Below are 72,089 nucleotides of genomic sequence, written 5' to 3' on the forward strand. Positions count from 1 at the left end.
TAATTGGGTATGCTGACTAAAATATCTATGCTAGGCTTGCAAATCCAGTGACAACAGCAATTGTTAGAAGCTGTCTGGGCATTTGAGAGGCTATAATCTTTGATACTCTGGGGTTTACTCTTATTTTAGAATGACATGGGATCTTAACTGTGACTCGCAGCTTTAAAACCATGGTTTTTGCATAAGCTGACATTGTGCAGCCCATGGATAAAATCATCCCACCAGTAACACCTAAAGAAGGCAGAGCTGAAATGGACCTTGTGTGTTACAGGGACTGGGTAAAAGCTTCCAGAAGGAGTTGAGAGAAAAGTCACAATTTCTGCAATCTTAAGGCAACAATTTTACCCCTAAAAATCTTCATACCTGAAAGCACATACACAAAAACTGAGGTCTGCCACTGAAGTAATGCCACATCACCTTCCATCCTTTAAACAGGCCACCAAAACATAGTGCAACCACAGTCTAAAAATATCAGATATGTACTGTAAAAATTGAAAATGGCCATCGGGTGGCAGCAAAGATGTCTCAAAACCAGAACATTACTCACAATGTGGTTGGCAACAGTTAAGAAGTTTACTGTTTTGTAATGGTGTTCCTGCTTTGCTTTTTAATATTTCTTATTATAATTTTTGCCCTTATAATAATTTGCAAATCTGGGGTTATATCAAGCCTTTTTTCTTTTGTGTGCTGGTTCTATCTAGGGTTGATACACACACACACACATATATAAGGTAAAGGTAAAGGTTCCCCCGCACATGCGTGCTATATAGGGTTGCGATGGGTCAGACACGACTTTGCAACTAACAACAAAATGTGTGTGTGTGTGAACATATATATATCAATTTTCATTGAAGAGATTTCTTTTAGTAGCGAAGGTCCAGTGTGAATTCTCCAATCAAACTAGTTCTTAATATTAGAATTTAAATACTTTGTCTGATGCCATGCTAAGCAGTCTTTAATCCTACTTGTAATGACAAGAAGATTAACATACAGTAATTTAGACTGTTTCAACTGCCCAATATTAATAGTTGGTTGCTTATAGAGACAAATATTAATTTTAAAATGTAATTTAAAATGTGATGTAACCTAAAATGTTAATGAAAATCAATGTATTGGGAAATACTTCATTATTATATTAAATAAAAAGTAATATAATACATTAACAATAAATGTTGATGATAATAATAATAGCTTTCCAGGGTTTTAAAATTCTTTCATATAATTTGCTATTTGAATCTTCAACTCACCTTTAGAATTTCCCAGCAATATTAATGAACAGAATTTTCAAGAAAGAAATCAAGGTATAAATTTGTATCAACTCCGAAAATATTTTAGTACTCCTGTACCAACAAAGACATTCATAACTTCTGGAATTATTATAATAAATTGTTTTACAAAAATAGTGAATTAAGATACAATCAGGCAAATTTGATTTTCATGTTTATATTCCATTATGGTTCACAACATATTGAATCTAATGGGGGGGGGGAAATGATGTATTTCTATGTTGTTTTATTTATAATATATGTGTAAAGGCTGCCCTCTTCTGACAATAAATTTTAATTCATAAAAAACATTTATATGTTTAATATTCTGAATAGGTTTTATATGAAGGAAAATATTTAAAAATATATTCAAACAGCATTCCTGGGAATCAGGGTAAAAGAGCCAGTTTGGTGTAGTGATGAAGGTGCTGTCTAGAAACTAGGAAACCATGAATTCTAGGCCTGTTTTTGGCATGAAAGCCAGTTGTGTGACTTTAGGATAGTCATTCTCTTTCAGCCCAACCATAACAAGGTTGTTATGGAGAAAATAAGAATTTATCCCACCACCTTTACATGGATGGTCTGAAGCTGTATGGAAAAACACCATCTGAAATAGAATCATTGCTGAACACTGTCCATATACACAGCCAAGATATTGCAATGGAGTTTGGTCTAGAGAAATATTATTATTATTATTATTAATTTTATTTATATACCGCCCTTCTCCCGAAGGACTCAGGGCGGTGAACAGGGCAGATGTATAAAATACAAAAAATACAAAAGTTAAAAGGAATTAAACATAATGCCCAAGTAAAAACGATAAATACAAATGTTAAGAGCAATAAAAAACCCAACCCACCCCCTATCAGGCCAAGCCGGCTTGTTCAAACAAATGCGTTTTCAGGTCGCGTCGGAAGGAGAGGTCGGGCGCCATCCGGAGCTCAACCGGCAACCGATTCCATAGCTCCGGGGCGCCCACAGAGAAGGACCTCCCCCTGGGGGCCACCAATCGACATTCTCTGATCAGTGGCACCCTGAGGAGGCCCTCTCTGTGGGAACGCACAGGGCGGAGGGAAGTTGATGCCGGCAGCAGATGCTCCCTAAGGTACTCTGGACCCATGCCATGTAGGGCCTTGAACACCATTACCAGTACCTTGAATCTCACTCGGAAGACAACTGGTAGCCAATGCAGCTCACGGAGTAGAGGTGTAACATGGGAGTATCGGGAAACTCCCAACACGACTCTCGCGGCTGCATTCTGTACCAGCTGGAGCCTCCGAGTGGTCCTCAAGGGCAGCCCCATGTAGAGAGCGTTGCAGTAGTCCAAACGAGAGGTCACGAACGCATGAGCGACCGTACACAGGGCATCCTGGTCTAGATAGGGCCGCAACTGGTGCCCCAGCGAACCTGGGCGAAGGCCCCCCTAGTCACGGCCACCATCTGATCTTCCAAAGTAAGCTGTGAATCTAGGAGGACCCCCAAGTTGTGAGCCCTATCTACGGGGGGTAATAACTCACCCCCCTTAGAAAGAGATGGAATATTCTGAATATCCCGGGATGCCGGTATGCACAGCCACTCAGTCTTGTCGGGGTTGAGTTGAAGTCTGTTCCTCCCCATCCAGACCCGAACCGCTTCCAGGCAACGGGACATCACGTCGAGGGCATCACTGGGGTGGTTTGGGGTCGAAATAAAAAGCTGGGTATCATCAGCATACTGATGATACCCAACTCCAAAACCACAAATGATCTCACCCAGCGGTTTCATATAGATGTTGAACAGGAGAGGCGAGAGGACCGACCCCTGAGGAACTCCACAAACGAGAGGCCTCGGGGTCGACCTCTGCCCCCCAGCCAACACCAACTGTGAACGTCCCAGGAGATAGGAGAACCACTGAAAAACTGTGCCTCCCAATCCCCTGAGACGCCGCAGCAGGATACCATGGTCGATGGTATCGAACGCCGCTGAGAGGTCTAATAGGACTAGGACAGAGGAATATCCCCTGTCCCAGGCCCTCCAGAGATCATTCACCAGAGCGACCAATGCCGTCTGCGTGCTGTACCCGGGCCTGAAACCCAATTGGTACAGGTCTAGATAATCCGCTTCATCCAGGACCTGAGGGAGCTGATGCGCCACCACGCTCTCAACAACCTTCGCAAGGAAGCGAAGGTTGGAGACTGGATGAAAGTTATTTAACACAGCTGGGTCCAAGGCAGGCTTCTTGAGGAGAGGTCTCACCACCGCCTTCTTCAAGACGGCGGGGAAACTGCCCTCACTCAAAGAAGCAGATATGACCGCCTGGAACCAGCCTCGTGTCCCTTCCTGAGCCGCATAAACCAGCCAGGAGGGGCACGGGTCCAATAAACATGTGGTGGAGCTCAGCCTCCCCATAATCCTGTTCACTTCCTCCGGAGTCACAGAATCAAACTCCTCCCAGGTAATATTGACAAGACCGCCCGTGTCCTGATTGTCAGACTCTGCCCAGTCAGAGTCCAGACCGGTTCGAATCCGAGCGATTTTGTCCGACAGATGTTGACTAAACTCCTCGGCACGACCCTGCAAAGGTTCCTCCCTCACCTCCTGGTATGATAACCATAAAGGGAAAATATTAAAATCTGAAGGAATAAAGATGCCCTACGGAAATAACATCAAGAGCCTGGATGAAGATGATCAATTTATTCATGGGCATTGTTGTTTAATCGCTTTGAATTTTTGTATCTTGTCTTTTAATATGTATTGCCCTGTTCACCGCCCTGAGTCCTTCGGGAGAAGGGCGGTATACAAATTAAATAAATAAATAAATAAATAAATTCCTGGGCATTCGTCAAACTGACATCAAGCACACTGAAGTTAAGAAAAAAGTTAGAAGTGAATACATCACGATAGTGAAGTCCAAATTCAGTGCAGGAAATACCACCAAGGCAATGGGAATTTCCAGTAATTAAATACACCACTGGAATTAGGGATTGGACTCAAGTAGAACTAAAAGCCCTGGACAAAAAAACCAGAACAATAATGACAGTGAATCATGCCTTCATCCACACAACCATGTTGGCAGACTGTACCTACCAAGGAGAGTAGGTGGGTGAGGAATGTTGCAAGTACACCAGACAGTTGAAGAAGAAAAAAGAGTATTGGAAGAATATTTGAAGGACAATGAAGATGATGCACTGAAATCAGTATACCATGAAGGCTTACTGAATACTGGAGAAACCAAACTGACCTATAAGAAAGATCAAATGCAGAATAGAAAAGAGACATGGCAAGGCAAAGTATTGTATAGCTAGTACATAAAAAATAACAAGACTTGATAATGGCTAAAAGCAGGAAAATTGAAGAAAGAAACAGAGGAGCTAATTTTGGCAGCACAAGACCAAGTCTTAAGAGCTCACACAGATAAAGAGGTGACAAATAGATTTAAGGAATTAGATCTGATAGACAGAGTGCCTGAAGAATTATGGACGGAGGTTTGCAACATTGTACAACAGGTAGCAACTAAAACCATCCCAAAGAAAAAGAAATGCAAGAAAGCAAAATGGCTGTATGAGGAAGCTTTGCAAATAGCTGAGGAAAGAAGGGAAGTGAAAGGCAAGGGAGAAAGAGAAAGATACACCCAATTGAATGCAGAATTCCAGAGAATGGCTAGAAGAGATAAGAATGCCTTCTTAAATGAACAGTGCAAAGAAATAGAAGAAAACAATAGAACAGGGAGGACCAGAGATCTCTTCAAGAAAATTGGAGAGATGAAGGCAATGTTTCATGCAAAAATGGGCATGATAAAGGACCAAAATGGCAGGGACCTAACAGAGGCAGAAGAGATTAAGGAGAGGTGGCAAAATTACACAAAAGAATTATACAAGAACAAGCTTAACATCCCTGATAACCACGATGAGGTGGTCACTGACCTCAAGTCAAACATCCTAGAATGGGCCTTAGGAAATCTGATCAACAACAAAGCTAGTGGAGGTGACAGTATTCCAGCTGAGCTATTCAAAATCTTAAAAGACGATGCAGTAAAAGTGCTACACTCAATTTGCCAGAAAATTTGGAAAAATCAACAGTGGCCACAGGATTGGAAAAGGTCAGTTTACATTCCAATTCCAAAGAAAAGCAATGCCAAAAAATGTTCAAACTATCACACTATTGCTCTCATTTCACATGCTAGTAAAGTTATGCTTAAAAGCCTACAAGCTAGACTCCAGTTCGAGAACTACCAGAAGTACAGGCAGGATTTCGAAGAGGCAGAGGAACTAGAGAAAAAATTGCCAACATACACTGGATCATGGAGAAAGCTAGGGAGTTCCAGAAAAACATCTACTTCTGCTTCATTGACTATGCTAAAGCCTTTGATTGTGTGGATCACAACAAACTGTGGCAAGTTCTTAAAGAGATGGGAGTACCAGACCATCTTATTTTTCTCTTGAGAAACCTATATGTGGGTCAAGAAGCAACAGTGAGAACTGGACACGGAACCACTGATTGGTTCAAAATTGGGAAAGGAGTCTGGCAAGGCTGTATACTGTCGCCCTGCCCTTTTAACTTATATGCAGAGCACATCATGAGAAAGGCAAGGCTAGATGAATCAAAAGTTGGAATTAAGATTGCCAGGAGAAATATCAACAACCTAAGATATGCAGACGATACCACTCTAATGGCAGAAAGTGAAGAGGAACTAAAGAGCCTTTTGATGTGGGTGAAGGAGAGTGAAAAAGTGGGCTTGAAACTTAACATTAAGAAAACCAAGATCATGGCATCCGGCCCTCTCAATTCCTGGCAAATAGATGGGGAAGAAATGGAGGTAGTGACAGATTTTATTTTCCTGGGCTCCAAGATCACCGCAGATGGGGACTGCAGCCAAGAAATTAAAAGACTAAATCAATTGCTAAGCATATTGATTTGTGCTTCTTAGATTGTAAGCTGCCCTGAGTCTTCGGAGAAGGGCGGGATATAAATGGGATAAAAAAAAAGACGCTTGCTCCTGGGGAAGGAAAGCCATGGCAAATCTAGACAGCACACTAAAAAGCAGAGACATCACCCTGCCAACAAAAGTGCATATAGTCAAGGCCATGGTTTTCCCAGTTGCAATGTATGACTGTGAAAGCTGGACCATAAGAAAGGCTGAATGCCAAAGAATTGAGGCCTTTGAACTATGGTGCTGAAGAAGACTCCTGCGAGTCCCTTGGACTGCAAGGCGTTCAAACCGGTCAGCCCTAGAAGAGTTCAACCCTGACTGCTCTTTAGAAGGCCAGATCCTGAAGTTGAAACTCAAATACTTTGGCCACCTAATGAGAAGGAAGGACTCACTGGAGAAGAGCCTAATGCTGGGAAAGATTGAGGGTAAGGGAAGAAGGGGACGACAGAGAATGAGGTGGCTGGATGGATTCACTGAAGCAGTAGATGATGGTAGAGGACAGGAGGACTGGAGAAACGTTGTCCATGGGGTCACGGTGGGTCAGGCACGATTTCGCAACTAACAACAACAAAGAGGTTGAAGAAACAGTGCACTACCTAGTTAGGTGCTGCAATAAGATGGCACAGACTGACTACAGACACTGGTACAACAAAGTCACAACAATGGTACATTAGAAGATCTGCAAAAAATTCATTTTCCAGCAATCAAGAACTGGTGGGACCAGAAGATAAATGAAATCATAGAAATGAAGAAGGCAAAATGCTCTGGGATTCAAATAGACAAAAACTTGCCACATAACAACTTGCCAACTTAACAACTGTTGATAAGAAAGCCAAAAAAAAACACAACACAACCCAAACCAAACCCAGACTAGCAGACACGGCAGTACCTGGACACAGCAGAACGAAAGAGAAAGAACTGGAGAAAATTATAAAATATGAAGACCTGAAAATCAAAGGACTGTGGCAAAAGAAAGCAAAGACAGAATAAATAGCAATAGTTTCCTTGGGTGCAATCCCAAAATATTTGAAGCACCACTTGGAACACTTTCGGCACTGACAAAATCATCATAAGTCAACTGCAAAAGAGCTTTATTTTGAGCAGTTTACATCCTGCAATGATACCTTCAATACCATCAAACATTTGCCTATCCCAGTTTCTTGGGAAGGACTCAAAAGGTGAAGAAAAGTGCCAAATCCAGTCTAAACATCTGGCTGACAATGATAATAATAATAATAATAATAATAATAATAATAATAATAATAATAATAATAATAATAATAATAATAACAACAACAACAACAACAACAATAATAGCAAGCCCTGCTAAATTTATCTTATTTCTTTCAACATTTTGTATTTTATCTATTAAAGTCTATGCTTCATTATGTGTAAGAATGTTGAATTAGATTATTCTAAAAAGAAGTGAAGAAAATTATACCTATAGTATTGGTGTCATGTGATAGTTACTGAGGTGCTTGTCAAATAGTGAAGACCAACCTGTAAATGATTGGCAGGTTTTGAGACAGAGAACCTCTGTATATCATGTTGAAGATTATCTAACCAAATTTTCTGCTTTATTATAGCCACAAAATACTAATGAAATGTCCAAAATTATGATTTGAGAATAGTATTTTTTTTTACTTGTACTGCTACTAAAACTATACCATGAATAAAAACTACTTCTATTTTTCCCTCTCGGTTTAATTCCTTTTCATATGATCCAAAATATTGGAAAAATGTTTCATTAGTTCCAGTAGGATCTTATTATTTACCTCTATATGATATTTTAATCTGCACTGAATGTGTTCTTTCTCAAATAGTTATAAGGAGAGATGAATCATGTTTGCCATCTTAAGCTTTCTGGAAGAAAAGTGGGGTATAAAAATAGCAAAAAAAATCAAAAAAAGGAAAAAAAATAGAATAAATTCTTTATTTGTTTCTATCCAGCCAAAGACTTTTTTATTGTTACAATTCATAAATGCTTATTGAACAATGTGTTGTCTGGGTCTTAGCTTAATAGCCTATAATAAAATCCTAATCGCTACCCCATTTTCCCAGCCATTGGTAAAATACATCCCATATTTGAAAATATTCTGCATCTTCTTTGTCTTTAATCTTCAATGTAAGTCTATCCACTTCTGCACATTCCAGTATTTTCTTAATTATGTCATCTTCAGATGGCGTTTCTTCATTATTCCAATGCTGCGCAAAAACAATTCTTGCTGCTGTTAATACATGTACCATTAAATATATATTTTCTTTGTCATATTTTCCTGAGATTATACCTAATAGAAATAGTTCTGACTTAAAAATCTATGTGCTTTTTTAACATTATTCTAACCAAGTATGATTTTTTTGTCCAAAACTGTTCTGCTTTAGGGCACATCCACCAAAGATGATAGCATGTGCCTGGTATTTTGCCTACATTTCCAACAATTGCTAGACATATTTTTAAACATTTTTGCTAGTCTGGTCAGTGGTAGGTGCCCAAAATTTTTAGCCCATGTTATCATAGTTTCCAAAGACTTGATTTCCATATTATATTGAACTGGTTTGAATAATAAACCACAGTGACCAGGTATATACATAATGCTAAACCAGGAAATAAATAAGCTTGGTCCTCAGCATTGGCAGTGGATATTAGATATCAGCAGTTGTAATTAAACCACATCTAGATAAATAACAATTTATCTAAATCATAATTGGCTGGTTAAGTACAAAATTAACAAAGTACAAAAGCAATGCGAACCTAACAAGCGATTGAAAGCACATTGTTAGGAATACCCAGAATTTATGGAATCCATGTGATTTGCCTTCTAGCAACATCGTGACTAGAATTCTGTAGGAAAAGGTAGTATGTTTTGTTAGCTAAATGAAAACAACCCACCATACGTTACTTCAGATTTACTCAAAACTAAATGTTTACCTTGGTTTAGATCCAAACTTCATCATATTTACATTAAAGCAAGAAATCAATAGGATTGAATTAAGCTGCAGTAAATAAGAACATTCAGTTTCAGCTGGTCTAAGCAAATACCCAGGTCATATTTTCTAATATAGAAAGTCAGCTTAACTTAGAATTTCAACAATATGAAAATCATATTATTTGAAACATGAAAATACAGGCTTTGGATTAATACTGTATTGTGCAAATCGATTAAAATAGTGCTAACAGTAGTACCTATTAATTCTGGGAGTTGACATTGATGCATCACAAAATTGCCAAACTTGAGAAATATTGCTTTAGTCTATACAAATGTCCTTCACATGAAGAACATGACATAATTATAGTTTCCTTCTAAACTAGCTAATATAATACAATGTTTCTTCCTACCTCTCTTATGAAACATTTTGTGTCCAAGTAGATTTAAAACTATATTTGAATTCACTAAGGATATTGACATAAATTTATTTGCCATAATGCTGTCAATCTCTATTTCACTCTGCAAATTTCATAAATGACAAAAATAAACATTTCCAAATCTTTCTAAACCTTGTATCATAAAACTGCAAAACAGCTTACACTTCTCGTTACATGTATGTGCTAATGAGGTCTCTTTGTGATAGATAGCTGCATATTTTTAATTTACTCCTGGGACAATTTTTTGTTGGATGAACAGGCACCTTCTAATGCTGTTAAAATCAGACTAATATAAACAAACAAAAAATTAATTAAATCTAAGGATTGCTGCCAAATTCTAATTTGTGGATGAAATTCATTGGGCTGTAGATGAGATTGCTTTCCAGATTTTGTCATGCTTCAATTTGGTTTTCCTCATGAGTTCTGCACTAATAATCCCATCTAATGTTCCAGCCTCTAAAGAGCTACTAAAGCCAAACATTCACAAAAGTAAAATGCACATCTTGAAAATTGGTAGTTGAAAGATACATGCAAGTTTCATCCAAGAAATTATTGCTGAAAAGCCAGAGCAACATTCTTTTCATTATCATTATTTAAATTTTTAAATCCCAAATTTTATATAGTGCTGTCAGATTTTAACATGCCCATAATTTTTAATACAAGTTGTTGGCAGTATGCTTATTTTATATCTATGGTCTTGTATAGATTTGCTTTGTCATAGATATGATCTTTTCAGAGACTTTCTTAGGGAAAGGTTCAGACTTTTTCACATCCATCCACTGATATATTATCTAATTATTTCCACTGTTTAGCAATAATTAACTTGCCTGTCAGAAGTGGAAACTTTTTTTTACTTGTGGTTTTTTTAAAATTCTATCAAAAATGCATAAAAACTATGAAGAGAATGGAAACCTAACTTTGAAGAGAATGGAAGCAGATCCTATGGAGGTGACTGAGACTCAGTTTACTTTGGTTATCTAGGGGGTGTTTGAATCTATTAGTCCTGATGAAATAGGCAAGGTCCTCAGTCACAATATATTAGATTGATGTTCCTGCCTTGGTCATTTCTCAAATTTATTATTGTCATGCACTTTATATGGAGCTGATGATTGTTAAACATCAAATGCAATAGTGGTGGCACATGTTACGTATCTGTTCCATCAACTGCACTGCTTGCTAGTGTTAGTATGAATAATAATAATAATAATAATAATAATAATAATAATAATAATAATAATAAGAAGAAGAAGAAGAAGAAGAAGAAGAAGAAGAAGAAGAAGAAGAAGAAGAAGAAGAAGAAGAAGAAGAAGAAGAAGAAGAAGTTGGAAGGGACCTTGGAGGTCATCTAGTCCAACCCCCTGCTAAGGCAGGAAACCCTATACCATTTCAGACAAATGGTTGTCCAGTCTCTTCTTAAAAACTTCCAGTGTTGGAGCATTCACCACTTCTGGAGGCAGGTTGTTCCACTGGTTAATCAGGAAGTTTCTCCTTAGTTCTAGGTTGCTTCTCTACTTGACTAGTTTCCATCTGTTGCTTCTTGTCCTGCTTTCAGGTGCTTTGGAGAATAGCTTGGCTCCCTCTTCTTTGTGGCGGCCCCTGAGATATTGGAACACTGCTATCATGTCACCCCTCACCCTTCTCTTCATTAAACTACACATACCCAATTCCAGCAACCGTTCCCTATATGTTTTAGCCTCCAGTCCCCCAATCATCTTAGTTGCTCTTCTGTGTACTCTTTCTAGAGTCTCAACATCTTTTTTACATCGTGGTGACCAAAACTGGATGCAGTATTCCAGGTGTGGCCTTACCAAGGCATTGTAAAGTGGTATTAGTACTTCACGTGATCTTGATTCTATTCCTCTGTTAATGCAGCCTAGCACTGTGTTGGCTTTTTTGGCAGCTGCAGCACACTGCTGGCTCATATTTAAGTGATTGTCCATTAGGACTCCGAGATCCCTCTCACAGTTACTACTATTGAGCAAGGTACCACCTATATTATACCTGTGTATTTGATTTTTCCTGCCTAAATGTAGAACCTTACTTTTTTCAGAACTGAATTTCATTTTGTTAGATAGTGCCTAGTGTTCGAGTCTGTCCAGATCCTCCTGTATCTTAAGCCTATCTTCTGGAGTATTGGCTATTCCTGCCAGCTTGGTGTCATCTGTAAATTTGGTGAGTTCCCCATCTATCCCCTCATCCAAATCGTTGATGAAGATGTTGAAGAGCACTGGGCCCAGAACAGAGCCCTGGGGCACCACACTACACACTTCCTTCCATGTAGATGCAGTTCCATTGAGGACCACACGCTGAGTACGGCCTGTCAGCCAGCTACGAATCCATTTGGTGGTGATGCTATCTAACCCATATTTTTCTATCTTATCAAGTAGTAGGTTGTGATCTACTTATCAAATGCCTTAATGAAATCCAAGTAAATTAGATCTACAGCATTCCTCTGGTCCACTAGTTTTGTCACTTGGTCAAAGAATGCAATAAGGTTTGTCTGGCACGAACTGTTTTTGACAAACCCATGTTGGCTTTTAGTGATAACTTTGTTCGCATCAAGGTGTTCGCTGATTTGTTGTTTGATTATCTTTTCCAGAATCTTCCCAGGTATTGAGGTCAGGCTGATAGGTGTGTAGTTTCCTGGATCTGTTTTTTTCCCTTTTTTGAAGATGGAAACTACATCAGCTCTCTTCCAGTCCTCTGGTAGTTCCCCAGTGCTTCAGGATCTTCGAAAAATATAGTTCAGTGGTTCTGAGATCACGTCTGCCAGTTCCTTGAGAACCTTGGGGTGTAATCCATCTGGTCCTGGTGATTTGAACTCGTCTAGGCTGGACAGGTGCTCACTTACCATTTTCTTGCCTATCTTAACTTGCGTTTCTATTCTGTTTTTTATGGCACTGGTTTTGGTAGGTTGGACTGTTTTAGCCCTTCATGGGATGGACTGGGTTATTTGTGGAACCATTTCTCTGATTATGGCTATCAATTCTGTCACATCCAACATAAAGGGCATGCTATGAGTCCTATCTATTAAAGAGCAGGACCTGAACAGCAAACCCTTTATGTTGTGGCACTTCTTCTTTGGAACAACATCCTCGAGATTGTCTAGACCTTTTGGTCTAATGCTGACTCAGGAATTCTGGGAGTTGAAGTCCATGAGTCATAAAGGAGCCGAGGTTGCCCCTGGTCTAATGTAAAGCCTTGAAAATTTCTCACCAGGCATGGAGCTTGAAACGTACTAGAAGTACTGTGAAATATTTATGCTGATGGCTGCTTGTGGTTTATTTCATCTGCTATTTATATATTGTTATATTGCTGTTACTTTTACTGTTGTTTGCCACCCAGAGTCAAATGAGCAACCATGTAAGTTGAAAAGTAAGCAACTAAATAAAATTCAACCTTCCCTTTAGTTATACGTGACATTTCATTAAACATTTTCTTCCCAAAATCTAAAATATTACATTCCTGTCAGAGGTAAAAGAATATTCCCTTCAGTTTTTCAGCATCATAAAAAATCACTGAATATTTAGAGGATATGTGTGAGATTCTTATTGAAGTTTGATGCCACCAATTTAAAAACATATTTCTTGTGTAAATGCTGGTAAGAAATCCTCTTGCTGCCATAAATACTGCCAAATATTTATTTTTTTCTAAATTAAGTGCCAAGCTGCTTTTAGCCTTGTGGTTGATACACCATAACGTATTTCACATAAAATATAGTGCACTTTTGGAATTCTATCTACATAGAGATTTTTGTTTGCAATCTTTATCACTTTTTAAATTTTGCAATATTTAATTAACCCGGTACAACAAAAATGACAGCAATTTTTGTTCTAACTGTTATTCAACATGCTCTAAATTTTAAGTTACTATCTATATATTATTAAACCTCTTCTGTTTGTTTCTAACCTTCGTCTGCGCAAAACAGTGCATTTTTTTGGAACCAACGTGCTTCAAATTGGCTAGCTTACAGAATGCCAGGACCCATGATTCCTATGGGAATGAAATTTGGTGAAGTTGTGACCACTTCAGTGCTGCTGGTTCAGCATTGCTACAGTCACACAATTTTAATTTTCAGTGCTCTAGGCTGGCTTCCCAAAAGTCAATGAGATGCTGGAGGAAATAGAAACTCAGTTGTGATCGTTGATGCTCCCTGACAGCTTCTCACAAGCAAAATCTTGCTTGTGGAAAGCAAGCAGGAAGCATCAGCAGTGGAAAAGCTGGCAGGAAAGATTACAAGTTGCTTGGGTAAGTCTCCCCCTACCACCACACAACACAGCTGCACCCTTTCTGATCCATGTTGCAGCCCCATGTAACCTCCCAGTCAGTGCAGCACCACTTGCACATGTCCATGGGTCCCTCCTGCCTCATGCTGCACCCCCATGTGCCCTCCCCAATCCAAGTCACACCTTTCACAAGACATCCCCACCTTGGGCTACATCACTGTGTCCTTCATAATTTACCCTGACTTGGAGAATAGATTTAAACAAAAGTGATAAGTAGTCATTTATCCAATTTTCCCTTAATAATTATGAGCATTCCACTGTTATTCATCAATCACCCATGTTCTTTAAAGCCAGACTAGTCTGACTAAATAGCAATCTTTCCTGACTTATTTTGCCTACAGCAAAATAAGTATCATTTCTACTATTTAAAATATTTTGCATTCTTTGAATTTTATCCTCTCTTAAATTCTTCTTCCCTGTTCCTACTCATAAATCACCCCTCCTCATATGATCCTTAAGGAATATTTATTAAGATTTTCAAATAATAAGATTAAAAACTAATATAAACTACAAAATTATGGAAATACACCCATAATTGCTGTTAAATACAAAAAATACCCAATATTTATCTAGAACTTTTAAAATAATGTTTAAAAAATGCATTCACTAAACATAAAACAAATTACAATGGTAAGATTTGCACAGCACAGCAAATACACCATCAAATATGTTTTAAAAATAGTGCAATACACAGGTCCTTATAATACATATAATAATGGAGTTAGGAGAGGAAACAAAAATAAAAAATGGTTCAGTTTTTTGCTTTGCATCAGTGAGTGATGGTCCCATCACAATGGATTTGTCTCTTAAAATTGCTATGGAGATCTTTGAAAGAAACATCCATTAAAAGTATATAACATTCTTATTAGTTACAAAGGTATTTGTAATTATTTGCTCTATGTTAATAAATATTTTATTTAAATTAATAATATTCACATGCTCAAATAATATTGATAATTGTACAGTCCAGTTATTCACCTGTTAAGAGATACTTTCTTATGCACATGAATAATATGCAGATAGTTAGCAACTACACATATTGAACATGCAAAGGTGGTTTTCAGAAGATATTAAATAATTCTGTTGCGGAGAAGCTTGAGTGATGCTACCAGGAGACTGGCTGTACTAAATGGTTTATGTGTGATTTTAGGATCAATAAGATGAGCTAAAAACTGTAGCTTCTGTATTCTGAATATTTACAAATTGTATCTGCATTATACTGCATATTTATTTATTTATTTATTTATTTATTTATTTATTTATTTATTTATTTATTTATTTAGTATACCGCCCTTCTCCCGAAGGACTCAGGGTGGTGAACAGGGCAATACATATTAAAAGACAAGATACAAAAATTAAAAGCGATTAAACAACAATGCCCATGAATAAATAAATTAGTACACATTAAAAAGTTAAAACCGATTTATAAAACCCAACCCCATCCCATCAGGCCAGGCCAGCTTGTTCAAAAAGATAGGTTTTGAGATCGCGCCGGAAGGAGCACCATCCGGAGCTCGGCCGGAAGATGGTTCCATAACTCCGGCGCGCCCACAGAGAACGCCCTCCCCCTGGGGGCCACCAGTCGGCATTTTTTGACCGGTGGGACCCTGAGGAGGCCCTCTCTGTGGGAGTGTACTGGGCGGAGGGAAGTTGACGCCGGCCGCAGGTGCTCCCCAAGGTATTCCGGACCCATGCCATGTAGGGCTTTGAAGGTCATTACTAACACCTTGAATCTCACCCGGAAGACAACTGGAAGCCAATGCAGCTCGCGGAGCAGAGGTGTGACATGGGAAAGTCGGGAAACTCCCAACACAACTCTCGCGGCTGCATTCTGTACCAGTTGGAGCCTCCGAGTGGTCTTCAAGAGTATCATAATGCACATTATTATATTGATTCAATTTCAGTTTCTATTTAGCAAGTTATTACCAGCCTGTCGGTGTCATTATGAACAGAGATGCTCCATTAATGAGAATATTTGTTCATGTGCCCAAATGCTGATCTGAACCTTTTTCTCTAAACTGTAGCATTTCATGTTCATACAATAAGATATTAGATCTGTCAAATATAAAAGTATCAACAAACGTATTTAGTGTACTATGATCCTACATTTAGTGATGAAGTTATTACTGTTAATTTCAATGGTATGTCAGCCTCACTGTGCATAAGACTGAAATTGAAATCTTCTCAAAAAATAATTCACAGCTTTGAATACTCGTTAACTAGAAATTGATTGCTAATATATGCAACTAGGCACATGAAAAAAAATCTGAACTTCTTTTAAAAGTTCATTCTGTGATCTTCAGAGGTAGTCATAAAATTGGCAAATTAACTTTCTTGAAGGAAGCCAATTAAACTTGTTACCAGTTCATGTTGCTCTCTAATTTCTTGCACACAATATCCTGAAATAATCAATTGTCTTGCATATTTATCTCATAGCATGGGATAGGTGTAAAAGTTGTTTCAACATTTTCCACAAGTATGAAATCATATCTACATAGCTGGATCCTGTACAGAGAGAAGAAAATATGCAATCAAGAAAAAGTGTACTTTATTTTTATTGTACATAAGTAATATTCATCCTATATTTAATCAGTGTTTTTAAGAGGAATCAGGACTACTGATTGAACCGTATTACTAATATAATACAGCATAATATATGATAACAGAGTCACCTGCCTGCTCCCGTTCTCTGTCACCCACACGCCTATCTTTTTTACTAGTCATATTAATGTATTTTCTTTGTTTTCTTTTTCCTTGTTTGTTGTAAAGGTAAAGGTAAAGGTTCCCCCGCACATGCGTGCTAGTCATTTCCGACTCTAGGGGCCGGTGCTAATCTCCATTTCAAAGCCGAAGACCCAGCGCTTGTCCAAGGACGTCTCCATGGTCATGTGGCTGGCATAACTAGACGCCAAAGGCGCATGGAACGCTGTTACCTTCCCACCGTAGTGGTCCCTATTTTTCTACTTGCCTTTTTACGTGCTTTCGAACTGCTAGGTTGGCAGAAGCTGGGATGAGTAACAGGCACTCACTTTGCTACGCAGCACTCGGGATTTAACCCGCCAAACTGCCGACCTTCTGATCGACAAGCTCAGCGTCCTAACCCACTGAGCCATGTATGGTTCTATTATTTCACACTTTGTTTAAACTTCCTTTTTATTTCTTTGTTTTTTATGGTTTTTAGCCCCCTAGCATCAAATAAATTTAATAATAATGATAAAATACTAACTAAACCATGTCCAAAACAGATGGGAATACATATTAATCTTATTTACTCCTCTACCTTTAGGTTTTTTTACCCTTTGAATTGATCATCCAAAGTTATTTTTTTAAAAAAATCCATATTGTACTGTTTCCAAATCATATATAAAGACATATGGGCAAACTCTCAGAAATGCATTTTTTTCAAACTTTTTAGAGTAAAAGCCACTGGTCTTTGCAGAACTCTTTAGGTATCACCCAATAGTCAAACCTATTAGATAGGTAAAGTCCAGAATGCGCATCTACAGCTAAGTGTTATAGTTTAAATATGTGTACCTTAATCACAAGCTATCTGGCTGACATTTCAGAACTTAAATAAATTAATGTCCTTGGAACAATTACTTTATTGCATAGTCAATTATTTTATTGCATGTGCTAAGTAATACTAAGGGAAAACAATTCTGGGGGAAAGTATTTCTGTTTCAAACAAAAGACATTTTCAACAAGCTACTAATTTCTATATAAGATGCACCACTCTTTATTTGAGAAGTGATTTTCATGACTGTTCCTGAGATGGAGCAACCAATACATTTTTTTTTATTAAAGAGTTTTACAAAAACAAAATTTTACAATACATCCCAAAATCCCACCCACCCCAAACCACCCCCCTTCCCCCCCACTTCCCAGAGCTAAATACAGGGTATAATTATAATAATCATATTCTAGCTAAAGACTATCCATAATAAAAAATTAACCAAATTCATAATGTGCTTTAACTCCCCTTTAACATAAATACATACAAAGTACTAACACTGAAATTAATAACAATATCCCTCTAAAATCTACTCATAAGCTAAATGGAACTTTTTAGTCCCATATTTATTCTGAATATAATCTATCCATCTCCTCCAAACTGAAATATATCTTTCTTCTGAATGATCCTTGAAGTAAGCAGAAATCTTAGACATTTCTGCAAGATTCGAAACTTTAAACACCCATTCTTCTATTGTAGGCAAACTATCCTTCTTCCAATATTGTCCCACCAGTAACCGTGCTGCTGTTATCAAATTCAACATCAAATTGGTTTCTTTAACATCACAATCTAGAACAATACCCAATAGAAACAATTGCGGAGAAAACTTTATCTTTCTCTTAAAAATCTTTTGAATGTTCCACCAAATTTTAACCCAAAAAGCTTTTATATTTCTGCAAGTCCACCACATATGAAAATAGGTGGCTTCTAAACTACCACATCTCCAACATTTAGACTGTAAGTTAGGATACATGTTAGACAACTTTTTGGGATCCAGATGCCATCTATAAAACATTTTATAAAAATTTTCTCTTAAATTTTGAGCCTGAGTAAATTTAACATTTCTAACCCAAATTACCTCCCGAGCAACCAATACAATTATACATTCTCTATCAATCTTTGTAATCAAAAATTCTTGCAGAAGTAGTTCTCCTTTTTCTGCCCCATAGTATACAGGAAAAAAAATCCTAGGACATTTTATCATATAAATAAATGAGAGTAAGGTTTTCTCAACTTCTAAACTAAACTGTTGGCATGTGTTAAATTAATATAATTCTTAGAATATTACCTCACATCTATATATTCTCTATCTGTGTCCTAATTTGATACAGAATTTAAAACTTGTTTTTAACCTATGTTTATATAATTATAGCAATTATGAATAATTACAGATAACAATTTTTTCTTATCAACTCCACATACTTTATCAAACTGCAAGATCATAATTATGCATAAATCCTATGATAATTATAAATTTCTATACTATACACTAACTTTTATTCTAGTTTAATGCACAAAATGATAAATTAACAAAAATGTGCAAATGCTAGCAGTAATTGTTACAACTAGGTAGCAATTGCAAGAAACATACAAAAACTTGAAACTTCATTGACAGTGGCCAAAATCCAATAAATAGTTATGAAATATTCAGAATAAGCATGTCTATCTCTCTGCAAAGTGACTGGGAAGCATATTCCTGAACTATTTACAGTCAAATGAAACACTTCAAGCAATGCAACATAGACAAGAACAAATTAGTATTTTTAGATCACCTACACTCACATGGCAGACACACTCTATTGAAAATATTCCCCTCAGATGCAGTTTTAGCAAAAATTGTTCTTATTTTCTGCCTCCGTTTTAAGAAACAGCGCCTTCAATCGAAACTTTTCTGTCATCTGTAAGTGCTATCACTGAGCAAGAGGATTAGTGGTTCAACTATCTTTTCCTAAATTCTTCTTCTAGATGATGAAACTATTATAAAATGACAATCTATGTTACCTTTCTGGATGCGAGAGGGATTTTAATCTCATTTCGAGAACCCTAAGCTTGTACTTGGGGCCCACTGTACTCTTTGTAGAAAATGTCAAAGTAATTGTTGAAATGTTTCCAAAATCCAGATAAAATCCAGCAAGTATCTTTGCTTGCCTATATTGTTGAAATACAGCTGCATCGCTAAAAAAGAAAAAACAGATTTATTCAATGTATGCCCCTTTATAAAATAAGACTCAGGGTGTCATGCAATGGGTTCCAATCTTCTTAAAAAAAACAAAAACAAACCAGAATAGAATATAGAAACAACTACAAACCTTGGTCCAGGAAAAAGCAGCAGAAAAATATATTTTGACAGCTGGATTCTCAAATACATCCAGTACAGATTGTAACAGCCCTGCGGACTGATCTACGAAAGGTCTTATTATGCCTTAAGCCTGCTCAGCTGAAGGCTGAACAAGCAAAATTAGCCACTTATTTGTCCACAAGAGATCAGAAGACAAGAAAGACAAGACATGCACTACAATCTTTGCTGCAGCAGGTTTGTGCCTATCAAAAATTTCTCCTCCTTCTGAATTACCTGATACCGTATTTTCCGGCGTATAAGATGACTGGGCGTATAAGACGACCCCCTACATTTCCTGTTAAATTATAGGGTTTGGGCTATACTCACCGTATAAGACTACCCCTCTTCCAACGCACACCAAATAAAAATTAAAAAACATCAGATTTGATTTTAATATGGTAATTTTAATTCAAATGCTTATGACATGCAGGTCCTTAGTAGGAAAACTGTCACTTATAAACATAAGGCTGTTTGTCATCAAACATGTAAACATAAAACAGTGCAAGTGGATTAAACTATAATAATAATAATAATAATAATAATAATAATAATAATAAGAAGAAGAAGAAGAAGAAGAAGAAGAAGAAGAAGAAGAAGTAGTAGTAGTTGGAGGGGAACTTGGAGGTCATCTAGTCCAACCCCCTGCTAAGGCAGGAAACCCTATACCATTTCAGACAAATGGCTGTCCAGTCTCTTCTTAAAAACTTCCAGTGTTGGAGCATTCACCACTTCTGGAGGCAGGTTGTTCCACTGGTTAATTGTTCTAACTGTCAGGAAGTTTCTCCTTAGTTCTAGGTTGCTTCTCTCCTTGACTAGTTTCCATCCATTGCTTCTTGTCCTGCTTTCAGGTGCTTTGGAGAATAGCTTGGCTCCCTCTGCTTTGTGGCAGCCCCTGAGATATTGGATCACTGCTATCATGTCACCCCTCACCGTTCTCTTCATTAAACTACACATACCCAATTCCAGCAACCGTTCCCTATTTTCCTAATTCACTCTAAAGCTTTCCCTGTGCAGAGCCTTAAGTAACACCAGCTGCCTGCAATTAGTGCAGGTTCGCATCCCACCAGGCTCAAGGTTGACTCAGCTTTCCATCCTTCCAAGGTAGGTAAAATGAGGACCCAGATTGTTGGGGGCAATAAGCTGACTTTGTAATAATGCTGCTTCGGGGGGGGGGTGAAAGCCCTAATAAACAGGCATATACACAGAATGAAGGCTATTGCTAAGCACATTGATTTGTGCTTTAAATTGTAAGCCACCCTGAGTCTTCGGAGAAGGGCAGGATATAAATGGGATTTTTTTAAAAAAAGACCAAATGGGAGATCCGCTCCAGGTTTTCCAGCCAGCCTGCCCAGTTCCTGAGTCAAATGTGTCCTTAGAGCTAAGCCGCTGCTCTGGCTGCTGCCTTCCCCACCTGCCTTTCAAGTTGGGATATGCTACAGCTGCTCTTCAACTTTAGAAGGAAAGACGCCCAGACCCCAGCCTGTAAAAAATCAGACTGCAGCTTCTTCTCCATTTGGTCCCGCTTTCCCTGCGCAGACTAAATGGGAGATCCGCTCCAGGTTTTCCAGCCAGCCCTGTCCCTAAATTTTCAGCACCCGGTGTATAAGACGACCCCTGACTTTTGAGAAGATTTTCATGGGTTAAAAAGTAGTCTTATACCTGTTCACCGCCCTGAGTCCTTCGGGAGAAGGGCGGTATATAAATATTATTAAATAAATAAATAAATAAATAAATAAATACGCAGGAAAATACGGTACATATAAGGCAGGCAGACAGCTATGGCTATCAGCGCTGGTTCTCGGTATCAGTGCACCTGAGAGTGTCTGTTGAAAAATAGCCATGAAGGGAAGTAAGTTCCTTACAGTCACCACTTCCAACCTCTGACCTACACCACCCACTTTCTTATTCTTCCTTTGGCATTGATATTTCCATTGAGCACTGAAATAAGTGGGTTGTGTTTTTTTAATTTAATTCAGCCTTTGGCTGCACCCTCTTCTATGAAGAATTTTACAATTACTATAAATATCTTGTATTTACACAATAGCATCTTCTGAATTTGCATATACTAATATAAACTAACTTATGTAAATTGAATGTAACCTCTCTCTTTTTCTCCCTCCCTCCCTTTTGTCTTCCCTCCCTTTCTCGTCCTTCCTCTCCTGGTATGTATTAGGCAGGTAGCAAAAACAAATAGCATAATTAGAAAGCAGAAAGAAAATCTGACTGAAATAGTATTTGCTTAACTTAGTATTCTGCATCTTGCTTTCCAAGATCAGGGGGCTCTACTCGCAGTCACTCATGCCCTCATGGTTGGGCTATTGCAATGTGCTCTACATGAGGCTGTCCTTGAAGAACATCTGGAAGTGTCAGCTACTGCAGAATGCAGACTGCAACAGAGCAGGCAGTCATGTGTTTCTATATAAACACATTTTTATACCTTTGTTTGGCAAGGTGCATTGTTAACCAGTCTGTTTCTAAGTCAAATTCAAGGTGCGCGTTTTGATGTTTAAAGCTCTACGTGGCATGAGACTGGATCATTTGAGGGACTGTCTTTCTCAGATTACATCTATCCATCCCAAATTTGTTGTGTAATTTTGAATCCCATCCTGAGCCACTTGACTGTGAGACTGGCAGATATATAAATAAGACTTATAAATAAGATTCATACAATTTTAATACAGATAGTCCTTGCTTACTGATTCCCTCCTTTAGCAATCATTTTTGAAGTTACAACTGTGCTCAAAAAATAGTTTTGTGATTAATAACCACATTTCAAAGGGTGGGGAATTCCAAAAGGTGGGAGAGTGGGGACAAAGAAAATTTTGCAACTGCTTCACTTAATGATAGAGTTGCCCATTCCAACTATGGTTGGTAACCAAGGTTTACTTCTTTTATCTTTTTTTTCTTTGCATATTAACTTTAAAATTTTCATTCTAATTCAAGTCATTTATCAATTACTCATTTTATTAATCTTTGTTCAAATTAGTTCTAATTATAGTTGATACTATTTTGCATAATGAAAGTACCAAAATGAATAAATATATCTCACCTATTAATTCTGGATTCTATTGTATTTCCTGAATTATCCGTTATTTTGATATTTATGAAACCTCTCCTAGTGCTTTTATTCCAGGTAATAATATCCAAAGAATAATGATACACTGTGGGAGAGAGAGAAAAATGTAATTTTATTTTGATTTATTTTCTTCTTTTTTAGAATGGAAAAGAAGAATCCTGGAAAACTGGGAGTTTAGTTTATTGAGCAAAGTCAGAAAGTTATATATCAAGAAAATGAAAACTACTAAAATGTTCTCAGGCTACAATGTCAGAATAATATATCTATTTCAGACCTAACTGCATCATAGTAGGTAATCGCTTCATGATAAGCCATTTTATTGTAACTCTTTTAGCAGCAACCTTTTCTTATTATACTGAGATTGATTAAAATACCCCATTAATGATAAGATAAACTTGGGAACAGCATCTTGTGAAAATGATTTCCTCATGGAGCAGGGCAAAATAGTTGGTAAAATTATTATGCTCTAATTAATTAATCATGACATAAATCTTACATTTGATGCCGTTATAAATTTGGCAGGTGATATGGATGTCTTTTGCAAGTGCTATATATATTCTGGTTTTTTCTTGTTTTTGTTCTATTTTCCATATTTTTTAAAAAAATTACTCATTCTGTATTACATTTATGATAGTAAATAGTAGAACATAGTCATATTTCCCTAAGAATGAGACATCCAGTCATTTAATTTTGAATTCAGCTAAATTTAGTATTAAAATTCTAAGTTGGCTACCTTTTCAAATTCAAATTATCACTTGCTGCTAAATATCTCTTGTCCTTTATCTTTAAAAATCATGCAGGGTTTTTTTTCTGCAATCACAATTATCAGTAAAATACTATATGCAAAACAAAAAATATAGCATTACTTTTACCATATCCAAAATAGCCAATAGTCAATGTAACGTTTTCCTAACCATATAATTTATGAACCGTATATTGCCTCCTTCCTAGGAATGAGAGGGAGTGACTGGCCCAAAGTCAACCAGCTCGCTTTGCAAGACTAGAACTCACGGTCTCCCAGTTATCTAGTCTAATGCCTTAACCATTATACAAAACCGACTATATTGTGATATCCCACAATATAATATATGGAAGTGTGAAATGTTTCTATTAATATAATGCTATTGTATTTAACTTAAGGGGTTACATAAAGTATTCTAAAGCAAATCCATCTTTTAATTATGTGAATCAGCCAGAATTAATGATTTTCCTAATACTGAACTATTATCTGTGCTTCAAGTTCTGTCTAGCTTGCAAAGACCTTGAATGCAATTATTTGATTATCAGTTGAAAACATCAACACAGACATACACAGAAACACACACAAGCCCTATTTGTAAGAGATACTAGATCTCATGTGGACCTTTTATAATGCATGGTAGTAAATAGTTGCATCTCTGTTTCATTATACTTCCTTTTCTTGAAATTCATTTTGCTATTGTCTAATATAAATCCACCTCTTTCTCATTTTTATCACCTCATTTGTCATCCTTTACTAGGTTGCCTACATAATTTCCTGTTTTTAATATTCTTTTCTCCCAGCACATAGATCTTTTGAGCATTATACTATTTCATAAATAAAACAGTAATAAAAAACTAAGTTTAATCAAGGAAATGTCAAGTTATCTGGATAGTAAAATGCACTTGTTTTTTTCCCCTACCTATTTTTCTCCATAACAGGAAAAAAAAGTTGAAGTACATGCATGGAACATAGTTAATGACTTACTGCAAAATGGGTCTTCGTCTGAAGTATCGAAGTAAGCTGTTGTCAGGGGAGGATTCTTTTCAAGTATATAACTCTTCCATTTATCAGCATAATATCCTGAAATTGAAATATGTTCAATACAAAAGAAACACATAGATGCAAAAAAATAATAATACTAAAGATATATTATTTTATGATGCTGTGTGAAATCAACTTTCCCAGAATATAACAAAGGTATTTAAGTTCTACATTTCTATCCTCATAAAGTAAAATATCTTATTTTTATTTATCCAATTTATATGGCCACCCATTTCACAAAACAAGCGATTCAAGGTGGCATGCAACAATTTCTTCTACTGAGGATGAAATGCATATTCTTTTCTTTTTTTAACGCAATGGCACAGTGAAAATATTAAACACTATCTATCATCCACACATGTGATCCTGCAGATATTCGAACTGTACTTATAGTTGATAAACTGAGGACAGGAAAAATCTGGAATACATCATATAAGGTTTCTTCAGTAAAAGTATCTCACAAGAGGTAGAGAAAATTGGAATGGGCTAAATAACTGCCAAAGTTGGCACAGACATGGGAAGAAAAAATATCTAGTAAGGAAAATAGCACTGTGCAATTTCCATCGGCTAAAGAAATGGAAATTCCTATATGGTTCAGATTCACTGAAGACAAATCACAACTGAGATCACTATGCAATGACAGAACAGTAAGATGTAAAATTGCTATGCTGAGCACAGATACTGAGAGAAGGAAGAGGGCCCAAAGACCCCTGAAGTCAAAAGTTTGGTTATTTGTGAGAAGTTATCAGTTAGATTTTAAATGAAACTCTTAACTCTTTTGCAAATTTAGTAATGATCCTATAGTAAGCAATAGCTTCAGACAGCACAGTGACATAGCAGCAGATGCATGGCTATTGCAGGCATGGCTATATATATACACACACACATACACACACACACATACATATACACACAGAGAGAGAGAGAGAGAAAGAGAAAGAGAAAGAGAAAGAGAAAGAGAAAGAGAAAGAGAGAGAGGATTGGGTACTCTGTTTTGTCTCCTTGATCCTTGATCCTAACAAACCTTTCCATTTTAGAAATGTTACAAATAAAGAATATATATATATATATATATATATATATATATATATATATATATATATATATATATATATATATATATATATATATATATATATATATATATATATATATATATATGTTTAAGTATTTGTCAAGGTTTTTTTTTTTTGAGTGGACCTTGCTAATTAACTCTTTCATTCCTGTTTTGGCCCGGCTCAGGGCTTATCCGCAGGAACTAGTCAACTTATGACAGCTCATTATTTGTGCAAATTATTCAAATTGCTAATAAAGAATTTGGGAGGCTAAGATGATCATTTCGAACTATTTATGTTCTCATCAGTTAGTCATACCCTTTATCTGAGATTCTTTATTAGCAATTTGAATAATTTGCACAAATAATGAGCTGTCATAAGTTGACTAGTTCCTGCGGATAAGCCCTGAGCTGGGCCAAAACAGGAATGAAAGAGTTAATTAGCAAGGTCCACTCAAAAAAAAAACCTTGACAAATACTTAAACATACATTTGCCTTGCCTTCCAGCTAATATAAGAGAGAAGGAACCCGTGGCTCAGGAGGTTAAAACACTGCCTGATATATATAATCAGCCCGGGTTCGAATCTCAGATAAAGGGTATGACTAACTGATGAGAATATATATATATATATATATATATATATATATATATATATATATATATATATATATATATATATATGTATGTATGTATGTATGTATGTATGTATGTATGTATATATATATACACACACATACACACACACATACATATACAGAGAGAGAGAGAGAGAGAGAGAGAGAGAAAGAGAGGATTGGGTACTCTGTTTTGTCTCTTTGATCCTAAGAAACCTGCTCACAAACTCACTTATCTTGTTTTAGAAAGATCCTACGTAATACCATGATTTAGTCAAAAGCTATGAAGAAATGAAGTTTGAATTAGGAAAAGAAAGTAATATAGCAATTCATCTGGAAATGTGCTTTTTTAATGACTCATTCAGCAAGCAAACCGACCGATCAGGTTTATATTACAACATCATGGAAGGTAGTAATGAAACTACAAATAAATCAAGCATACTGTCAAGTGCACATAATTTGCATGTTTATGATTTGTGTCTTCATTTGAGCAGCTAAACAAATGTACAGAAATAACAGCATTCAAACAAGCTAAGGTCCTAGGCCAGTTTAAAGTATTAGTATTCCTAATCTATTTTTCTTTTCTTTTTTTCTGAGAAAAGCAGAGGTAATCTGTGTTAGTAAACTGTTCATTCAGCTGTGATTTAATATATCAGGATTTCTGATTTAATATCAAGTAAAACATAACCAAGGTGCAACAAGTTCCCTTAAGTTTCTACAACCAACAGAGAGCCAAAACAATCTTTGATCAGTATGACAGAATATTTAATAATGTAAATTTTTTCAGCTACTTAGCTAAGCACATTTGATTTGTGCTTAGATTGTAAGCCGCCCTGAGTCTTCGGAGAAGGGCGGGATATAAATGGGATTAAAATAAAAATAAAAATAAAATGTAAAATATATCTAGAATATGTAAATAGTATAAATGCCTTTAATGGATCCTAGCTCTATTCACATGATGCAGAAGGTCTTCAGGAGGGAAACCTGCCTGCTATAGCTGTAGACAATGCTGGATGCAGCTTGGTTATGTAGGACTTCAAGTACTCATACACACTGCAAGTAAAATATGGCCAACATACAAAACCACCATGTTTATTTGTATTTGCATGGTGATTTAAAAACAGTGCACCTGTTTCATTTTTATTTCTTTTGGGATATATTTCACGCATCTACATATTTTTTTTATTCATTCCCAACAGGAAACATTAGAGATATACAGCTCTATTAAGCTATCCTTCACTCTTTATAATGGTGTAATGTGGAGGTTTTTATAGTTATAGTTTATAGTTTATTTGATTTATATACCGCCCTTCTCCTTGGTGGGACTCAGGGCGGTTCACAGGGCATACATAAGAAACACTATACAAAAATTAAAAAGAATTAAATCCATGCCCAATTAAAAACAGAAGTACAGATTAAAAACAATTAAAAGCCCATAATCCCCCATCAGGCCAGACCAGCTAATTCGAACAGATGGGTCTTCAGGCCCCGACGGAAAGTTCGAAGGTCTGGTGCCATCCGGAGCTCCACCGGCAATTGATTCCATAAAGCCGGAGCCCCCACAGAGAAGGCCCTCCCCCTGGGGGCCACCAGTCGACATTCCCTGACTGGCGGCACCCTGAGGAGGCCCTCTCTGTGGGAACGCACAGGGCGGAGGGGAGTCGATGCCGGCAGCAGGTGGTCCCTGAGGTAACCCGGACCCATGCCATGTAGGGCCTTAAAGATCGTAACCAACACCTTGAACCTCACCCGAAAGACAACTGGTAACCAATGCAGCTCGCGGAGCAAAGGTGTAACATGGGAGTACCAGGAAACTCCCAAGACAACTCTCGCGGCCGCATTCTGTACCAGTTGGAGCCTCCGAGTGGTCTTCAAGGGAAGCCCCATGTAGAGAGCATTACAGTAGTCAAGGCGAGAGGTCACGAGCGCATGAGTGACTGTACACAGGGCATCCCGGTTCAGATAGGGCCGCAACTGGCGCACCAGGCGAACCTGGGCGAAAGCCCCCCTAGTCACGGCCACTATATGCTCTTCCAAAGTAAGCCGTGAATCTAGAAGGACTCCCAAGTTGCGAGCCCTATCCACGGGGGGTAAGAGCTCACCCCCCATAGAAAGAGATGGAACATTTGGAATGTCCCGGGATGCCGGAATGCACAGCCACTCAGTCTTGTCAGGGTTGAGCAGAAGTCTGTTCCTCCCCATCCAGACCCGAACCGCCTCCAGGCAACGGGACATCACGGCGAGGGCATCACTGGGGTGGTTTGGGGTCGAAAAGAAAAGTTGGGTATCATCGGCATACTGATGATACCCAACTCCAAAACCACGAATGATCTCACCCAGCGGTTTCATATAGATGTTGAACAGGAGAGGCGAGAGAACCGACCCCTGAGGAACTCCACAAACGAGAGACCTAGGGGCCGATCTCTGCCCCCCTGCCAACACCGACTCCGAGCGTCCCAGGAGATAGGAGGAGAACCACTGAAGAACTGTGCCTCCCACTCCCAATCCCCTGAGACGCCGCAGCAAGATACCATGGTCGATGGTATCGAAAGCCGCTGAGAGGTCTAATAGGACTAGGACAGAGGAATGTCCCCTATCCCACGCCCTCCAGAGATCATTCACCAGAGCGACCAATGCCGTCTCCGTGCTGTACCCGGGCCTGAAACCCGATTGGTAGGGGTCCAGATAATCCGCTTCATCCAGGACCAGAGGGAGCTGATGCGCCACCACACTCTCAACAACCTTCGCAAGAAAGCGAAGGTTGGAGACTGGACGAAAGTTGTTCAAAACGGCTGGGTCCAGGGCAGGCTTCTTGAGGAGAGGTCTCACCACCGCCTCCTTCAAGACGGTGGGGAAATAACCCTCACTCAAAGAAGCAGATATAACCGCCTGGAGCCAGCCTCGTGTCCTCTCCCTAGCTGCATAAACCAGCCAGGAAGGGCACGGGTCCAACAAACATGTGGAGGAGCTCAGCCTCCCCATAATCCTGTCCACTTCATCAGGGGTCACAGAATCAAACTCTTCCCAGATAACATTGACAAGACCGCCCGTGTCCTGATCGCCTGACTCTGCCCAGCTGGAGTCCAAACCGGTCCGAATCCGAGCGATTTTATCCGACAGATGATGACTAAATTCCTCGGCACGACCTTGCAAGGGATCCTCCCTCACCTCCTGATTGAGAAGTGAGCGAGTCACCCTAAACAAGGCGGCCGGGCGATTATCTGCGGACGCGATGAGGGTGGAGAAGTAATTACACCTCGCCACCCTCATCGCTGCGAGATAAGACCTAATATAGGTTCTTAACCGCAACCGGTCGGGTTCGGATCGGCTAGACCTCCAGCAGCTCTCTAGGCCCCGTTTCCGGCGCTTCATCTCCCGGAGCTCCGCGGAAAACCATGGAGCTCGCTGGGATCTGCGCCGGGTCAGGGGCCGCAAGGGTACAACCCGGTCAAGTGCCTCAGTGGCTGCCCTTCCCCAGGCTTCCACTAAGGCATCAGCCGAGCTGTGAGCAGTGGAGGCAGGTGGGGACCCCAGCGCCGCTTGGAATCTATCAGGATCCATTAAGCGTCTGGGGCGGTACCATCTAATTGGCTCCGTACCCCCACGGCAGGGGGTGGCAAAGCGGAAGACCAGCCGCAGGAGATGATGATCGGTCCATGACAGGGGCATAATAAATGGAGAGCCCCCACCTAGATCATCCAACCACCGTCTAGATAAAAAAATCAGGTCAAGGGTGTGGCCTCCCTCATGAGTTGGCTCTGAAATTACTTGCGTCAGGTCCATGGCCGCCATGGAAGCCATGAACTCCCGAGCTAGCTCAGATGAACCTCCCAGGGATGGTAGATTGAAGTCTCCCAAAACTATAAGTTTGGGAAACTCAACCACCAAACCCGAGAGGATATCGAGCAGCTCGGGCAGGGCTGCCGCTGTGAGACTAGGTGAAATGTACACCAGCAGCAAGCCCAACTGCGCCCCAGGACCAAATCTCATGAAGAGAGACTCACACCCGACTATCTGAGAAACGGTGGCCTCCCGCGGACATAAGGTCTCCCTAATGGTAACCGCCACTCCCCCACCCCTACCTTGAGCTCGTGGCCGGTGTAGCACCCGGAAACCTGGTGGGCAGAGGTCAACCAAAGGGACCCCACCCTCTGGGCCCAACCAAGTCTCCGTGATGCAAGCCAGGTCCGCATGCTCACCCTCAACTAAATCCCTAACGAGGGGAGCTTTATTAACCACGGACCTGGCATTCAGGTACACCAGCCGGAGCTCAGGAGGCTGCACATCCCCGCTCCCGGGACCTCGGGGAAGAACCAGAGGGTCGGAGCGCCTCACCGCTTGAAGACAGCGGAGACGGCCCTCCCGGTAACGATATGGCCCCCTGTCTATCCGCCTGCTGCCTTTCCCCGTCGTGGGAATTGGTAGTCCCACGACCCGCTCAAGAGCCCCAGATGTAACCACAACCCGCTCCCCCCGAACGCCGTCAGACCCAGGCCTGGCCTGCAACAAAGTTGTTTGGCTACCCCCCACCGCCAGACAACCACTACCCCCCACCCCCCTCCCCAACCCCCTAAAAAATTTAGCTAAAAAATTAACCAGGGGCCTCTTATTAGGTTTATATCGAGAGCCCCTGGCCTTTCCCGGCCATCTCTCAGGGTCCCAACAATTGGGCCCCTCATCGAGATTAGGGAAAGAAAAGAAGGCGGGACGCACCCAGGAGAGGGGGGCACCCCTGAGGGCGAGCAAGTCCGTGTCGGAATATTGATGCATCCAGTCAGCAAGTCCAGAGAGGGCAGTCCAATGATTGAAACCAACAGGAGGATCAAAGGAAAGGAGTGGGACATTTGGGCCATCCACCAACCACTGCCACTTGATTGGATGCTCCCAGAGGCATACCACAACCCGTCCTCTCACAACGGGACGCGAGTCTGCCTCCGGGGATGGTCCAAAATGCCCACCCTGGGTGGGGCAGCACCCACAGAGCTCCCACCTCTATGGGGCTGCCGATGTAAAACAGGCCACTCTCCCACTGTGGCCTGTACCCAGGTCCGTCCCAGTCCAAAGGGGAAAGAAGGAGGCAAATGGAAAGTTAATAAATAAGATAATAAATAAGTGAATAAATAAGTTGGCAGTCCGTTGTATCGCCATCGTTGTCACAAAAGTCGTTGCTGCTGCCATCATCTCAAGCAGCCAAAAACCAACGAATCGCTGTCGCCATGGTCGTCCTCTCCACCGCCCAAAGCAGCCCGAGGACGCCGCCGCCATCGCCACTTCCATCGTCAGCAATAACTCAGAACCCGCACAAAGGGCAGCCCTATCAGTAAAATAACAAGCAGCTGTCTTCTCCGCCGCCAAACGGCCCGAAGACGCCGCAGCCGCCAACAAACGGCACAAGCAGGTCCAACAATAAAATGTCTCCACCGCCGCCGCCGCCATTGCCACTGCTGCTGCTGCCGCCGCCGCCAGAATAATCTGCGAGCTTCTCATACAGGCTCTCCTCCCCTCTCACGGAAGCGCCGATCAGCTGGGGCTCTGAAGACGCCGCGAGCTCCAGGGACGCCGAGAACGCCGCCGAAAACGGCCGAAAGTCGTCCGAAGCAGCAGCGCCGACCCGACAGCCCAGGCAGCCCAGGACAGATGTAAACGCCCCCACTGCTGACCGCAGCCTCCTAGGAGAGGTCCGGAGACACCAGGGCAGCAGGGACCGGCTAGCCGAAAAAGCCGAACCCAGCAACGCCGCGGGAGACAAACAGGCGAGGGAAAAGCGACGCGCAGATGGAACAGGCCAACAGCCGAACTGCCTCCTCATTTGCCTCGTAATTCATTTCGTGGATCAAAATCCACATCCCCTACTCAGCGGGCCCAAAAAGACCCCCTGAGGGACTCCAAAAGGACGCCCCCATAGCCGGAGCTCACGGAGCTCAGCCTGACACGTCCGCCATCTTCAAAAGCCGGAAGTAAAAAAACTAGATTTAGATTTGGAAATAAATTTTAAGATTTCATCCAGTCTCCCAGCTTAAAAAATAAAATGTTTGACCCTTCTTTGGAGTGTTATTGTTAATAAAATTAGCCATGAAGAATTCAGTTTCCACAATAGCCAAATTGACATTCACCCTTTGATTCAGATGCAGTATCAGAAACATGTGAGTAAAACCTTATTGTACTTTGCTTCAAATGGAAGAAATACAGAACATCTACATTTTCTTCTATGAAGAAAATAATCCGCAGGTTCTTGTTTTCCAGTGAGCAGTCTGAAGATTCAGAATGCCGAACCCTTCGGCTGAAATTTCTTTTTGTTGGGGACCCTAAGGGGCCAGAACCCACTCTGAAGGGGTGGAATGAAGGAAGAAAATCCCAGGGACTTAGGAGAGACGGCGGTCTCCCCAAACGGTCCAGGAGAAGCCTCCCAGAAACCAACAGAAGAAAAGGCTGGCTAACTTCATGTCCAGCCATAGCTGGTGACAACAGAAACCATAAGCTTTTAAACTAAGCAGATTTAAAACAGTATGCTTAAGAATATTGATTTTCTCTATCCTACCTATTTTCCTGAAGAACAAAGTCCCAAAAAATAAGAGATCTCTGGGGAAAAAAGGAGGGGGGTTTTACTCCTTCCTTTTGGTTACCGGAAGCGGCAAAACTTACCCTTTAGAGAGAGAAAAAAGACTAGAAAGACCTGAAAAATGAGCAAACACTGACACCTACTGGTGGGTGAGGATTCTTTTTTTTCTTTGACCCTCAAAGTTCTTAGAAAATGCAGCTGTGTAAACAAAGTGAGAGTAACAAATCTGAAGCAATGAATACTTTACAAAAGGAAAGATATGATAAGCGGCAACAATTTCAAAGGACAATGATTTTAAACTACAAAGAAATACAGAACAACCTTGAGAGTACGAATCATCTCCAACTTAATTTCACTCCAAGAAATTTCCCAGGAAAATACAGTAGAGATGACTGAACATAATTCTGAGGATAGAGACTTAAAGATGGAACCGTATAAAATAAAATATCATGATTTAATTCAAATGGGAAATATTTCAACATGTCCAAGCAACTTTGAAGATAAGGAAAAGAATGAGAAAAAATACTTTACAGGGGAACAAATGATGCAGCAAAACATACTGATTAAGAAAGGCAATGGCCATAGAAAAAAGATAAAAATGGAAATCAAGAAAATAGATGATGGGACTTATCAGAGAGAATACTTAAAAAAGAAACATTTGTTTGAATATGGCTAAAAATGGAAAGAACTTTGGAATATATTACTCTTAGAGAGTTGAATTTTTTCTTCTTCCTTTTGTTAACAAATACAATAAGAAACACTTGTTTGAATATGGCTAAAGAAATGGAAAAACTTTGAAATATATTATTCTTAGAGGGATGATTTTTTTAATTAATACAATTTTTTTCTTTTTCTTTCTGTAAAAAAAGTTGAAATGATTTAAACAAAGCAAACGTTTTAGTTATTTAAATGTGACGATAAGAAAAGCATAAAAATGTGTTTTCAATGAGAGTTAAAGGATTAGATGATTAGATCTACTGAATGGAATGCTTAAAGTTTAAATAAATTAAATACATTCTCAGCTATGGTCAAAAAGAATAAGAAATTGAGGGAATAAATATATATTAAATTAGGAGGGATACATATTTTAAGTTATATGTTATTTTTTGTATCTCAGTGCTTTTGTCTTTTTTTCTTTTTTCCTTTTTTCTCTTTTTTGTTTCTCTCCTCTTTTCTCTTTCTACTTTTTTACTTATTGATTAATAAATATAAAAGTATGTGAGGGTTTATACGGAAAAATAGAATTAAATCCACCAATGTAAAGGTAGTTAATTGTTGAAAAAATTGTCACTAGTTAGAATATTTAGAATTTTGGGGGAGAAATAAGCTGAAATAAGCACGGTAACAAGATCCACGATAAGGCAACTAAAATGACAAATAGGATTATTGGAAAAACTATATACATAATTGTTGTTAATCAAAATAATGAGAATTGTCTTAATCTAATGTTTTACAAAGAAAGATACTTTGGGGAAAGGGGAAATCAAATGAAATTAACATATGGAATATAGATTATAGAAATCAATTGTTAAAGATTGTCTTATAAATATTACCCAGACAACATACTGTTTACAAATTACTGAATGATTTATGTTATGTTAAAAAATACCAATAAAACATATACAAAAAGAAAAGAAAAGAAAATAATCCACAACTTTTTCCTCAGGTAATTCCTACATCATAACTGAAAATGTTGCTGGCAGGAACAATAGAATATGATGGCATCTAACAGACACCAAAATAACTCAATACTTTTTTTAAAAAAACAACAACCTTTGAAATGGCCAAAATTGTGAGATACTACAACATTCTGTTTTGGAATCTTCATTATTAGCATTATTGTTATTGCCTCATCATGTGCTCCAGGGATCATCTACATTCATGGACTATCAGTGGTCCTTTAATCACAAGCTGTAAAATACTAACCTAAAAATAAATGTGTGGAACCTGAAAATAATTATGGTTAATGGAAAACCCTTCTTGGTAATTGCTCCTAAATGACTTGTTTTTAAAAGGAGGTTAATAGCTAAGACATAGTTGGGAATGTTTTATAAATGATTAATAAAGTTGAGTTTGAAAAGTAAGACATCCCCTTATCTTTTACTTCCATCTAAGAAGGGCTAATACTGTTTAAGACACATACAGTCTAATGATTTGTTGGAAGATATTTCATTTCTTTATTTGTAGCCTGTCTTTATTATTTTTACAAATAACTCAAGACAGCGAACATATCCAACACACCTTCCTCCTATTTTCCCCACAAAAATAACAACTGTGAGATGAGTTGGGCTGAGAGAGAATGATTCGCCCAAGGTCACCCAACTGACTTTCACGGATAAGGCAGCACTTGAACTCACAATCTTCTGCTTTCTAGCCTGCGGCTCTTTCAGCCGTCTCCTGCGGCTCCCAGTCCTCTGCTATGTGTACTCCAAAAAAAAAGTGAGACTAAAAAAGTTCAACCAATCAATTCAAATATGCAGGGTAGGTGCATATCTCGCCTTGGCTCCACTCTTCAGTCAAACTCTGTTCTGAGCATGCGCTCATGTACGCACATGCGCACACATTTTTTGCAGCTCCCAGTTTTTCCTTTTGTGAGGGAACCGGTTCCGAGTGGCTCTTTCACTGTTTCAGGTTGCTGACCCCTGCACTAGACCAAACTGGCTCCACTACAAACTGGAGATGAGAGTTATCTTGTGCAGTGCAGTGACTTGGTATGATATTCATCTTTAATATAATATTTATAATTATTTGTTCTATAGTTTACAACCGACAAAAACATTCATCTGGCTCCAGTTTTCTTTCTACCAAAGAGACGGGATAGCTTTACTCCTACAATTTTTCACTGTACCAGATTTAAAAAGCATTACATAACAGAATGTTCTATATACTGCAGAATGACATCTAAGACGTTCTCCATAAAATATTATCTGAAACACATTACTCTTACCTATTACTGGGCATGGAAGTGATTTAAAATTACAGCTCACACATTTTCCATTCCTGTAATCCATATACGATTCACAAGGATATGCAGTTATATCACAATTATGTTGTAAGGATGACATATACAAAAAAACAGATCTCTGATGATCACATTTGAAATACGCTGATCCTAGAAGAATCAACAAGTAAATGCAAGACTATGAAATTATGTTGTTTTTCACAAAATAGAACAGTAGCAGCATTGCAGAATTAGCAGTAGTTGCTGGTTAATACTTGAATGTGAGACTCCCCAGAAACTTCTAACTATAGCTTACACTGGAATTACATTAAATTAAATTAAATTACATTCTGAAAAAAAAACATTTCCATATAGCTACCAAAAATCCACCACAGATCTTCTATTAAAACACAAGAGTGACTCTTTGCCTTTTACTTCAAAACAGGAAATTTGTCTTCTGCAGTTCAGTTCCCCCATTCCTCCTTTTCCTTCCCAAGTTGATTATTTGCTCTCCCAGCATTTTCCAAGCAAGGTCCAACCAAGAATACCTAGAAATTTTGTGCAGATTGATTTCTCAGTGATGGTAGGCTGTCACCATGTGTTCTAACTACAATAAGGGTTTCTGTCCTTCCTGGGCAAAAAAGGAAATTTACTCACATTTTAAAATTTCAGTCCTATTATAAACCTGAACAATCTAGATTTAGACTCGCTAATATACAGCACTCAAGAGCAGGATTCAATGAACAGTTAAAGCATACTAAAAATTACTTAATGGGTAAATTTGATTCTGTACACAATTGTAGTAATTCTCTAAAAGTACACTAAAATAGTTGCCTTCATAAATGAACAAATGACTTCAGTACAACTAAGCCCCTCACTTCCTATAATAATAATCAATTTATCTATATTTACCACTAAGTATTGTTTTTGGACATCCAGGCTGATCTGTTCCTCCATTTGGATAGAAATCAATGTTTCCCAAAGGATCTTGGAGTCCAAAACCTAACAATGAAATACATAGTGAAGAAAAAATAAATATACCATTTAACCAATACTCCTGTCCACAAAAATCTCTCACATATTTGTGAAAGCATTAAAACTAGAAAAAAGAAAAATAATAGCATTAAGATATCAAAGAGCTAAGGATGCATATTACCAAAACACTGAAATTTGTGATTATAACTAATCTACATCACAGGAACTCTAAACTTTTCATTGAAATTAGTCATAAAATAAGGGAGTGGTTTCTTCAAGAAGCTTGATTAGGAGATGAAATGGAATCTACAAGCCTCAATCTTCACGTCCTAATATTTGCTCAAATATTTGCTCAAATTATGAATTTGCATTCAAATTCATAATTTTATATCTTAGCTATAATCATATATAAAAGGGAATTTCCTTTTGTAGCGATGAGCAAAATGCCAATGTTAAACTGATTTTTCCTTTGTTAATATATTTAAAAGAAGTTTAATATCTTATTGTAGACACCATCATGAGTTTAAATATTGCTAAGCTTGTAAGCCGCCCTGAGTCTTCGGAGAAGGGCGGGATATAAATGGAATTATATATATGCAAATTATTCAAATTGCTAATAAAGAATTTGGGAGGCTAAGATGATCATTTCGAACTCATTATGTTCTCATCAGTTAGTCATACCCTTTATCTGAGATTCGAACCCGGGCTGATTATATATCAGGCAGTGTTTTAACCTCCTGAGCCACGGGGTTCTTTCTCTCTTATATTAGCTGGAAGGCAAGGCAAATGTATGTTTAAGTATTTGTCAAGGCTTTTTGAATGGACCTTGCTAATTAACTCTTTCATTCCTGTTTTGGCCCGGCTCAGGGCTTATCCACAGGATATAGTCAACTATGACAGCTCATTATTTGTGCAAATTATTCAAATTGCTAATAAAGAATTTGGGAGGCTAAGATGATCATTTCGAACTCATTATGTTCTCATCAGTTAGTCATACCCTTTATCTGAGATTCGAGATATATATATCTGAGATATATATATATATACCGGTATATATGAATCTAAAAATATGTTTTTTAAACAAATATCAAAATATTGAGGTTTATCCTCTGTTCATAATTAGGATTATTACTAAACCCACTGGTTTTAGCTCGATTAACATTTCTAATGAACTTAAACAATTTATATCTGCTGTAGGAAACATATTTTGAATTGATGTTCTTAAAAAATAGCTGCTCCAATGTGGTACTGTAGTTTAGAAAACTTTTTCTATATCAGGAAAATCTGTAATTCAGAGACAAATGAAAAAGTTTTGGCTATGTTTTTGCCAAGTCAGCAAACACAAGTCAGCATATCCTAAGTACCTAGTTGGACTCTATTTATAATAATTCCACACATCCTGGGATGGAACTTATTCTCTCATACATATGTATTGTACAGATTCTAGTGGAATCATACCAGGAAGTGCAAGTGGGGTGAGGGGGAATCATTCAACCACAGAATGCTCAAAATCCAAATATGTAATAATTACCATCAGTATCAGTATGAATGACATCCACAAACTGGGCATCAGTATAATCCAGTCTCTCATTAGCCAGCTTTCTGGTAAATAAGGGACCAGCTGGGTCAAGACCTAAAAAGTAGATTCAAAGCAGAGCTCATAGGAAAAATATGCAAGCATTCTTTAATTACTATAAGTAACACAAAAGTTAACAACAAAACAGAGTCATTATTTGGAGAACAAGTAAACTTCTCATTAGCACTCCCCTTCCTATCAGTCTAAATCTCAAATGTAGTGACAACAATGTAATTAATGTATATGTACAGAGATAGTACCAAGGAGACACTAAGGAAAGAGACAAGTTGCCATTTTATATGGAAAGTTTCTACAATGTGCACCCTGATAGAAAAATCACGTTAGAAAACATGACATCATTTTATGAAGAGTTTAAAGGTTTGTTCAGTGTTCAAGAACTTACGTCCAAGTTACCTCCATTGGTTTCACATTACATTATTTTTATGTGAGATACAGACTAATTTGAAGGATATTTTCATTTAAACCAATGCACTGATGTCTCAATCAAACTATAGTAATGTATTAGATAGGAAATATCTGGAGGATTCCCTTGGCCATTTCTCTGAGCCATTAGTCAAATCCACCTTGTGAACCTGTGGCATATATCACCATTGTGAAAAGCCCTAAAATTGTCTAGCAGGCATAGCAATGACTAGAGCAGATCATACATCTCTCAAAGAATATTCCTGTCCCTTTCTTGTTTATAGAAATGTATGGTGACACAGCTGCAGAATCTTTATTTTTTTCATCTGTAAAAAAGTGTGAAAATAATTCGAGTTACAATACTTTATATGACAAAATTGTGCTACATAAAACATGATCCAAACCTACTAAAACTAGCCAGCTTCTAAAATTCTACCTGGAAGGACTGTTTGAAGCTTATTCAGTTTGTAAGTCTCACCTGTAATTCTTCCAATTTTGCCATTGTATGCCTTCCCAACAAATCCAGCTATATGAGCCCCAAGGCTTACACCAATCATATAAATAGAATCAACAGCAACACCATTCTCCTATGGGGAGGAAAAGGCATTGAAAGAGGGTTATAGAAATATAAACCATAGAGTATTTGACATAATTAGGAAATTCAAACAGAATTTATTCTAGTTCCTCACATTGATATCTGCCAATATGCTAAACTGTATATAGAGTTTCAAGAATAATTAGTGAAACAACTTCAGAATAAAAATATGGAAATGCAGTAACATTAAGGCCAAGGCTATTGCATATTCCATCCCATACATACACTATGTTAGTTTATAAATAAAACTATAACAAATCAGTATGACCTATTTTTCTTTTTCCCCTTATACAGTACAACAGATTGAGATTTGTACTGTAAGTGGCATAAGGATGCTCCACATTTCACTGTGAAGTTAAACACAAATTAATTTTTTGTGGAAAAAGAAAATGAAATGCTACTGTTGTAATCTAATCCCCTGATTAATGATTGCGTATGTACAATACATTTGTATCGTAAAGTGGAGAAAAGGTTTTCAGAAAAGTACAGCTTGATTTCTAATATAGTGAAATGAAACAGTATACGCAAGGAAATTTGAACCTATGTATTTCAGCAAAGTAACTCAGATACAATGTGGAGTTAGCCTTGTATGGTATTGCCAGCAAGGCTGCCATCTGAAATTAAACTATTTCTAGAAACAACTACGATATATAGTAAGTGCTGTATATACAGACATATCATTTATGAATCTTGTTACATTTTAACATTACTCATGGTTGAAGCTTTCCAATTTCCCAGCCATAAATGGAGATAAAGCTAGGAGTTTTTAATACTCTACAATACCACTTAGCTATGCTCTGTCCATTCACATTATTTTCCTATCACAGTAAAATTCCATGACAGAACTTCACAAACATAAAGCAGCCACAATTGATGCTTGCTGTTTGGGTGAACCACTTACTGAGACTAATTTTTATTTTATGTGTTTTATTTTAAAACATATTTTATTTACAAATAAGTGAAAATAATGAATGTCCATATGTTACTCTTGCAATGATCACACATCTACAGTTTGGACATCCATTTAGAAATGGCATGTAACAGGACAGATTTATTTACTTGTATCCCACTTTTAGTATTTTTACAAATAAATCAAGATAGTACACACATCCAAAACACTTTCCTCCTCCTATTGTCTCCAGAACAATGTCCTTGTGAGGTGAGTTGGACCTGAGATCACTCAGCTGACTTTCATGGCTAATGAGGGACAAAAACTCAATCTTGTGGTTTCTAGTCTAGTATCTTAACCACTAGAACAAATATACATTATATTATAGTTGTATAAACATTGGTTATATAAACTGAATAAATGCTCATGCATTTTCCACAAGAATACCAATGCATTTTATATAACATAGATAATGATCCCCCATTATAGTCCATAGCTCTCTATTTTTACAAGAAACAACAATGAATATACAGTTTATTCATAGATTTAACTGGGCAAGTAAAATGTTTCTCTGATATCAGTATTATGTATCTTTCTTACCAACATTTGATCAATAAGATGTGTTAAGCGGGGTACCACTTTCTTCGCACTAGCAACAGCACTAAAATAATTCACCGTTGTTGCACCCCGATTCCAATCTACTATAATGATGTTGAAGTCCTGTTTTTCAAGCAGAAGATTTTTAATTGTATCAATCCATATTGGTGGAGAACCTGTAAATCTATACCCATGGATGATAACAACAATATTCTTGGTTACATTAAAATGTGTAGAAGTTGCTATATTATGTTCATCAAGAAGCTCAGCACACTCTTTATTTCTTCTTGTGTACAAAAGCAGTTGCACCTTCAGATCTGTGCCAATCACAGCATTGCCAAAATTAAGATCTGTGAATTTAGGACATTCTTGACCTAAATTTGTAAAACATAAATAAAAGAAACATTTGATCAATGTTATTTTTAATTGCATTTCATTTTTCTACAAGACATCTATGGAACCTCAAACAGGAATATTTTATTTAACTTCACAAACACTTAATAACTGCAGATCAGAATTCCTGGTTTATATAAGACCAAATCAAAGAAGTACAAATTTTATGTTGAAAAGAGATAAATCTGACATAATTGGGCTGAGTTCATCCAATTATTCTTTGTTTATCCTTTTTTTTAAAAAATATAAATTTTAAAAGCATAAAATACTACAGAATAACATTATTAACAAAATAATTGCTACAAATTAGGGCTCTTAAAAATTGTTTAACGTGCTTTGAGTAGAAGATCCTGGATTTTGAAAACATATAATTTATTCTGCTTGTCCTGGGTGAAAGCAACTCTGACTTGTTCTTGACTCCAGAACATGATTTGAAAGTTCAGCCCTCTCATTACCTAGCATGGGAAACACATGCAAGAATAAACAGGTATAACTCTTAAAAAAATAAAATATTCAACAGAAACGTTCAAATCTTTGGCATAATAACTGAATAAACTGCCAAGAAGCGCCTGACATTTATCAATTGTCAATTAACCTAATCTTCTATAGCATTTAACTATAGAATATTTATTTTGTATGTTTGGTTTTTTATTTTTCTAAAGAAGGAAACCTTGTGAAATTGCTACTGGTGACATGCAGAGTCTTGCAACTCCACTGTTAATAGTAAAGATTGTTTTGGAATGTTCTGTCTTTGGTAGTACAATAATAGCTCTTGTAGTCTGCAGTCCCCCTAGCTTTCTACACCTATCCCATGAGAAAAAGAGGGCTTTTTCAAATCAAAAAGCATGGACGGTTGCAGAATGACACAAAGTGTGTAAATACAACAACTGTTTCCCCCAGTGTTAAAACAATACAATAACTTTAAAAGCATCATTGAAAAAGTTCCAAGGCAACCAAGACTATCACAAGCGAGCACTTCTTTGTTGTTATCTAAAACAGGGGTACTCAACCCCCGGTCCGTGGACCAGTACTGGGCCGCAGCATGCCAGAAACCGGTCCACACAAACAAGCCAAGCTCCATTGGCAGGATGCAGGCAGTACATGAAAACCATGCCCCTCCAGTCCGCAGAAAAACCTCTCTCTGCAGAACCAGTCCCTGGTGCTCAAAAGTTTGGGGACCTCTGGTCTAAAACATCTTTTCTCAGGTGGAAACCATGGCTGCTTTAATTAGCAATGCAATAGAAAGGTGATGTGCCCTTTTGAGATCTGAAGCACATCTGAATCTTAGGCAGAACTCTACCAAACACTGAATTGCTCATATTTTACAAAATATTTTAAAGGCTTTTTATTTCTTTTTTTCTGTTCTATAGCTATAATTAGGTTCACGCTTACTGTCTGTTATTGGGGACATGCCAATATGAGTTAAGACATGGGAACAGACTAAAAATCAGTTTCCAGATTTTTTTTCTTATTTTATTCAGAAACAACAACAACAAAATAAGCAGTTTGGATATAAACCAAACCTTGTCAGAGAAGATATGTTTCACCAGCTACAACTTTGTCAATTGTTTGTCATTCTTTAGCAGTTTCCCATTTCTCAACTAATAATCCAACAATCTAATGCAAAAGTACTAAGCAAGGTTTTTGTAAAATGTGATAAGAATGTATGCCTAACGTGTGTATGGCCTGCAAGGCCTAATTACTAGCACTATTCTTATCTTATTTACAGTGGCGTAGCGTGGGGGGTGCAGGGGGGGCCGGCCGCACCGGGCGCAACATCTGGGGGGGCGCGCTCGCACTCGCAGCTCTCTGCCCCTGTCTAGCTCACTCACTCTCTCTCACTGCAGTGCTGGCTGTGCGAATCCGATCCGGGTCGCCCCCCACTGTGGAGGGGGGGTGCCAGGCGTGCGGTTAGGGGGCGCAAATTACTTGCCTTGCCCTGGGTGCTGACAACCCACGCTACGCCACTGCTTATTTAACGCTGTAAGTTTAAGAAAACAAGAGCTTTTGCCATTGACTGATTCTAACTCTCAGGATGAAAAATTCATTGAGAACCTGCTGGCCCTTTAACAGGCAAACACTGATTTCATCTTCCACCATTTTCAACTCTAGTCCCAGATCATCTAGTCAAGCATCCTATAATGCAGCTTTTCTTTAGCACTCTTCTACTCAGGGTGCCTTTGAACACTTCAGTAAGCTTTGGCCCATTATCACCAGTATTCTATAAATCTTAGCAGTAATAGCTCAGTTGATTTAACCAACCAACCTTATCTATATACTTCTACAACTTTTGTTCCTGTAAATCTTCAATTGGGCAAAACCGGGCATCATAGGGCAATCATTATGAACCAAGTTACCTCGAATGTGTACCTTAAATTTTATAAAACACTTGATGTAAAAATCATTGTAAAACAATAATGCAACATAATACAAAATGTCATAAAACATTTCCTGTGCTAATGTTTGACTGAGCTATGCAGTTCAACATAGGTTAATTTCAAGGCACATTTATAAATGTATCCCAACTCTTCCAGTGAAGGCAGAACATGAGAAGTTCTGTCATTGTTGAAGGCACTGAGGACTCTAGTAAGGAAATATCCCTGAAAGGGTGACCCAATGAATCCTAGATTGTCTAGTTCTGGATAAAAAATCAAAAGCCCACTAGGTATTAAGCTATCTAATTCATTTTAGCATGTATAACATGATCCATAAGGGACGCGATGGCTCAGTGGGTTAGGACGCTGAGCTTGTCGATCAGAAGGTCGGCAGTTTGACGGGTCGAATCCCGAGTGCCACATAGCAGAGTGAGCGCCTGTTACTCGTCCCAGCTTCTGCCAACCTAGCAGTTTGAAAGCATGTAAAAATGCAAGTAGAAAAATACGGATTGCTACGGTGGGAAGGTAACAGCGTTCTGTGCGCCTTTGGCGTCTAGTCATAATAATAATAATAATAATAATTTAATTTTTATACCGCCCTTCTCCCGAAAGACTCAGGATGGTGTACAGGGCAATACAATAAAATACAATATATAAAAATTAAAAGAAATATTAAATACAGTAGCCCAATTAAATAGATTAATACAAAATGTTAAAATACCCCTAAAACCTATCAGACCAGGCCGGCTTGTTCAAATAAATATGTTTTTAGGTCACGTCGGAAGGAGCGAAGGTCGGGAGCCGTCTGGAGCTCCACCGGTAAACAGTTCCAAAGGTCTGGCGCGCCCACAGAGAACGCCCTCCCCCTGGGGGCCACCAGTCGACACTCTTTGACCGACGGCACCCTAAGGAGGCCCTCTCTGTGGGAGCGCACTGGACGAAGGGAAGTTGATGCCGACAGCAGATGCTCCCATAAGTAACCCGGACCCATGCCATTTAGGGCTTTATAGGTCGTAACCAGCACCTTGAATCTTACCCGGAGGACAACCGGAAGCCAATACAGCTCACGGAGTAGAGGTGTTACATGGGAGTATCGGGAAGCCCCCACCACCACTCGCGCGGCTGCATTCTGCACCAGCTGGAGCCTCTGAGTAGTCCTCAAGGGCAGCCCCAATGTAGAGAGCATTGCAGTAGTCCAAACGGGAGGTCACGAGTGCATGAGTGACTGTGCACAAGGCATCCCGGTCTAGATAGTCATGCCGGCCACATGACCACGGAGACGTCCTCGGACAAGCGCTGGCTCTTCGGCTTTGAAACGGAGATGAGCACCGGCCCCTAGAGTCGGAAACAACCAGCACGCATGTGCGGGGGAACCTTTACCCTTTACCTTTTAACATGATCCATAAATATTTCGATTGTGCAGCTTCCCCCCAGAATCCTCTCTAATCCTTAATGTGTCATCATAAGTTTCCAATATCTCCTCTTTTTGCTAACTATCATTCCTTTGGCTATGAAAACTAAACTAGATCCATATAGCTTAACAGCAAAGAAACCACAAAGGAAAACAAAGAATTTGTTTGAGTTACTTTGCCCAACACCCACTCCAAAATTCACATAGCTTCAGGGATCCATGCATAATCAGCATCAAACCATGGCTGACTGTTGGTTTGTTACACTGCCATTTTGACAAATTAACTCTGTAATACAGTACTGCTGTAGAAACCTAACTTTTATATACTTAAACTGTGTTAGTATTTATAGCAAAGGGGTCAGGTGTTTAAAGCCAAAGGTCATTTTTACTTTTACTTCAGCCTTTCCCCTTGCCATTCTGTTCAGATAAGATAATACCTTGAGGCTAAATATGCATGCAAGAATTCCTGGTAATTAAAGGCTGCATTTGGACAAAGTACGCACTTGTTTAAATATAATCAACATCAATACAAAATTTCACAATGCTTTTCAGTTAATTCTGTGAATCAAGCCAGACTCTACCCTGAATAGGGACAACAGGATCGTAAATAGAGAATTTATTTTATTTGTAATAATTTATTGTAATAATGTGTACAATACCCTAAAAGTTTCAGTATATTCGGTGTAATCTAGTTTTGACTAAATTCTTAATTATAAGTCTTTCAAATCATGTAAACAAATGAATTTGCATATCTTCTCTAACAGTGATTTGATTTACATGTAACATAGTTTAATGAGTAAGCCATAATTGACTAGACTAAGAAAAATAAGCAGTAAATTATGATTTACAAATCAAAAAGAGTTACGCTCACATAACTGTCCTTATCTTGGGGTAGGATGTCTGTTCAAATTAATGAAGAGTGGCAGCACTACTCACAAGTATATAACACAATGCTCAACATGTTAACTCCAAACCAATGACCTGGTTTAGTACATTATGTGATTCTAGTGAACAACTTTCCAAGCTTATAGTATGTCCTTTTAATTCAAGATATCAGAAAATGTAACACCTTCTCCATGCTTTTGATCTAATGCTGAAAACCTATTGTATTATACTGAAATGATGAAATGAAATGAGACCACATAGAATTAATCTAGCAATAAATCTTTATATAGAAATTCAAATATCTTGAATTGTTCTACATTAAACATCTTTTAACTCTATTCAGGAGTGTTTCCTTTATTCAACTTTCACACCTGTATTTAAGATAATGATTCATTACTTCTTAAAATTTGGGTATCTTACGATAAAATATTCAGAGGTAACATTCCAATGGCTTTCTTACCTGCTCTTGCACAGTATGCTACAAAACAAATGAAGAAACACAACCCCAACATTGGCAGTGTTCGGAAAGCAGCAAGTAACAGAAGGACAGTATTGCTATTTCCTTGTAACATGTTGGTTTTTGCTTAAATTAAACGTCACTGATAAAATAGGTGTGGTACACTGAGGTACTTGGAAGATTAAAGTCCAGACTTAGTGTTTCTGCAATCTACAACTCCTCCTCCCAATTTAAATAGGTGAGGCAGTTTCCTTTCCTGAGGAGTTGTATATCTTTTAAATCACAAAAAGTTCTTTCCTCCAGATTCTCAAAACCAGATTTTATAAAGACGTTTTTACAGTACTTGATCTGCTATGAACAGGTAATATTTTATGGCATATAAAGAGTGCAGGAAGATATAATAATTTCCATTTACCAAAATATTTGATTTGATTTATTTGAATGTTTGTTGAACATCTATACATTTTAAAACTAAATAATATAAAAGATGATGCATAGATATTTCTAGCATCAGCAATCTGGCAAGATAGCCTATTTTCCTTGAAAAAATACAATGGTTCTGTATTTTCCAAGAAAGCTTGCAGTTTTCGCCTTTAATACTATTTATATCTTACAATCAGTAATATAAACTTACTATAAGCTTTTAGGTATTCCAATTAACACGACATAAATACTAAAGCTAAGAATGCTAAAACAAATCATTATGGCTTATAGTTGCTTTCCCCCTTACTATTCACAGCAATACAATAAGTCTTTGTGCTTTATTTTTTCATCTTCCTGTTTTGAATATCATTGTTTTATTTTGTATTTTCTTTATGTTATTTCACTGAAATCTAATGACTCAATTAAATGTATTTATTTTTATATTATCTCACTGAATCTTTTTATATGATTCTAACATGATTTCTACATCATATATTCTGGTAGAATGCTTTCCAAAAATCGTTAGAATTTGTCAAAAGAAAGCAGCAATGCACCTTTCCAGAAAAATAGAGAAAAATCAAAAGGTATGTTTCTAAATTTGAATCTGTAATTCTCAGAATAATTATACTTGGAAGGACAGCTACAGTATGCTTAAACAGCCTATAGACTGAAATAGAGAACTAATCAAAAGAACATTACTAAATACACAAAGAATTCAGAAGGTGCATCAGCAAAGCATACGGTATCATCTATGTATACCATCAAAGAGGAAATACTATCCTGTCAGAAGAGAAGCATTTATCAGCAAAACCAGGCAGGGGAGTGCTAGTTTTTCTGGAGAATAAGGAATGGGGAAAGGCAGATGTTGATACCAATCCTCTTCTTGGAAGAAAAGAGTAATATTGACACTAACTTCACAGGAAACAATTTGGTAGTTTCAGTTAGAGCAATTGCTAATACTGTACCTGTAATGCAGGGGTGTCAAACTCAATTTCATTGAGGGCCGCATCAGCATTGCGGCTGCCCTCAGGGAGCCGGGTGGGTATGACCAGGGTGGGCATGGCCTACTGGGTGGGCGTGGCTAGAGTGCGTATGGCCTACTGGGTGGGCATGGCCAGCTCTACATCATTCGCATCAAGGGTGCCTATGGGGGCCCGGGCAGGAGTGAGACAGATCTGAGGGTCTCTGGCAGAAGGAGGGTCTCTGGGCCAGGGCCAAGGCAGTGGGGGCCGTTCCCTCACTGTTTCCAGGATGGCTTTGCGGGCCACATGAAACCACTTCGCGGGCCGGATCCGGCCCCCGGGCCTTGTGTTTGACATGTCTGCTGTAATGCTTTTGTTGATATGACAGGAGGAGGAGTGCAGTTTTGCTCATTCTGTGAAAGTTGCATGGCTAGACCTAGTGTACCGGCTGAGATCAGTATCAGAAGTCACCCTTTCTGCTGTAAAACGATGAGTCATCTGTTATGAGATCATTCTGAGTAGTATTAAACTCTGATACATTTGGTAATTGGTTATTTAAACAAGGAAAAACTGTTATACAATAGATGAATGTCAATGTTAATCAAACAAACACATTCTATATATGTTGAACATGTGCTATTCTATATCATTTATCCCGACATTAGGCTGATATGGCAAGAAACAGAGGTTTCCTTGCAAGAGATAACTATTGTATCAATGTGGATCAGATGTCTTCCAAGGCCATCAAAACAACTGACAAGTATCTATTGATTTTACAAATAACTTTAGTAAAAGGCAAAATAGTTCTAGATTATGTTCATTTGTTTGCTTTTTTAATGTGTAATACAGCACTAATTGTAGCTCTCCTTTGTAACATGTGTATGTGTTTGTGTCTGTCTGTGTATATGTGTGTGTGTGTGTATGTGTGTGTGTGTGTGTGTGTGTGTGAGAGAGAGAGAGAGAGAGAGAGAGAGAGAGAGAGAGAGAGAGAGAGAATTGTTTCGGGTGCAGACTTTTAGGGTGCTCTTTTATTAGCTTCAAATGAACAGTATATTTTGGCAAAAGTGTTTAACATTATCACGCCTTGTCCTATATTAGCAAATGGAAAAGAAAAACGAAAGCCAAACTCCAGGCAGATTAATCCTTAGAAATTTTTAAATCAACTGAACTATTTGCTTTCAACTAACACATTCCATCAAATAATTTATGTTAAGTAATAATATAAGAAAACAAATTTTGTCTCAACCGAGACTGAGGAATGGTTAGGGAAGGAAGAGATAATTTATCTGTATCTGAATATCTTTGGGATGATTTTCTGTCAAGCTAGTAACATTCCATTGCAAACACAGTATTTTTAATCTTTTTTTAAAAAAAACATTGAGCACTTAGGAAAGTCTTGATAAGCTTCATCAGGTTTCATATTGTTCCTTTGTTAAAATGGCAGGTTGACTGGGACATCAGCCAACAAGGGTTCTAAATCTAATGAAGCTGCAGAAACTGTAACCCAACCACCAATTAATATAGAGCAGGGGTCTTCAAACTTGGCCCTTTTATGACTTGTGGACTTCAACTCCCAGAATTCCTCAGCCAGCATGCCTGGCTGAGGAATTCTGGGAGTTGAAGTCCACAAGTCATAAAAGGGCCAAGTTTGAAGACCCCTGATATAGAGTGTTCTTTCAAAGGCCCAGTTGCTGGACTCTCCTTTCAGCCATGGTTTGCACACATCTCAAATAATGCTTACTCTGAGAAATAACATAAATTAATACAGATGGCCTTCTTACAAAACAAATAATCTTCTATTAAACTAGCTACTTCATATTCAAATAGTTCAGATTTGAAAATGAATTTTTGACAGCAGTAGAACTTTAATTTAAAATTTTCATCCTTTCTGTTATTCAAAATTAATAAATTTCAGAACTTTTAAAATTTTAGTCCAAGTGTTTGTTTTGGGATCTAGTCATTAGAATACTGCCACCTAACAGAAAGGACAATAGTAAAATCAGGTTAATTAACCATGAAGTAAGTAAAACTGTTGTTACAAAGCTTTACATAAGATCACCTTGGCAAGAACAAGCTTCTAAGTCTCTAATATTTTTAATGCTTGAACCACAGTGCAAGTTTTAATAAAAATAAAATCCTACAGCCAGTACCTAAGGATCAAACTAATTTTATTCTCAGCTTAATCTTAATCCTTTACAATCGTACCAATGTCCAGATCCAAAATAGGAAGTATTGACATACAATTGAGCCCAAAATTTCTGTTGCTAAGTGAAACATTTCTTAAATGAGTTTGCCGCATTTTACGACCTTTCTTGTCACAACTGTTAAGTGAATCACTCTAGTTGTTAAATTAACCGAACTGTTGTTAAGTGAATCTGGTTTCCCCATTGACTTTGGTTGTCAGAAGGTTGCAAAAGGGGATCACATGATTCCGGAACACTGCAACTGTCATAAATGTGAATCAAATGCCAAGCATCTCAATTTTGATCACATGACCATGGGGATACTGCAACAGCCATAAGTGTTAAAAATGGTCATAAGAGTGACCATCTGATTCATATTTATGACAGTTGCAGTGCCCGGAATCATGTAATCCCCTCAACTTTGAGCGGTCACTAAATGAACTATTGTAAGTCGAGAACTACCTGTACTTGTTTTTTTTCTTGAATTCAATTGTGTCTGATTCCCAGGGAGGGCCCGAACAAATCTCTGCAGTTGTATTTGTTTGTTTGTTTCTTCGCAAGGTTTTCAGAAATCATTTGCTATTGTCTTCTTTCTAGGGCTGAGATAAAGTGACTAGCCCAAGGTTACCTAGTTGGCTTTGTGCCTAAGGTGGGACTAAAACTCATTGTCTCTGGGTTTCTAACCAAATGCCTTAAAGACTATACCAAACTGGCTTTCATTTGGTATGTTTAAGTATATATTATTGTGATGGTAATTACATAAGTAAAATAGAGTCCAATACAAGTAGTCCACGACTTTCAACAATTGGGACTGTGGAACCTGTTTAACTTGTTTCATATAAGACAAGTTGGATCCAATTTTACAGTAATTTTTATAGTAGTCACCCAGTTGTTAAGCAAACCATATGGTTGTTAAGTGAATTCAGGGAGAAAGCAGAGCAAACCATATGGTTGTTAAGTGAATTCAGGGAGAAAGCAGAGCTGCTTAACTCAATTCTTTGCATCAGTCTTCACAGAAAAAGAAACTATAGCCCAACACATACCAAAAAAAACACTGCAAAAGACATACTAGAACCAAAAATAAAAATAAGTGAGAAAATGGTAAGGGGACACCTATCCAACCTTGATGAATATAAATCACCGGGACCCAACAGACTACATCCAGAGTTCTGAAAGAGCTGGCAGATGTTATCTCAGAACTGTTGCACCACATTTTTCATAAATCCTGGAGCACTGAGGAAGTACCAGAGGATTGGAAGGGCTGATGTGCTCCCCATCTTCAAGAAAGGGGAAAAAATGGACCCAGGAAACTACAGAGCAATCAGTTTAACATCAATAACTGGGAAGATCCTAGAAAAGATAATCAAAAAATATATCTGCGACAACTAGAAGCAAAGTCATAACTAGTAGCTAGCATGAGTTTGTCAAATACAGATCATGCCAAACCAATCGTATCTCATTCTTTGATAAAATGACTAAATTAGTAGACCAGTGAAATGCTGTGGACATAGTATACTTAGACTTCAGTAAAGCATTTGACAAAGTAGACCACAACCTGCTGCTTGATAAGCTAGAAAAAGGTGGGATACACAACAACACCATCAGATGGATCTATAGTTGGCTGACAAACGTACTCAGTGAGTAGTCCTCAACGGCACTACATCCACATGGAGAAAAGTAAGCAGTGGGGTACCACAAGGTTCTGTCTTAGACCCAGTACTCATCAATGACTTAGATGAGGGAATTGAAGAGGAACTCATCAAATTTGCAGATGATACCAGACTGGCAGGAGTAGCCAACACCCCAGAAGACAAACTCAGGATCCAAAAAGATCTTGACAAACTTGAATAATGGGCCCTATCCAACAAAATGAGTTTCAATGTGGAGAAAAGCAAAGTCTTACATTTAGGCAGGAAAAACCAAATACAGATTGGGTGAGACCTGGCTTAAAAACGGTAACTGTGAGAGGGACCTTGGAGTCCTAGTGGATAATCACTTGCCTATGAGCCAGCAGTGTGCAGCAGCAACCAAAAAAGCTAATTCAACCCTGGGCTGTATAAACAGAGAAACAGAATCAGGATCACACAAAGTATTAGTACCGCTTTATAAAATCCTAGTAAGACCACACCTGGAATACTGCAGCCAATTTTGGTAACCATATCATAAAAAAGTTGTTGAATTTGGGAAAAAATCAGAGAACTAAGATGAACAAAGACCTGGAGTCTAAAACATACGACGAACAGCTATGGGGCTTGGGTTTGGCTAGTCTAAAGAAGAAATAGGGGAGACATAATAGCAGTGTTCCAGTATCTGAGGGGCTGTCACAAGGCAGAGAGGGCCAGGTTGTTCACAAAAGCACCAGAGGGAAGGACAAGAAACAATGGTTGGAAACTGATTAAACAGAGAAGCAATCTGGAAGTAAGGAGAAACTTCCTGACAGTGAAGACAATCAACCAGTGAAACAACTTACCCCTAGAAATCATGGGCGTTCCATCACTGGAGATTTTCAAGAAGAGACTACACATTCACCTGTCTGAGACAGTATAGGTTCTCCTGCTTGAGCAGGGGGCTGGACTAGAAGATCTCCAAGGTCCCTTTCAGCTCTATTCTATTCTTCTATGTATGTCCACATACTGCTAGTAGATCTGCTTATGTTTCAGAAAACGTTAAGGCCAGTCACTCCCTCTCTACCCAAATCATCTTGCAGTTCTTGTGTGGAAAATAGGAAGCATATATTTGGATATATTTGCCACCTTGAATTATATAAAAAAGGCAGAATAAATATTTAATAGCAATGTAGCGTCATATTACTCCAAGTAACAATTATGAAACTGACCTGAACTAACAAGAGTAAATTTCTCTTAAAATTACTTGTCCAAATATTAAAAAAATACCTTGCTACTATATAACAAACCAGAATGTTCTAGGTAGCGGAGTTAATTTATCGGGAAAAGATGTGGGAACATTATGCCCACTGCCTTGTTCAAAATAACGCTGCATACAAATCTAATAATAAATAAAATGTTTAAAAAAATAAAAAAAATAAAACGTGGACAGCAGATTTGCCTTATCGAGATTTGCCACATGATGGCAGCCCATGTTTGGGAATGCACCATTTCCCATCTACACAGACACACAAACACACGAGAGAGAAAATCGATGCCATTCCGAGTTAAGAGGGTTGCTAGGATACCGAATAGCAACATCGACTCTGCTGCTGCAGTCTACGCTTCAAGTGTGTGTGTGTGTGTGTGTGTGTGTGTGAATTTGCCTTTTCCATGTGAAAAAGATGCACACACAGACACACTTGCTTCTTATCGTCTGAGAAAGCGATTGTATTCACTAGTCTTCCGCCCTCCCGCGCCGGCAACTGCCGCAAAGCGCAGTAAGCAGTCTGAAGGCTTTTTACCGTAGAGTCGCGCGACCCTCGCGCTTTACGGCCTCGTGCGCTCTCGCCGGAGCCCCTCCCCTTTCGCCGGCTTCCCTTTCCCAAACCAGAACTCTCGGCAGCCGAGGCTGATCTTCACGAGCATGACAACCCCAAATAGGGCGGACGAGCCCGACCGGACCCTTTTCGTGGGCAATCTGGAGAGTCGCGTAAAGGAGGAGATTCTCTATGAGCTTTTCTTGCAGGTGCAAGAGCGGGTGAGGCGGGTCCTGTGGGAGGTGGGTGTGTCGGGTTGCAGGTGGTGGGCGTGGCCAGCGATGCCGCTGAGGCCGGGAAGCACGTGCTCGTGTTGCTTTGGTGTCAAGGGAGGGAATTTCAGGGTCTGCCCATGCGACGGGGTGTTGGGGCGGGAAGATGCCTTCTCACGATACCCCCCCTTTTAATTTATCAGCAAAATGCTTTAAAAAAAACGTGCGGCATAAATAATTTCACAAAACCTTATGTCGCTGTGCAGTTAGCAAGCTTGAAAATGTCACAGGGCTCTGTTTTTACTGCAGCTGAATGTTGTCAGAAGATAACTGTGAGGCGCATATATATATATATATATATATATATATATATATATATATATATATATATATATATATATATATATATATATATGTATATGTATATGTATGTATATATATATATGTGTATATGTATATACTGTATGTATATATATATGTATATATATATATGTGTGTGTGTGTGTATATGTATATATATGTATGTATATATGTATATGTATATATGTGTATGTATATATATATATATATATATATATATGTATGTATATATATATATGTGTGTGTGTGTGTGTGTGTGTGTGTGTGTATATCTATGTATATATGTATGTGTGTATATATATACATACATATATATATATTTGTTTTCTGAGGTTTTCGCGGGTGCCTGTATGTGGATCCTTGGTTTTTCGGGTTTTTCCCCGCGTAGAACTAAAGGTGTAGGCGCAACGTTTCGACGAAATCCCATCCGTCATCATCAGGCTAGTGGTTTCTGCTTCCTTCTTCTGGGAGTTTAAAAAAGAAAAACAAACAGCCACATACTTCTCCCAGAAGAAGGAAGCAGAAACCACTAGCCTGATGATGGATGGGATTTCGTCGAAACATTGCGCCTACACCTTTAGTTCTACGCGGGGAAAAACCCGAAAAACCAAGGATCCATATATATATATATATATATATATATATATATATATATATATATATATATATATATGAGAGAGAGAGACTGGGTCGCCGCACAAGTGAAATCTATAATTGTTTATGCTCTATTTGTGAAATACAGTACTGAAAAATACTTTTCAATTTTTTTTCTTGCATATGCTTCAAATCCATTTTATTTTTATTTTATTTATGTTTATTTTATCTACCTATTTTATGCTAAATATGATGACTTCCAATCAAGACAAGTTATGTAGGGTAGGGCACTAAATTAAGAAACAAACAGAAAGCCATAATAAGTACTAATAGATTTACAGGACTTTGGCTTATTAAATAATAGCATATTAGACAAATGAAACATTTTTGGAAGGAACTTGGCTGGTTCCTTTTGGAAGGAAAATGTTGCGTCTAGCCAGCAATTTCAGTATTTTTAAATAGAAAAAAGACAATTTGCAATAATATTTAATTTACTCATTATTTGTTTCCTGTAAATTATCCCATCATTAACAATATATTCAGAGTTAAATGGAGAGCGGGGAGGATATTCCCTTGGATTGCTGTAATGGTTTGTTTAGCTTTAGGCATTTTATTTGAGTTCCTTTAATTGGCTTATGTGTCAGTCTTTGCTGTTACCAGAAATATATCTTTCTTGTCTTGAACATTTAATGTCCTCTGTGGTCCTTTCTTATTTAATTTGGCTACTTAACTTGAAATTGTTTTCTTATAAATATAGAAATATTAAGAACTTCAGTAGTAAAGTGCAAATAAGAAATATTGAGCAGTGAAGAAGTTGTGAGTTCAATTCCACTGTAAGTGATTGAAATTGAAATTGGGTATATTAATCAGACTGGAATATCATTTAAATTGTATTCTTTTTTCTACAATTTAATTTGATAAAATGTTTCTTAAATAGATACAATATAAAAGTGTTCATTTTCCCACATATAGTAGTTTTTCTGACAACTTATTTTTTCTTGACTGAAGATACACTTTTATATTTTATTGTTGGGTGAAGAAAAACAATTTTAAATTGGGTTATTTGTACTTTAAAGCCCGACCTGTGTATGTAGCTTGTTCTAGTCTAGCAGATTTTTTATTTATTTTTATAAACGGAGAATCTACATGTTTAAAAGAAAAAGCCTCAGAATGTTTGATTGTCTACTTCAGACATGTCAAACACAAGACCCGGGGGCCAGATCCGGCCCACGTAGTGGTTTCATGCGGCCCGCGAAGCCATCCTGGAAACAGTGAGGGAACGGCCCCCACTGCCTTGGCCCTGGTCCAGAGACCCTCCTTCTGCCAGAGACCCTCAGATCTGTCCCACTCCTGCCCAGGCCCCCATAGGCACCCTTGATGTGAACGATGTAGAGCTGGCCACGCCTACCCAGTAGGCCATACGCACTCTAGCCACGCCCACCCTGGCCATACCCACCCGGCCCCCTGAGGGCAACCGCAATGCTGATGCGACCCTCAATGAAATTGAGTTTGACACCCCTGATCTACTTCCTACCTTTGAACAAGTTCATCATCTTCAGTAGGCAATCCAAGAGTGGAAATGTGTTTTTTTTTCTTTAAAATTTTCTCTCCCCCAAGAGTGGGGATTAAACAAGCTAAATCTTGCTTGGAAATGTTGGCTGTGTTCAAAATTTTATTTTTTTAAAAAAATCTTAAATTTAAGAAATTATTCTCACCTTTATTGATTTAGCATGTGCTATTTATTTCACATATGACTAGCATGCATGTGCGGGGGAACCTTTACCTTTTATTAGCTAAACAAGTGAGATTTATATTTGTTGATCTTTATTTCCCACATGTTGTAGCACACTCAGTTCTACTTATTAATCAACACTCAGTTCTGGTGAATACATTTGAATGATTTATAATAACATTAATTGATAAATAGTGGGTGTTCTATTGTCTGGTCTAAATCTTAATTATGTCTTTAGCAGTTACTAAGTTTTTTGAAATAACTTTGTTGACTTTAAAAAGTACAAAGTTGAAAGATAAATAAATTTAACTGAAGGTAAACAAATTTCCTAGAGTCGGAAACGACTAGCACACATGTGTGGGGGAACCTTTACCTTTACTTTAAACAAATTGTTGACCATGCCCTAAAGGCAATCATTTAACTTTGGGTGAAACTAACTGAATATTTATCTCTACGATTGAATGACATGCAGTATTTGGATAGATAGCCCTCATTTAAATTGAAATAATATTTTAATTGTATCCCTTTATTTACAGTTGAACATTAGAGTTGAACATTCTTGTAATGTTTTACTTTTTTTCTTTCTGCATATAAAATATGAAAAAATATAGCTGTAACACTGAGCATAAACGTTGAGAATTTTGTCAGCACCAACTACTATAAAATATTATTTTTTTCTCTTTTTCCAGTCACAAGCTATTTTACTTTCATTGTAGTATCAGTGAGAATCAGATTTGGAATTAATTCTACAAAGCAGGCACTTCATATGCCTTTAGCTTTTGACTGCTTAGAAGTTACTATCTGAATAAGTTTTAGTTTTAGTTAATTTATGTCCATAAGATTTCATCATCATCATTTTAGCCATTGTCTATCCACTACAGGATGAAGGCCTCTTCCCCATGTTTCCAATCAATATTTATTTGGTCCTGAGCTTTCTTTTGCCAGTTGGGCTCACAATACTTACCTAAATTTAAGTTTCAAAAAAAATGGAAAATTTAGTTCAACAACAACAATAAATAATGTATTCTATATGTGTACAGTTGATTCTAGATAAATGTTCTTGTTTTCTTCCTTCTTCTTCATACCAGTTTGCATGTTTTCAATTGTTTCTGCAACTTCCTAAGAATTTCCTAAAAACAGACTGGTAAATACCATGAACGACATGCCTGGACACAGCAGTAAATGGTCTCATAAGCATTTACTTATAAGAATATATCATTGGAAATATTTTTAGCAATACAAAATAACAATCAAATTTTGTTCAACTCTAAATTCATCAACACTAATTGCCAATCTAAGTTGTTCTCTGCAATGCTTGTTGCCATCATTTCTCATTCTACTGGAGAATGAGAAATGGATTTTCATTCTATGTATTAGATACAGCATTTGTATCTGATAGAAATATGTTAATTAGATTATTAAAATAATTTTTATTGGACAATAAATTTATTTGTCTATGGAATTTAAACTTACAAGTTTGTCAGAATGTTGAAACTTTCTATTGATTGCCAATCCAACATGGAAAATATATATTAATAAATCTAGAATTACTTTGGGTTTATTTTGGTTATGTCTTATATTTGATGAGAGTATGTCTTTGCTTTTGTTTGAATAGCAGAGCGTTTCCTATTGTGCATTTTTAAAAATTCTTTAACTGCTTTGATACTTCATCAGGTCCATGTAAATTATGCCCATAACAGAATAAAACAAGAGATATGTAAGTAAGCTGTGAACATACAAGGACAATTACAGTGCACTGCCCCTCTGCTCAAAGGAAAAATGGAAACATTGGTAGAATAGGGTCCATCAAGATTTTGAATGAGTAAGTAACAATTTTGTTTTGTATAAGGGAATTATAAGAAAATAAATTTTAAGTTTTTTGCAGGCTGGACCGGTATCCAAAGTCACCATATGCAAGGACAAAGATGGAAACCCCAAGAGTTTTGGATTTGTCTGCTTTAAACACACAGAGTCAGTGCCTTATGCTATGGCTTTGCTGAATGGGATTCGCTTATATGGAAGACCAATTAAAGTTCAATATCGGTTTGGTAGGTTTAGTTACCTACCAATAATATTTCAGAATTCTCTGGAATGTAAATGTCATTAAAATACTGACCCATGAAATAAAGTGTCAAACAAAATTCTGCTATGACAAAGTATATTTTTCTGTCCTTTGGGTCCATTAACTGAATGAACATTTTTAAAATTGTATTTATTTTAAAAAAATAAAAACTGAGATACTATATTTCTAGTCTTTTTAGTAGTCATTCCCTTTCAAGAAAGTAGCAGAATAAAAAGAGTGATTTGATATTAGATGCATTTTTATTTCTGTAATAATAAATTATTGAGCCTTATTTCTAAATCAGTGCTTTGGTACATTCTTCAATAGGTGGGTTTGTCAGATTGCTTTTCTCCTAATCTTAAAGAAGAATTGTTACCCCATACAGTTTTTGTACAAAGCTGCCCCAATTGCTTTTCTTCTTTAGAAGATCAGACAATAGCAACGTTCAGAAATCATCCTAAAATTACACTTCAGTAATCCCTTAAAAATAAACCCAAATATTCACTTTTCCCTATTTATAACTCGCATTAAATTGTTTTTCCACAAAGAAGCATTATGCTCCCACATGCACATTGTGCTTAATTTTTTTATATTACTATTTTTTTCTAACGAAGAGTCAATATCATTTATACATGCAAGCTGAAATGCATCAATAATGAGCCAGTTTGGTTTAGTGGTTAAGGCACCAAGCTAGAAATTAGGAATTTGTGAGTTTAAGTCCCACCTTACCCATGAAAGCCACTGCGTGACACTCTTTTGTTCAAGCCACCTCACAGGGTTATTGTTGTGGAGAAAATCAGGAGAGGAAGGTGTGTTGGATATGTTTGGCAGCTTCAATTATTTGTAAAGTTATAAAAGCAGGATACAAGTAAGATTTACCTTGGCTAGAATATAGAGAAGTCTTTTGATTCATATAAGGATCTTCTATTTTCTTCCAGGATATATGACAACTGAAGGACAAACTGCATTGAACTTATATTATAAATTTCCAACAGTGTCTTAGATGTGAAATGTTGATTTGAAAAATTATGATTTTTAAAAAATGTTCAGAGGCATAGTTTTCCCAGTAACCATTGAATATCTCTACCCTACCCATCAATAAACATTTTTAATTAAAAGGTTGCAATTTAAATGTAATTACAGCAGTTGTGAAAATTTATATATTTTGGATTGTTTATATTTTTAGTGAGCATGAAAGGAAACTAATAATTAATTTTGATATAATTGTGGGATTTGGTTCTATGCATTTTAGACATATGTATACAATTGCAGTGATATTTTTAATCCTAAAGTATTTGGTGTTTCATTTATAGGAAGTACTCACTGTCTAGAATTAAGCAGCCCTTCCCAGAATATGGATGGTGAGGTACAGGCATCAGCCTACAGGTAATGTACATTCAGTTGTCTCCATAGTGGGATATAGGTGGGGACAGAAACTGAGGGAAGAAAAAAAAATCACCCTCATCATAGCACAAGCCCAGGTGCTTTCATGACACTGCACATCAGAAACCTTGTAGTGCAACAGTGTAATACTACTTTGATCATCTTGATTAAAGCATCAAGGTCTTGTAGACCACTATATGGCTCAGAAGCTGCACTTATCACTATACACCACTTTCAAAGTATTTGTAAAAGCATAAACTGTATCCAGTGCTATGGAGATGTAGTTTTTATGAGTATACAGTATATGTATTGGACTATAGGCTTAAGATTTATTTTTTATTTATTTATTCAATTTCTATAACCACCCATCTCAGTCAATGACTCTGTGTGGCTTACAGTTAATTTAACTGTATAACTTACAGCAAAATTAGAATTCCAATATGTGCACATTTAGCTGTTTGCTACTGTTTCATACTTATTTATCTAGGGTTAAATCACACAACGCTGAGTCAGAGTTTCTGCTGAGTATATAGGTGTCTATTGGTAAAGAATTGAAATAGATTCTCTGTATGTTGTTAATAGATAAATGACTTTGAGACTATCCTTGTTTTTAACAGGTATGCAGAATCTTATTGTGATACTCCATTACCTGTTAGTCCTTGTCAAGTGAATAATAATCCACATCAGATTTATTCTGCCATTCAGAGCATGGTAAGTTTAGCATAATGATAGTAAAACTATGCCAGTAATATGCCATGTGTATGCCAATTCCTTCATTATATAGGCAAGAAGCAGTTATTAAGAAAGCCAAGTTATAGTGGCTTTTCAGCTTCTGGCTGCACTTTTTTATTATCTAGTTTAATTACCAACTTTCAGATGAAATGTACTTTAAAATTAGCAGTTGGCCTCATTACCCATTTTATCTATATATATACTACGCGGTAGCTCAGTGGGTTAGGATGCTGAGCTTATTGATCAGAAGGTCAGCAGTTTGGCGGGTCGAATCCGGAGTGCCACGTAACAGAGTGAGCGCCTGTTACTCGTCCCAGCTTCTGTCAACCTAGTAGTTCGAAAGCACGTAAAAAGGCAAGTAGAAAAATAGGGGCCACTACGGTGAGAAGGTAACAACGTTCCGTGCGCCTTTGGCACCTAGTCATGCCAGCCACATGACCACGGAGACGTCCTCGGACAAGCGCTGGCTCTTCAGCTTTGGAACGGAGATGAGCACTGGCTCCTTGAGTTGGAAATGACTAGCACACATGTGCGGGGGAATGTTTACCTTTACCTTTTACTACAGATATAAAAGGTGAAATTGACTGGATCCTTCAGCAGTGCTTGTGTGTAGTTTTATTATTATTAACATGCTTTGCCTTGTTTTAGAGAGATGACTTCTGACAATTACATGAAATAATATGGAATGTGGTAGAGTATTTGGAAGCTATAGCTGATTTAGAAGGCAGTGGGGCAAGGCAGTTTTTGTCATCTCTCAATATGTTTATATAATATCAGTGTTCTGAACTGTGCTGATTTCCAGTAGGCTTTCAAATCAAATTCAAGGTCCTGATTACCACCTATAAAGTACTACATGGCATAGGACCAGGCTACTTTCAGGACCACCTGTTCCCCATTATGTCTGCTTATCCCACCTGGTCTAGCAAAGAGGGCACACTCTGGGTTTCTTACCCTGAATTATGTTTTCTCTGTGTCTGCACCTGCCCTGTGGTCTTGACCCCATTAGTGTTTCTGAAGACTAGGTGGCTACTCCAGACTTTTGAGCCAGGCAGTTAGCCGAGGTCTATGGAGATGCACTGTTATGATGGCCACTGTTGTGAAATGGATAGCTCTGTAAATCATATAAATAACTAATAACATGTCAGACCCCCATCAAACTTTCAATTTTGCATCAGTGATGTAAACAAAAATGAAGAGATGCACAAATAGCTTATTCTATTTACGGTTTCCAAGTATGTCTCATCATGCTTAATTTTTGAAGATATTGCATGTTACCATTTTAAAAATCATTTGTATGTCATCATGTCATTATCAAGTTTATAATTTGAACTTATTTTTAAGCAACCCATGGTCTTTTTTCATACCACAATGAAGGTAGAGATGACTTGTTTTCAAATGTTTTAAAATTTTCTTTTTTTTTTCTAGATGACATGTTTGACACAACAGTATGTTCCCTACATACCAGTGGAACAGCCATTTCTTTACCCACCGATGACATCATCACAATTTCCAAATATTCCAGTGTCATCCTACATGAATACTGGTCAAGATTCTTTTGAAAGTGTCTACTCAGAAGCAAAAACCCACAGTCAATATCTTATTACCAAAAATACTCCCAAACGAAAAAGAACTCTGGAAGTTAGGGACAACGATAGTAGCAATGCAAATAGTAGGAAAAAATGTAGGAAAAAATGAGTAAAAATGTAAATGGATAAGTTATTAAATGACTATAGGATTGTATTTCTTTATAAATAAATGTATTATTAAATAAAAGGATATGCCAAACATACATACATACATACATACATACATACATACATACATACATACATACATACATATATAAAACCCACAAATTGAATCTAATTATGTTCTTTGAAAAGGTCATGAAAATTAAAGTTTCTTGAAAAACATTTCATGTTACTTGGAAGAAAGTATGTCTTTCAAACTAAGCAAATTTCTGAATTACAAACAGATACAGTTAAAATAATGAATTGTTATATTATTCACAATGTAATGCATAAAGTTTGTGATTAAAAGTCCATTTTTGTGGTATAATAAGATTCATAAATTGTCATTGTCAATGCTAAATTGATGAGTCATTTATATAGAAAAAAGTATTAAAACAAGATTGGAAGATTGCTGATTTGCTTTATATTTCTTTGAAATATATCAGGCATGGACTATATATGTTGCAAAGTAAATCTAAAGTAATATAAATATCAACAGTGCATATTTGTGAATTATATTTTGCTTTCTTCTAAAGTTCATGAAAACAGCTCTGGAAACTCATCAGGGAAGAGGGTTGCTTTTTGTTTCTTTGCATTCATACAAATAGTTCTCAACAGACATTTAATATCTTTACATAATCAGTGATCATAATTTAAAGGGTAATTCATATGTATATCCAACCTCATCCTGCCCATCTTTTAATCATATTGCTGTACTTTTATTGTTTCATTATTTGATTATATTTACATTTTAATATTTTTACTGTGGTAAGCTTCCCAAAGAAGCCCCATGGTGACATGGGCAGCAAATAAATTTAATAAATAAATGAATGTCTTCTTTTTTAAACATTTTTTTATTTGAAAAAAATTGAAATACAAAACTCCAAAAAATTAAAAAACAAAAAGAACAAAGAAAAATACAAAACAAACAAGATATAAAGTGCATTAAAAGAAAAAAAAACTCAACATATAGACACATATTGTCCCCCTAGTTCAGACATGTCAAACTCACGCCCTGGGGGCCGGATCCAGCTCACAAAGTGGTTTCATGTGGCCCACAAAGCCATCCTGTAAACAGTGAGGGAATGGCCCCTGCTGCCTTGGCCCTGGCCCAGGACAGCCAGGAGCCAATGTACAATTTCGTGGTGGCCATCTATGTTGAAATACATTCAGTCTTAGCTCCACAAGGCTGTCTGGAAACAGCAAGGGACCAGCCCCTGCCACGGCACTGCCCCCTGGGTGCACGCTGGGGAGGTATCACCCTTTGTGAGGTATGAAGAAATGTACCATCGCCTGGAAGCGGCCACCACATGGCCCTGCCTACTTTGGGCAGGCTAGGGGCTGGGCAGCATTGTGCTTCTTTTCAGATTCATGCCACCTGGCTCAGCCTCTCGGCACTGTAAGGAGAGTGCCCTGCTGCCTGCCAAAACCGGGCAGGCTGGGAGCTGGGCATCATTGTGCAGGTAACATTGACTCATGCTGCTCATGGCATCCCCTCCCCCAGAGCCCACCAAGCGGGATATGTGAAGTAGGCGAGGGCCATGCTGGCCATTTTCAGGCAATGGTGCATTTCTTCATTCCTCATGAAGGATGACACTTCCCCAGCTGTGCTTCTTGCCTGTTTTTCTCCCTCCCTCATCTCAAATATTTTCCCACCACTTTGTTCTTAGGAAGGAAGGAAGGAAGGAAGGAAGGAAGGAAGGAAGGAAGGAAGGAAGGAAGGAAGGAAGGAGAGGGAGGGTCTGAGGGAAGTCCTGTCTTAGTCCTGCCCTGCTGCCTTTTCACCATCCCCTTGCCCCCTCCTCCTGGTCTATCCTGGGAGGGGGTCTCCCATCCTATTGCTAAGGAAGCTTTGGATACAAAGCCAAATCTCCTCACATGGAGAGGGAGTGGACCTCCCTCTTGACTTTGCCCTCATACCCATCATGAGCAACCTGGCTAAGGAGAACAAGCATAGCAGAAGCAGCCTTGAGGAGGTGGTAAGTGCAGCTGGGTGCCCCCTTGGGGAAGTGGGGCTGGGCTTACTGCCATGGGGGCTTGATGGCTGGGCTGGGCATTTGACCTCCATGCCACATCCAGGCACCACCACCCCATATGGCCTGAGAGGAACAGTGAGGTTCTTCTGGTGGACCATGCCTTGGCACTTGCTATGGTCCCATCCCCTTCTGCCAGAGACCCTCAGATCTGTCCCACTCCTGCCCAGGCCCCCATAGGCACGCTTGACACGAATGATGTAGAGCTGGCCATGCCCACCCAGTAGACCATGCCGACCCTGGCCACATGCCCCTGCCCCCCCCGAGGGCAACAGCAATGGTGATACGGCCCTCAGTGAAATTGAGTTTGACACCCCTGCCCTAGTTGAGTATATCCCAGAGCTCCATTCTGGGCTGCAGAGGCCTTTCCTCTGCCTGGCTGAGGAATTCTGGGAGTTGAAGTCCACAAGTCATAAAAGGGCCACGTTTAAAGAACCCTGATCTAAATAATGCTTCGTCTGGGTGTTTGCTAGGCAGCTCTTTCCAACTAGACAGAAAAGAAATATATTGTCATTTAACATATCTGATTCTAAGTAGCAAGAAATTCAATGTATTTCCTCACAGACCTGCTGACTCTCTTTTGTATGTCTTACAAACAATCCAATTACGCTTGTCCTCAGAAAGAATAGATAGGTGTCACGTATGATAATTATTCTTTCTACATGCCAATTCTTTTGTATCCCAGTCTCTGAAATTAACCTAGAGATAACTGAATGGCATCTTAGCTACCTTGAAATTAGCTAATTAAGTTCCAATTAAATATAAAAGCGTAATTATTCTGCTATTTAAGAAGAGAAACTATTTGGAGTCCTGTGATTTTTTCCCCCAAACTTGCTCGTTTGGTTTTTTGTTTTGTCATGCTTCCAAGACCAGTGAAGATTCAAAGGTGAAATCAACTTCAGTTCCCTTGACCAAAGACAAGTCGCAACAATAACACCATGCCAAAAGCTCTTTCAGAAAAATTGTGGTAAATAATTCCTTTATTCAATAACCAAAGAAGTAACAAGTAATATATAAACATTAGAGGATTTAAAACACCTTCTATCAAATCTACATTATACTTTGTTGCCCAAATTGGTTCCTGTTCCTTTCCCAAGGTATGTGTCTCTGAAAGACAAAATGCCCTAATTACTATAAAAAAATATTTTATTGTAATACAAAAACACCTTTTTATAAATGCAGTCCCTCTTATAAAAAGGCATAATTTGCCATGCCGAAAAATTATTTCTCATTAGTCTGCAGCCCATTCGTTTTGTGTGTCACAATCCAGAAGGAAATAAAATAGCAGAAAAGATAGCAAGATACATATTAGTCAAACCAAGTGTGAGGCTTCAAATGAAAGTATGAAATGAATAGCAGTCTTGTATTATTTCATTGTACAGAAACTAGTCAGAGCAATTTCAGTACATAAATATTTTTAACAGAAAGCCAAATGGCTCCAAAAAGAAAATAGCTAATACTGTTAGTGTTATTATAAAATAAGAAAGCTCATGAGTTGTATGATATTCTAAACAATGCACAAAATACTCTTAACTTCTCAAATGAATCTCAATCTTTTGTAGCTCATGCATTACTACACCCAGGGCTTTTTTCTCATAGAACGCTCAGAACGGAGTTCCGGCACCTTTTTTGGATGGAACCTTGTAGGGTAGGTAAGGCGGGTTGTATGACGTGTGAGTTCCGGCACCTTTTTCTTTTACAAAAAAAGCACTGACTACACCAGGGGTCGGCAACCTAAAAAAGAAAAAGAGCCACTGGGAACCGGTTCCATCACAAATTAAAAAAAGAGGGAGCCGCGTGCGTGTGTCCATGCACGCGCATGCGCAAAAAGGTTTTTTGCGCATGCGCGGACGCACGCGGCTGCCATTTTTTAAAAAATGAGATGGAACCGGTTCCCGGTTGCCCGACGGCGACGGCCCGTCTGCTAAGCTGCCGCTTTCGGCAGCTTCACAGACGGGCCGCGGCAGCTTCCTGAAAGAGCGGCACCGCTGCCCATTCGCGCGGAGGTACGCGCGCACCTCCCCAAAGGTTTGGGGAGGTGCGCGCGCAACTCCGGTCGTTCGGAGAGGTGCGCGCGCACCTCTCGGAATGGGCAGGGGCGCCGCTCTTTGAGGAAGCTGCCGCGGCCCGTCTGCTAAGCTGCCGCTTTCGGCAGCTTCACAGACGGGCCGCGGCAGCTTCCTGAAAGAGCGGCACCGCTGCCCATTCGCGCGGAGGTACGCGCGCACCTCCGGTCGTTCGGAGAGGTGCGCGCGCACCTCTCGGAATGGGCAGGGGCGCCGCTCTTTGAGGAAGCTGCCGCGGCCCGTCTGCTAAGCTGCCGCTTTCGGCAGCTTCACAGACGGGCCGCGGCAGCTTCCTGAAAGAGCGGCACCGCTGCCCATTCGCGCGGAGGTACGCGCGCACCTCCGGTTGTTCGGAGAGGTGCGCGCACACCTCTCGGAATGGGCAGGGGTGCCGCTCTTTGAGGAAGCTGCCGCGGCCCGTCTGCTAAGCTGCCGCTTTCGGCAGCTTCACAGACGGGCCGCGGCAGCTTCCTGAAAGAGCGGCACCGCTGCCCATTCGCGCGGAGGTACGCGCGCACCTCTCCAAAGGTTTGGGGAGGTGCGCGCGCACCTCCGCCCATTCGGGGAGGTGCGCGTGCACCTCTCCAAACGGGCGGTGCCACTCTCCATTTGGAGAGGTGCGCGCGCACCACTGCCCGTTGGAAGAGGTGCGCGCGCACCGGGCGGCTGGGAGCCGCAAGAGACGACTCAAAGAGCCGCATGCGGCCCCGGAGCCGCAGGTTGCCGACCTGTGGACTACACCAATGGAGTAGTTCACAGCTCAGGTTTAGGGATACTGATCACCTGCTCTAGCAATCTAATAGTGATAGAAATATTTTGGTTTCTTTGGTATGATACTGTACGTAAGCAGGTGTAATTGCAAGATGCTATTTCTATCAGATTGCACAGAGGCAATTCTAAGTTAGGCAAACCAGAAAGAATTTATACCTATTTGCTAAAAAAAAAAAATCAAGGGTTTTCCTCCCTAATATGACTGAAATATTGTTATTATAAGGCAAAAGTTTAACTTCAGGTATATTTATTCTTTTAAGTACATTTTTCACAACTAAATTTCATACACTTTTGTAATATTTATTTTGTAGTTTATTTTCCACCATACAATCATTACTTACTGTTCTTAGCACGCATTCAAATTTTTTAAAAAGGATCAACATGCTGCCTTGGCAATTGTTTTTGGGGTTTTCTTTTAAGTAAAAAGTGTTATTCTGAGCATAGTAATACATGGAAGCATTGCTACTGGTTTAGAAATAACAGGATGTGGTCTTGTGTTGACAAGATTATGAAAGGATAGTTCACATTGTCTTCTCATTGCGGTAGGGGAGCAATTTACTATTGATACAGTGTTTAAATCTCCACTCCAAGGAGTTACAATTTTCTCCAATACCCTCAAAGAATGTCAAACACAGCTTGTTTAATTTGGATTTCTTTCCTGTTGCTCAGCTCTTAAATTCCCTCTGAAATAACTAACTTAATATGCTAAATATCGCACATTCTGGAAGATACTTTTGAATCATGAATATTTTTATGAAACTGATGATACTCATAAACTTGAAACTCAAGAATCACAAACTGCCTTTGAAGGACTGTTCCATTTGAAAAGGAATTTGTTTTACCAAATAAAAAATTGATGACAACTTTAAAGCACCCTAAAAACCAAAATTCCAAACCACCAGTACTGGTAAAATATTTAGAACACAGTAACAGCGTTGGAAGGGACCTTGGAGGTCTTCTAGTCCAACCCCCTGCTCAGGCAGGAAACCCTATACCATTTCAGACAAATGGTTGTCGAATCTCTCATTTGTTGTTGAAATTAATATAATTGGCAATACCTACATAAAGACTAGAAGTTCCCAAAATATCTTAATCCAGAGGATAGATCCCAATTATCCTTGAAGACTACTCCATATTTTTTTTCCAAGAATCAAAAAGTTACTTCTTGCGATCATCACCAGCATTGAACTATAACAAACTTTGCTATTCAAAGTACTCAAATGCTGCCAACTGAAAGTTGTTCGATTGAAGGCAATTATAAATGTAAAAAATAACTTCCTCAGTTACATTTACTAACCATCATGATCAGAAAAATTGTTTAGGCTACGCGCCAGATAAAGTCACACTTATTTAATAAGGTAGAGGAATACACAAATATATTTCATATTTTTTATTTATGAATTTATAAACCACTTATCACATTTACAATGCAATGTTTCTTGTGATTTATTTTTTGACATTTAAGTATTTGAAAATAGTTCCATGTCTTTTAATTTATGCATCTGGACATAAAAACAAGATTATACACTTCAATATTTATGACATCAGCAGCCTGAAAATACCAGCATTTTATTGAAAAGAATGGAGTGTTATCAACAATTATTTTTTTGTCTTCGCTATTTTCTAAACTTGGTCCTTCAAAAGATGTTCTATGGAATGGTTAAAAAGCTTCACCCTGCATTGGACTAGCAGTTAAACCTTAACATGTGGACAGTTTATCTTTATAATAATTATGCAGCAATATTAAAAATGTTCCAAATTCAAAATATCTCCAGCTTTAAATGTCTCATTTAAAATTTGAAACAACTTTTTCAATTTTCCTGAAGTGTTCTGATAACATTTTAACTATAGTGGAAATTCTAAACCTCACCATATTTTTAAAGGTTAAAAATAGGCTGCTTTGAGGTCTATCTTTCAGTACAGTTGGAACAGTATTAGAACACGCACACAAAATAATTTGTCTCCAGTTTAAAGTATTTTGAAACTGAATTGACTATTAGGGAAAATTCATATATTTATTTCATTGTGATGTGACGCTACTTTTCCACATAGACTTGTATGAAAGTTTTGTATGAATCCATGGGATATCCATATGTTGCTAAACCATAAACTAACTGTGGTCAGCTTGAATTGTGAATTATTGGAGCAAGCCAATCTCAAACAGTGGTTATGAAGAAGGCATGTTTCAGTATGCATATTTAAGATTAACCATAATTTAGGGTTAAGGCATAACACTAAATTGCAATAAATTGAAAACGGAAGCAATTACCTTCAATCTCCTCATGGCCTTGCTGGAGAAAAGGGGAGCATATGAACCCAAGGTTCATTTTTATAACACTACTCAATAGTTTTGTATTATATCAAAAAGGATCATTCTGTCATATAATCAGCAATGGTTAACTAGTGCCCACTTCTATATAGGAAGTCATTGTGTACAATGATCACCTCTCATTAGATATTAAGAGTGGTATCTCCCCAAAGTTTATAGTGTTAATGAACACAGACACAGAATTGACAGTAACTAAACCATGATCAGGCTTGAACAATGTTAGGAAAAGTGCTTTTAAATGCCATTTAGGAGGAACTTCACTGATATATAATAATACTGCTCCATGTCAGGCCAGGCCCAATCAATACAAACTCCTGAGAAATATCAGGATACAATACCAACACTATTGTCATCATTACTTCAAATTATTTTGTTCCTTATTCAAGTAATGAAGTCTTGAGGTTCTGTTCATTATTAAAGCAGGACAATAAGATAGTTTCAGGAATGAAGCTTCTGATCATTGGTTCTTTAAATAATGAGCTCACTGTTCTGCTAACTCAGGGAAAAATGAAATATTTTTTAAATCCAGTTTCTGAATCTCTTCAATGATGGGGAGGAACTAATGTATACTGAAAGTCCAGCATCATGCCAAAAGAATTTAGTTGAACAAATAGAATCCTGTTTTGTTTATATTATTAAAAAAATATTAATGCAAGAACACTGAAGTTCAATTGAAATTTTTCTTCCGTAAATGCCTGTTTGGAATTTCCACAGCACTAACTTGAAGAGGCCAAGATCCCCCAACAATTCCTGCTTGGATTGCCACCCCTGTTACAACAGCTAGGTCTGGATCAACAGAGGTGTTGGGTTTCTTTCCAAAGAATTCTGTGATAATTTTACGTATTTTAGGAATTCGGGTGGAACCTCCAACTAATACAATCTCATCTACTTCTTCCTTGTCCAGATGTCCTTCATTCAGTACCTGTGCAATGGGCACAAGGATTTTCTCAAAAAGGTCATCATTTAAAGTCTCAAAGAGTTTTCGGGAAATTTCTGTTTCAAAGCTAATTGTTTTCCATGTGCCATCAAGAGATTTTGAAAAGCTATCTTTTCTGTGCTCTGTCATTTCAGTTTCTGAAGGATTATTTTCATGTCTGTTATCCTTTTGCAAATTTTCACGCTGGTCTTTCTTCTCTGGCATGGTAAGAGAAATTTGGATTGTTGAAGAAGTGTGAACTGTCAAATTTAATTTGACAGATTCTACAGCCTGCCTGAGACGATGTATTTCTTCTTTTCTAGAGGGCAGAGAGCCATATGTGTGATGGAGTTCATTATAGAGGAATTGCAACAACCGTTGATTGAAGTCCTGCCCTCCAAGTTTGTTGTTCCCTAAAAGACAAAATCTACATATATCAGATAACTGATAGGGAAATAAATATAGATGTAATAGCATTAAACACTTGGAGAAGAGTAAGGTATCTCAGTAAGATAGAGCATGTGTTACACCTGCCATGGGCTTAACAAAATTATTCTTGCTAACCTAGTTTGAAAAAAACTGCTGAGTTGAACAATAGGCCATCAATTACAGCTAGCAGTCCATATTTAATATGGTGCACTGGCAAACTGCAAATACATATCAAAAAGACATATGATTTAAGCTATAATCATGTGTACTTAACTATAAATGTTACCTTATTTGCATGAATAAATCATGGTAACTGTAATACCACGGACAGAATTTCTGTAGTTAAATCTACATATTTTGCTAAATCATGGTTCAAAACACCAGAGAAACTGGATTCACACAACACATAAAACAAATAAATAGCTGTCGTGATTAATGCAATGTTTCCATTTGCTTTATGTCTTTTCTCATATTATGACAAGAAACACTGGATGGAAGAAGCATGATCTTTGTGTTCAGTCATTATTCAGTCACGAGTTGTAATAAAGACAGTAGTAAGAGATAATTTAAAAAAATATTGCACATAATTAATAAAAGCATTTATTTACCTGCCATAGCTCGAGTCAGGAACATCCCTCCTTGTTTATTTAGCAGGGAGACATCCAAGGTTCCTCCACCCAGATCTACTACCAGAACATTGGATACATCAGCCTTGTGAAGGCCATATGCCAATGCTGCAGCAGTAGGCTCATTAATTACCCGCAAAACGTCCAGTCCTACAAAGATAAAAAGATATTTCATTTTCAAACACACTTCACAGTCAACAGAATATATGTTCAAGCATAAACAACTGTATACTGTACAATTTTTATGTCAAATATAATACTATGGTAATTTAAGTGAAAACTTAATATATGTCTACTTTTGGAACTCTTTCAACAAAGTAATAAGTATTTAAAATAGAGATTATTCTACTTTGCATTTACAGTGATTCATTTTAATCATTCAGGGATTTCATTGTGGCTTCAAATTCCTCAAATAAAACCTGTGGTTTCATTGCTGCTCCAGTTTAGGACCCTTTGAAAACTGAGTTTAAGGAAATGTGAAAAATATGTGCATCACCTGCAAGGAGAGCTGCCTTAATTGTGTAGATACGCTGTCTTTCATCAAACTCTGCTGGCACTGAAATAACTGCTTTGGAAACAGGCACTCCGAGAAACTCCTCTGCCATCCTTTTCAATTTCAAAAGAAGCTGAGAACTAATATACTCTGGTGTTACCCTAATAGTCTCATTGGTTACAACAGAAAATTCAGCAGTTCCTTTGTTGTTAAGAATCTGAGAGAGGGAAAAGGAGCAAAAAATGGAACATATTATCTAACATAGGCCCAGTTTACATATTAAGCTGTACAGTATTTATTTAACCATTAGCTGGTTTCAGCTATGTGGAAAACAAACCATGGTTTATTTCTG

At 38.1% G+C, this 72,089-nt stretch overlaps 3 protein-coding genes across 3 annotated transcripts in view; 1 reads left to right on the forward strand and 2 right to left on the reverse strand.

Moving 5' to 3' along the window:
• Positions 1 to 15,696: 15,696 nt before the first annotated feature.
• Positions 15,697 to 46,453, reverse strand: LIPI (lipase I). The gene is made up of 10 exons (XM_083362035.1): positions 46,281 to 46,453; positions 40,760 to 41,130; positions 39,154 to 39,262; positions 38,208 to 38,309; positions 36,614 to 36,703; positions 35,708 to 35,872; positions 24,476 to 24,571; positions 22,723 to 22,834; positions 19,337 to 19,510; positions 15,697 to 16,329 (listed from the first exon to the last, which is right to left on the reverse strand). The coding sequence occupies exons 1-10, from the start codon at positions 46,390 to 46,392 to the stop codon at positions 16,233 to 16,235; spliced, it is 1,428 nt and encodes a 475-aa protein (XP_083218161.1). The 5' UTR covers positions 46,393 to 46,453; the 3' UTR covers positions 15,697 to 16,232.
• Positions 46,454 to 53,376: 6,923 nt separating this feature from the next.
• Positions 53,377 to 62,159, forward strand: RBM11 (RNA binding motif protein 11; the record flags this gene model as incomplete). Its single annotated transcript, XM_083361988.1, has 5 exons — positions 53,377 to 53,478; positions 58,053 to 58,215; positions 59,543 to 59,615; positions 60,230 to 60,323; positions 61,770 to 62,159. The coding sequence occupies 5 exons, from the start codon at positions 53,377 to 53,379 to the stop codon at positions 62,037 to 62,039; spliced, it is 702 nt and encodes a 233-aa protein (XP_083218114.1). The 3' UTR covers positions 62,040 to 62,159.
• A 6,109-nt stretch (positions 62,160 to 68,268) lies between these two features.
• HSPA13 (heat shock protein family A (Hsp70) member 13) overlaps positions 68,269 to 72,089 on the reverse strand; it is an 8,298-nt gene continuing 4,477 nt past the window's right edge. Inside the window, exons 3-5 of the mRNA XM_083362036.1 lie at positions 71,741 to 71,954; positions 71,227 to 71,394; positions 68,269 to 70,602 (exon numbers count right to left, since the gene is read on the reverse strand). Coding sequence (XP_083218162.1) covers positions 69,941 to 70,602; positions 71,227 to 71,394; positions 71,741 to 71,954 — 1,044 coding nt within the window. The 3' untranslated portion in view covers positions 68,269 to 69,940. The remainder of the gene's footprint in view (positions 70,603 to 71,226; positions 71,395 to 71,740; positions 71,955 to 72,089) is intronic.

The sequence above is a fragment of the Vipera ursinii genome, assembly GCF_947247035.1.
Source record: "Vipera ursinii genome assembly, chromosome: 4".
Classification (NCBI taxonomy): Eukaryota; Metazoa; Chordata; class Lepidosauria; order Squamata; family Viperidae; genus Vipera; species Vipera ursinii.

Bases quoted from the DNA above. Each gene is read 5' to 3' on its own strand.
- LIPI (XM_083362035.1), bottom strand. From the start codon at position 46,392: ATGTTACAAGGAAATAGCAATACTGTCCTTCTGTTACTTGCTGCTTTC. The intron at 39,263-40,759 runs GTAAGAAAGATA...TCCTCCCCATAG, and splicing joins ATCTTATTGATCAAATGTTG to GAGAATGGTGTTGCTGTTGA. The intron at 22,835-24,475 runs GTAAGTCATTAA...TCTCTCCCACAG, and splicing joins AGACGAAGACCCATTTTGCA to TGTATCATTATTCTTTGGAT.